General features: G+C 41.7%; 1 protein-coding gene across 1 annotated transcript; it reads left to right on the top strand.

Moving 5' to 3' along the window:
- Nucleotides 1–25,764: 25,764 nt before the first annotated feature.
- On the top strand, nucleotides 25,765–45,336 carry SPTSSA (serine palmitoyltransferase small subunit A). The gene is made up of 2 exons (XM_003408781.4): nucleotides 25,765–25,949; nucleotides 44,175–45,336. Exons 1-2 carry the CDS (start codon nucleotides 25,838–25,840, stop codon nucleotides 44,276–44,278), a joined length of 216 nt encoding a protein of 71 aa, XP_003408829.1. The 5' UTR covers nucleotides 25,765–25,837; the 3' UTR covers nucleotides 44,279–45,336.
- Nucleotides 45,337–72,089: the final 26,753 nt, after the last annotated feature.

Genomic DNA, 72,089 nt, shown 5'->3' with positions numbered 1-72,089 from the left:
GAATTTGGGGTCTGCATCCCACTGCTCTCCTGCTCCCTCAGGGGTTCTCTGTTGTGCTCCCTGTCAGGGCAGTCATCGGTTGTAGCTGGGCATCATCTAGTTCTTCTGGTCTCAGGATGACATAGTCACTGGTTCATGTGGCCCTTTCTGTCTCTTGGGTTCATAGTTATTGTGTGACCTTGGTGTTCTTCATTCTCCTTTGATCCAGGTGGGTTGAGACCAATTGACGCATCTTAGATGGCTGCTTGCTAGCGTTTAAGACCCCAGATGCCACTCTTCAAAATGGGATGTGGAATGTTTTCTTAATAGATTTTATTATGCCAATTGACTTAGATGTCCCCTGAAACCATGGTCCCCAGACCCCTGCCCCTGCTACACTGGCCTTTGAAGCATTCAGTTTGTTCAGGAAACGTCTTTGCTTTTGGTTTAGTCCAATTGTGCTGACCTCGCCTGTATTGTGTGGTCTTTCCCTTCACCTAAAGTAGTTCTTATCTGCTATCCAATTAGTGAACACCCCTTTCCCACCCTCCCTCCCTCCCTCCCCCCTCTCGTAACCACAAAAGAATGTTTTCTTCTCAGTTTAAACTGTTTCTCAAGTTCTTATGATAGTGGTCTTATACAATATTTGTCCTTTTGCAACTGACTGATTTCACTCAGCATAATGCCTTCCAGGTTCCTCCGTGTTATGAATGTTTCACAGATTCCAGGAAGAATGATTTTATGTAATTCAAAATGTGAAAACAATGGTTTGTTCATCCTAGGATGCCTGTGTAATCAGTCCAGGCTGCTCACTCCCCCCGCTCAGCACACTCAGGGGAGATGAGGGTGGCAAGAGGAGGGGCCTTCTGGTCAGTCTGGCCTCAATCCTTGAAAAGCTTTCTTCTAGGACACGCCTTTTCTTTTCTGGTTGTTTTCTTTTTGTTTTTTCAGCAGAACACATTTTATTAGTAGAAACAGCAATACACAACCCTGGGTGATTCATTACCAAAAAGGAAACAAAAACCATACAAAGATCTGATATCCTGAGGAGATAATAATTTGCCCTGGCCTGTATACTCTGAGAGGCCCAAAATTGAAAATGAAAACACAGACACAAAACCTTGTGGGAACGAGCCAGTGCCCTTCCCATGAGGCACAGGGCTGCAGGGTAACCTCATATTGCTAGGCATCACATCCCATGCGATAAATCATTTTCAGTGGACCCTTTTACTTTCTGCAGAAACCTAATGGAAACTGCCAGTCTGGAGCCCTTTTCAGCCTGGCAGGAGCAGTCCAGAACAAACCCACGTAACAGCAGTGATCTGTAAATGAATTCCAAACAACTAATGATTTCTTTGTTCCCTAAAATGTTCAAATCACAAAGCACTCACATCATGTGCTCCATGATATTATACATGCTTAGTGGGTCCCAACTGTCTTTCACTGAGGTTGAAGGTCCACTCAAGCGAGGGAGCTGCACTTCCCTTTAATTTTTAGAGCCTTCATTTACCGTTATTTTCAGGATGCACCACCCTTCTGGGCTCAAATATTTTGAAGCATCTCTCTCGTAATTCCTACTCTTCTGAATTTCCTTGGAATCTGGGTGAGCAGAACTGGACATACATAGGTGGTTCCATTGAGAATGGGTGTCAATCCCAGTTTGCCTCCATGGGTGTCCTTTAATTAGTCCTAAACATAAAATGCAGCTCATGATTTATTTGATAGGTGTAGTCATCTAAATGTTACTTCAGCCTATTTAAATTCCTGCACTGAGTTTTAAAATGAGGGTACCTCATGGTAGTGGCTTTTGTATTTGTCTTACTGGGCATTTAAGCATAGGCATGATCTGAGTAAGCAGAGGGAATAGTGGAGACAATTCAAGGCAGGAGTGAAGAAATAAAGAAAAAAATGACTGCGGGTGTAGCTGGGAATAAAATATTTAAAGAGTAGGGGGAAATCAATGTATGATGTATCTTTTGAAGTGGTAGGAAATAGGGATTCATGGGGGGGTATGAATAGGAAAGTGACATGCTGTGAAGAATGCTGTAGCCAGTTTTAGTCTGTTGGCGATATATAAAAGAGGCTGAAAAAGGGAAGTGAGGGAGAATAAGGATGATAGTATTCCATAATTCACATTTGGAAAGGAATGAGGGTCTAGCATAGGTGAGGTTTTTGGAGATAGAGATGGGAGGGATAAGCATTAGACTCACAGGTTTTATAGACCATGAGGTTTCTGACTTGATGGAGAAAATAAGGAAAGTGATGCAAAGTGACTGCAAGCTTTGAGCGTTGGCAGAGAGAGAAAAAATGTGGTGCAAAAAGAGAGCGTGAAATTGGAAGGTTGAGGTGACTTAGTGTGAACAGAAGATAATTTTAGCTTTGGACATGCTGAGTATTGGGGTTGATAGAACCTCAGGAGGTAACTGTCAGCAGACTGTTTGATAATTGGGAGTCATTAGCATATAGGAGAAAAGGGGACCAGCAATATAAGGGGGATTAAAAACCCTGTTTCTCCCCTAGCCTGAAGATTTAATATTTCTAAATCTGAATGTTCTGAGTAAGACAGACCTTAACCTTATCACTAAAAGATACTCCATAAATGTCCAATTTATGTTTGTTGTTGTTGTTAGCGCCTGTTGAGTCGGGTCCAACTCATATAGACCCCATGTACAACAGAATGAAATGTGGCCCAGTCCTGTGCCATCCCCTTGATTGGTTGCCGATCAGACTGTTGTTATCCATTGGGTGTTCCCTGGCTTTTTGGAAGTAGATTGCCAGGTCTTTCTTCCTAGTCTTAGTCTGGAAGCTCCACTAAAACCTGCCCACCACAGGTGACCCTGTTGGTATTTGAAATACCAGTGACATAGCTACATATCATTGTAGCAACACGCAAGCCACCAAAGTATAACCGACAGGTAAGTGATAAAATTTATGCTTAGTCTTAGTTTATGTTATATAATTTATCTAATTGCTCTAAGAATACATTTCCATTCAGAAGTAATCATTAAAAGGTGGACACCCCTTCTTCTTCACAACACTGGAGCCAGCTTTAGCTTTTTGGTTTTGGGGTTTCATATCACTAAGGGCTGGAGTGTGATTTTTCAATCAATATTTTCCTAATAAAAGAACAGCACGAAGACAATGACAGATAAGGAATTAGTACCAACAACAGTTCTCAGCTGGGTGCCTGTTAGAGTCATTTGGGGGAATTTAAAAATATTACAGGCCCCAGACCAATGGATTCAGTATCTCTTGGGGTGGAATCTGGACAGTGGTGTTTTGTAAAAGCTTCCGTTAACCCACTGCTGTCGAGTCGATTCCAACTCATAGCGACCTTATAAGACAGAGTAGAACTGCCCCACAGAGTTTCTAGAGAGCGGCTGGTGGATTCAAACTGCTGACCTTTTTGTTGGTTAGCAGTCGCAGCTAACTGTAGCTCTTAACCACTGCCACCAGGGCTCCAAAAGCCCCCCAGGTGATTCTAATGTAGGTGCAGGGTAGAAACCAGCAGACAAGTGGAAGCAGGGATTCTGAATCTCAGCTACACATTGGAATCACCTTGGATGCTTTAAAGATACATAGATGCCTGAGTCCCGCCTCAGAGACCCTGACCATCAGCGCTTTTAAAAGATTCTCAGAGGATTCTATTGTCCAGCCAAAGCTGAGAACCACTGAGCCAGTCTCTTGTTGGCTCAAGGCACATTTCCCAACTTCACAGTCTCAAACAAGTCTTTACACCTGTCCTGGAGGGCTGAGCTCTGCAGCTGTGGGAGGGTGAGCTGGATACTTTGCCTTGGGCGTAATGAACTCAGTTGTCAGCTAACTTTTGATTGCAGAATCCTTCTTGCTGGTGATAATGCTACAGGCAAAAAATCTGGATTTTCAGATTCCAGATTGAGTTTGCGTTGTTGGCAGGTGGGAAATTCACGTTTTAATTCGCAAAACGGAACAAATTTTCAGCTAAAGTCACAGAGACAATAAATGTCATTTACAGGTGTTTCTCTGGGAAAAGACTCTTCTTCGGCCTTTGTGACAGAGTGAAATGGTGCACACCTACAAATCATAGGCAGCAGCTCCCGTTTACAATAGGAAAACTTGGAATTTAACAAAGATTCTCTGCAATATACAGAAAAAGGGCTGCAGCTGGTACTCTCACCCATTCTTTTTTTTTTTCCTAGCAAAAAAAATTTTTTTTTTTTTTATACAGATATCTTATTTTCCCCATCCGGTCCATGCCTCTGGCCTGTCCTTGGTAGTCTCTGGTTTGCTCTTCCCCTCTTCCTGATTTATATGTTGGAGTTGGACTTCCTTGGGCTTGGTCTTGGGTTCCCTCTCTGAACTCCAAACAATGTACATCCAATGGCCCACCTGGTATCTCTACTTTGATATCTCATGAAAGACAGAGACCAAAGCAAACAAATAGAAGGAACTCAAAGCAGAATAAAATATCATGACCACTTGGCTCCTTTACTGTCTCCCTCCTGCTCCTGCACACTTTACCTCAGCAACTTCTACTTATCCTTCAGGCACCACCTTTATTTATTCAATAAATATTGACTGCCTGCCTAACATATCCTTAGATGTGCCATGCTCCGAGGAGGCTTGTCTGATGCCCCAGACCAACTTAGGCACCTGTCATTATCAGGTAAACTATAGTCTTCCCATCAGAGCATTTATCACAACAGAAATTACATGATTTATCCCATTAGACAAGATCCACAAGAGCAGGGACAATGCCTATTTAACACTGTATCCAGCGCCTAGGATAGTGCTTGCTACATAGTAGTGGGTACTTTATATACAGATGTTTGCAGCATGCATAAATATAAAAAGATTTAATGGAATAGCTTGTAATCTAGTTGAGGAAAGACAACTTTTTTATATGCAACAGATGTTTACAAAGCAGTGCTCACAATGAAGTGGTTGGATTATATGACTTTTAAAGTCTTTTCTGATTCTGAGATTCTATGATTCTTATATACCAGTTAATAGATAGCACTTTGTACATTCTGAGATAATTCAAAGCAAAGACACGATCAGAGTTGGGTATTGTTAATTCAGGAAAATTTTCTAATCCAAATAGATGAAACTGAGGTCAGTTGGAAGTTGGGTTTCTCAACCTGGGCATTATTGACATTTTGGGGCTGGATAATTCTTTGTTGTGGGGTTGGGGGAAGAATGTTCTGTGAATTGTAGGACATTCAGCACTTGGGTTATGTTATTCTATGACTTGCCTTAAGGAAATTACGAGAGGACAAATGTCAACTGACCAAATGATATTTGAAAAGGTTAACATGTGGGTAAAAATGTACTAAACAATACTATAATGCCTTTTAAGTTTAAGTTATGCATGGAATTAAAATGTGTGATACCTGTTGCCGTCGAATTGATTCTGACTAATGGCAGCCTTAGAAGACAGAGTAGAACTGCCCCATAGTGTTTCCAAGAAGCACTGGTGGATTTGAACTGTGACTTTTTGGTTAGCAGCCGAACTCTTAACCACTGTGCCACCAGGGCTCCAAAATTAGGTAAGAAGGGGTGAATTAAAAAAAAAAAAAAGACGGGTTCTCGGGCAGGGGAAGTGCTATGTAATGAAAACAGCATTTATTGAAGTATGTGTTGATGACTGTGCAGGAGCCTTGTCATAGGCAAGAGATAAGGAGATAGAAATCAGCCAGGAGGTTTGGCATCAGTCCAGGTGGGATGTACGGAAAAAGAGGAGAATCTGAGTGAGGTCCTGGGGGAGAAGTCTTGGGGCTTGGTGATGGATTTGACATGGAGGTAGATTTGACATAGAGATGAAGAAGAGAAGAGAATCTAAGATGGTTCCAGAGAAAGCAGGTTGTTTGTGTCATTGAATTTGACAGGGAGACTGAGAGGGGGTGACCTTCGTGATAGAAAATGGCATTTTGATTGTAAAAGTTTATTTTTTATTATAAAAATGCCTGCACATTAAATACAATTTAGAAAAAAGAGAAAAGAAAAAGAATTATAATATTCTAGTGGCATTCTGGTATATTTCTTCTATTTTTCCTATGTTCATTTTTAAAATAGAATTGTAATCATGCTCTCTATGCATTTGTATTTCTTACTTTCTTCCCCTTTATGTCGTAGCAGATGGCTTTGGTTTTAACAGTCTTTCTTGCCATCATTTTAAATAACTATAATAGTCCATTGAGTGTATGACACACATTAAGTTCACCATTCTGTATTTGTGCGTATTAGGTTATTTCTATTTTTCAAGTATTATGACACTTGGATTAAATGTTGTTTCTGACATGCTAAGTTGATCCGAATGTGGCAGGGTATCTGCTTGAGAAGTAAACATGTACTTTGTATTCCATACAGGTGATTTGAATAGAAGAATACGAATAATTTCAAGAAAATTTTATAGATCTGTAGATGATAGATCTATAACCTAACAGGCCACCAAGGGGAATATGGAGACAGAGAACGTCTGAGCCCATGTTCCAGCTTTTTAACATTATGGTATGTATAGAAAAGGACAGTATTTAAATGGCACACTGAGAAAACCAGAGAAGTCTCCTTGCAGCTGGAGGTCATTTTTTGGCACCTGGGTAAGGGTTTGCAGAGCAGACCACTTGGGAAGCTGCGGAAAAGTCCACATCAGGGTGGACAGCCATCACGTCTTCATTACTGTGTCAGAACACTGCGTTGAAAGTGGTTAGCCTGGTCTTGTGAATTCTCAGTGTTCTAAATGTATATTCGTAGATGTGCTGTGAACAGTAGAACTTCCCAGAGAAATGGAGATTTAGTTTTGGACATCCTCTGCATTTAGAGATAAAGGCTGCCTTTACTTTCATATTGTGGCACTGAAAATGGCTTAGCTATTGGATGTTTGAAAGTTAAAAGTAATAATCAACTTCTGTGTTATGAGGAGAATGAGGAAATTGCAGTCCTACAACACTAAAAAAATATTATAAAATCTGTTACTGTGTTTCTTAAAGTTAGCTTCTTCCTTAAACCTTGGCAGCCCAAATGGAGGGAAAAAGCCATCACAGGTGTCAGGCTGGGGTGAAGGCAGGTTTCTCCTGGAGCCAAGGGCTTTGATGTAGCCATTTGTCTCTTCATCTACTCAGAGTTGGGGTGCATGGTTGGTTTTTGAGACCCTCATCCTTAGACCTCATGGCAGGACCCACTAGGTTCTTGAGAGGAGGCTGAAAGGGCCATGCCTTTTCCTGCAACACTGGTGAAAGGCAGCCCCTGCCAGGTGCCCCATGCACATGTGACCCTACCCACAATCCAGATTTCGTGATCTCTTGCCCCATCGATCTACTGCTTTAGGAAAGTGAGAGAGAAAAGAGAGGGTAAAAGGGCGTTGGCTGGGAGTAGAGTTGGAATGCTTAGAACCCTATGATCACGGCAGCCCTGGGAGCCAGCAAAAAAGTCCCTGGGTGGTGTAAGCATTTAAGTGCTTGACTGCTAGCTGAAAGGTTGGCGGTTGGAACCCACCCAGAGGCAACTCAGAAGACAGGGCTGGCAACCTGCTTCCAAAAGGTCACAGCCTTGCAAACACTGTGGAGTGGTTCTACTCTGTATACATGGGTCACCATGGGTCAGAGTCAACTTGACAACAACTGACAACAGCTGGGTCCAGGCAGCTGGGGTAATTGGCCCTTTAAGCCTGCTGGGAGGGCGGAATCATCCAAGGGTCATAAGAAAGGGGTGTGTAAGGTAGGTAGCTGATGCCCAAAGTGCCAGCCTGAAAAGCCCCACTTCCTGGGCTGGGGGACCTGGTCTTTCCTTCCAGGGCCACCGGCTGGCAAGCTGGGACATCAGATGCCAGCTCAAAATCTTTGACAAGGCACATAGGAAGGGCTGATTTCTGTTTTATAAAGGCTTGTTTGGAGGCATGAATTTATATTTGAAAAAATGCAAATTCTGTGGAAGTAATAAGTATGAAAATCAATGGTAGCCTGCAAGATGAAATAAAGTGACAAGATGAGCTCCTTGGGGGATGGATGGTGCTCCAAGCTGGTCAGGGTGCCTCCATCCATGCTCCAGCCACGAAAATGACCCTTTGTCAGAGCGATCACATCCAGGAAGCATCTCCCAGACTAGACCGAGAGCTCCTCAGGGTCGAGGGTGAATCTTACCCAACCTACCTAGTGCAGGGTCTGCCTAGCACATTGGTGATGTTCTCTAAAGGAGATCTTGGCTGGGTTGACCTGAGGAGGATGAAGGTAAGAATCTTCTAGTTTGTTGGTTTGAAGCATATACTCTGGCATGGATTGAATTGTGTACCCCCAAAATCTGTGTCAATTTGGCCAGGCCTTCATTCCCAGTATTGTGTGGTTGTCCTTCATTTTGTGATTTGACTTAATTAGCCTATGTGTTGCAAATCCTGACCTCTACGATGTTAATGAGGCAGGACACAATCTACAGGATCAGGTTGTATTTTGAGTTAATCTCTTTCAAGATATGAAAGAAAGAAGATCCAGAAGTGGAGCATGTTCTTTGGACCTGGGATCTCTGTGCTGAGAAACTCCTAGACCCAGGGGAAGATGAATGCCGAGACCTTACCCCAGGCCAACAGAGAGAGAAAGCCTTCCCTTGGAGCTGGTGTCCTGGATTTGGACTTCCACCCTCCTAGACTGTGAAAGAATAAATTTGTTTTTAAAGCTATCCACTTGTGGTAGTTTTGTTTTAGTAGCAGTAGATAATGAAAACATACGCTGAAGGACTTAGAATGGTATCAGTAAATTAGATACTACTTTCTTTTTATTTTTATAATAATGCCTTGCTTAGTCATCAAATTTTCATCCCTTCTGACTTCTGTCTGTATCCTAGTATCCTAGGCTGGAATACAGAGATGAGAGTGATAAATAATTACTGGCGTAATTAGTCTTGACTCTTAGGTGTTTCATACTCATAGTCACCCAATAGGACAGAGTAGAACTGCCCCGTAGGGTTTCCAGATTGACTTGATGGCAATGGGTTTGGTTTGGGTTTATTAGGTGTTTAAGTATGACACATTTTTAATATTTTAAAATCAGGGGACGGTATCACTGAAACCTTAATTCATGTTTTTAAGAAATGACTTTTTTTCTGCAATGTCCAATATAGGTATAATCTGACACTGTTTTAAAATATATATATATATCAGAATAATTTTATGCTTAATAGCAGTGATTTTGGGAAACCGTGGGCTTATTTTTATGATGATATTATTGCTAAGGGTAGTCCCTGGGTTGGAGTTTTGAGTCTACCCAGAGACTTCTCAGAAGAAAAGCCTGGTGATCTACTTCTGAAAAATCAGCCACCAAAAACCCTATGGAGCTCAGTTCTACTCTGACACACATGGGGTTGCCATGACTTGGAATTGATGACAACTTTTTTTTTTTTTTTACTGTTGCTAAAACATTCTTAGAATGCTTCATTCTTTTGTTTATTCATACAAAAAAAAAAAAACTTTTTTTGAGTATCTCTTTTGTCCCAGGCACTACTGGGATGAAAAAGCCCAGGACTTGTCCTCAAGGTGCTCACTGAATGGTGGGAGCCATAACCCCTGGGTAGATGGTGACATTGCAGATAGCAGGTGCTCTAAGGGCACAGCTAGCTAGGTGTTTGACCTCGTGGGGAGAAGGAGATCTGCTTAGGGTCTGAAGGAGATAGTGAAGGACACATGAAGGAGGAGACGATGTTGCTGACCCTTGAAAGATGAGCTGGATTTCACCAGGAAGAGCAGGAGTGGGGACCCATGTACCTTCCCAGCACAGGGGAATGAGAAGGTGTATGTCCCACAGAAAGTATTAATAGTTCAATGTGTGTGGAGAGAGAGACCAGAGCAGAAGTGTGAAGAACCTTGCTGATCGTGCTAAGATGAAAAATCATGGAAAGATTTCTGATGCATTGACTCTGGCAGTAATGAGGAAGGATTGGATTAGGGGAAAAGTCTAAAGACAGAAAGATGTGGGATGAGGCTAATGTAGCTTGTCCTTGTAACATGGGTGGGGAATATGCCCTCTAAAAGAATTCCCAGAGGGAGTTACAAACCTTTTGTAACTCTCGGAGTATGATAGAGCCATCTAATGCATGACATTGTGTATGTTTATTGTGAAGCATAAGCCCACAGTTCCATGTGTTCTCTAAGGACATAACAATTAACATTTTTCATCAAACAGGAAATGATAATCTGGTTTCCCCTACCGTCCATCCAACCAAAAACATGTTCGTCATTCTGCACATTTGGCTCATCTAGGTGAGATGTGGCAGAAAGAGACTGTGAAGAAGTGGGGTGACAAAGACCGTGGAGTCATTTAGTGGTTAGGGAAATGATTATAGATCTTGGTGAGATATTTAATGTGAAGGTAGGGGCTGAGAGAGTAGCCTAGGATAATTCTTATATTTCGGGCTTGGTCACTAAACTGTAAAATTGCTTTTAGAGTTCCTTTAAGGGCCAAGAAGATCAGTTTCACTACTTAGTCATCTTTTTCACTCATTCCGTAGAGCATGAACCATTTGATAACCCCCATGAATCACCAGATTATCTGTTAGTTGATTTTGGGGTATTTACAAAAAAAGTATCTACTTTGAAAGGATAAGGATTTGCTCCCAGTAAGGATTTGGAAGAGAACACACCCAAGCTCTGCCTTATTTTGGGAAAACGTTTCATAATTAGAAAAATTTACTGAAAACTCAGTCTTCAACTGCAAAGAGGCTGGGCTTTTCATGTCCTTAGTGCCTCTGGCTCATGCAGTTTCCTCTGTCTGGAATGTCTCCACACACTGCCCCCGCCATTTCCAACTTCAAGGTGAGGACTCACATACCCTTCAAGACCCAGGTCAAATGTCACCTCTTCCATCAGGCTTTCTGACACCCTCTCATCCTTGGCAGAAAAAAATCATGGGCTCTTCTGCACTGCTTCCCCCAATAGTAGGCTGTGAGCTCTGTTAACAGAGGGCTTGTATGTCCATCTTGGAGTTGCCGTCATTCACACTTCTGAGAGATGGCATAGGTTTAATTCATTTGGTTGAAATGTAGAGGATTCAGAAATGTAGTAACCGATGTTCCATCCACCTGAGGAGACTGGAACCCAGAGCAACCATGAGAAGGCCATGTGTAGGCACCAAGCCAGGGGCAGAGCCTCCTGGCACTTAGCAGCAGTGATAGATAGGTGGGTATCAAGAAGAGCTGGGTGTAAGGGAGGATTACTGACTCTGGATGTCCTGGAGGGACAAGGTAGACAAAGATCAAGACAGAGACTTGGCATGGAGCTTAGGGGGTGGGGAAGGGTAAGGGACAGGGTAGAACTGCACCATTGGGTTTCCAAGGAGTAGGCTGGTAGTTTCGAACTGTTGACTTTTTGGTTAGCAGCCTGAGCTCTTAATCACTGTGCCACCAGGACCCCCTGCAGGTATAAGGAGTTAGGATTTACAACACATTTTTTTTGGGGGGGGGCACAGTTCAATCCATAACAGTGATTATACCAATTGATACCCCCCCTACAGTAATGTAAACCCTATGAGGCAGTTCTACTCTGTACCATAGCTCTTAACCACTGTGCCACCCAGGGCTCCTTTAGTACAATAAATGTGTTAGTTTATACTACATTAAAGGCTGTTGGGGTTTTTTTGGGTAATCGAAAGGTCTTGTGACCTAAGGCTTACATTTACGGACTTACAAATAGATATGGAAAGGATTTTTAGTTAAACAGGCATAGTGGAACAGTTATACAGATACTAACTTTAAGTTTTTCCTGGATTTATTAGAGAGATCCATGAATGAGAAAAATTGCTGGAGTGAAGTAGTTAAAGTGAGAATAATTTGAGGAAAAGATTGGGGATAACAGATTGTAGGATGTCACAGTTATTTACCTATATTTTTCTAAGAATTCCAAGCTTTCTGCACCCTACCTCTACTATTATAAATTTTAACAACAGTATTGGAGTCCCTTTAGTTAACACATGGCTGCTAAGCAAAAAGATGGAAATTCGAGACCACCCAGAGGCACCTTTGGAGAAAGGCCTGGTGATTTACTTGTGAAAAAATCAGCCATTAAAAACCCTATGGAGCACAGATCTTCTCTGACACACATGGAGTCGCCATGAGTCAGAATCGACTTGATAGCAACTGGTTGGTTGGTCATAACAGTATTACATGCTTGTAAGAAAAGATAAATAATATAGAATTAAATAAGGTGGAAGGTGACCTCTTTTCTTTCTTCAGTGTCTCTTTCCCCAGAGTTAGTTGCTGATAACTGTTGTATTTTTTTTAAGAAGATGCTATGGGCCAGGCAATTTCCCAGCTGCTGGGAGACTGCAGAGAACAGAACAGACAATGTTCTAGGCCTTCTAGATCTTTCTCTTTACATTTATCCATTCAACAAATATTTATTGTGCACCTACTTTGTTCTAGGCACTTGGGGTACTTCTATGTATAAGACACAGTGTGATCATGGTAGATATACTATTCTCCAAGTTTTTTCCCCTTTAATTGTACATCTTACACGCCATTTCATTTCAGTCCAAAATAGACCCAGCTCATTCTTTTCAAAGTCTAGTCGTTTGTAACGTACCATAATGTTATTATCGAATCTCTTATACATGTCTGTTTAGATTTTTGCCAGTTTTTCACTATTACAAATGTAACAACAGAGAAAATTTCAAGTTCTTTGCAGCTAGTATGAGAAATACTGCCTCTTAGGTGGAGAAGATGTTCTGGTAAGGGCTGCCTGTAGGAGAGATGCCAGCCTCTGGGGCCTGGCCTTACAAGACTGGCCACCAAATTTCCTAAGAGGAAGAACTCTTTTGAATAATAAAGGTCTGGGAGGGGCTACAAGGTTAGTCAGGGGAAAGTTGGAGGCCCAAGTGAAGAGGCAGATCTTTGGAGGACTTTCCAGTGAATCGCCACTGAGAGACGTGATACCCTGTCCCTATTCCTGCCCATTTTAGTAAACTGCAAAAATCCCAGTGTTCCCCATGTGACTGGATTCCTCCTGGAAGCCACTGACGGGATGGAGCTGTGTGTGGGGGTTGGTGCAGAGGGGAACCTGAGTGGATGATGTAGGCAGCCACAACCTGGTTCCCATAAACAATGTTTATGTACCTTTGGTCATTTGACGTGTATTTATTTTCCTAGGGCAAATTCCCAGAAGTGAACTTTCTGGTTTTATGTAAGTTGCTAAATCACCTTCTTTAACAGCTATTAAAGTCCTCTTTCCCTCCCTCCTCACATCTATGAAAACAATAGATATTTTCTCAGTCTTTTTTACCTTTGCCAATCTGATAGGGTGAAACTTATTGCTTTAATTTGACTTTCTTTAATTATTGCTGATGTCAAGCATCTTTTCATGTTTATAAGTTGTATTTCTATGAAACACTTGTTCTTTTGCCCATTTTAAAAATAAAGTTTATCTCTTTTTTTACTGTTGATTTGTAATAGTTCTTTGTGTTATTAATCATGTATTACTATATTACTAATCATATATTTTATCATATATGCTGCAGATGCTTATTATGAAGAGAAAATGTTTGCTAGCTAAGCCAGATTATTTTAATGTGTATTCTCCAGTTTATTTTCCTTTCCGTAACCTCCTCCAGTTTCTTATGTAGCATAATCATATTTAACGTTTTTTTCAATTATTCAAATTTGAAGCACAGAATTATGAAGATATTAATAAGTCAACTTCCTATGCAAAGTTTGAGACAGTGAAAATCCTCACAAATTAAAAAATAGTTAAGAATCACATGTTTAAAACTGGTTGGCTTAGTAAATTGTAAATTGCATCTAAGTATTACTACATGGTATTTCTTCATTAGCAGATACATAGCAAAAATAAAGGCCATCATTTGTCCGACTCAGCCTTGAATTAATGTTTTCAATTATATAAAGTCTTTAGGGACATCTTCCTTGCATAAAATACAACAGCCCCGTATTGTAAATCAAATTTTATTTTTTTAAAGGAGTTTCTTATGGATCTTTGAAGCTTTTCTTATAGTTTGAAGTTTGGGAGAAAGACTTTTTTTCTTGGCTTACTCTGTTTATCTAAAGACATTGAGACAAGTGTGACGTGTCTTCAAAATGTGCTGACACTGATTGAATTTCAATATTTGTAGCCAACTAGCTTAAAGATTTATTTTGGGAAAGTGTCAGGAACACAAATTCCTAGAACTTGTTAGGGCAATGTCAGGTAATTCAGCTTTTGTAGAACATATAATTTATAAAATTAAAATGAGATAATATATATTATGACATGATGATACGGAGGCAGCAGCTCCCGAGTCCCTGGCCTGTGTAATATACATTCCAGATGGGACTGAAATTTAGCAGTAGGATGCTTGGCAATCTAGCATCTATGACAGAAAACACTAGCTTTAATAGGCAGATGTGCAATTTGAAAAACATATATTTTATTATGTTTTCGGTGAAGGTTTACACAGCAGTTTAGGTTCCCATTCAATAATTTCTACACAAATTGTTCAGTGACATTGGTTATATTCTTCACAACGTGTGAACATTCTGAATTTTCCCGTTCTAGTTGTTCTGTTTCCCTTAATCTTGTTTCCCTGCCCCCTTATATTCTCAACTTTGTTTTAAAGTAATTGTTGACCGTTTGATCTTATACAGATGATTTTGTAAAGAAGCACAGTACTCACAGGTGATATTCTTTATTTTTTGAGCCAATTTGTTATTTAGCTAGAAGGCGACCTCAGGGGCTAGTTTCAGTTCAAGGTTTAAAGAATATCTCAGGGCAGTGGTCTAGGGGAGTCCTTCAGTCTCAACCAGTTCAGTAAGTCTAGGTTTTTTTTTTTTTTTTTTTTTAAGAATTTGAGGTTCTGTTCCACATTTTTCTCTCATTCTGTCAGGGCCCATCTACTGTGTCCCTGATCAGAGCAGTCAGTAGTGGTAGCCTGGCACCATCTAGTTCTCTGGTTCTCTGGTCTCAGGCTGTGGTTTGTGTAGACTATTAGTCCTGTAGACTAGTTTCTTCTTTGAGTGTTTGATTTCCTTCTTTCTCTTTTTCTCCAGATGAGTAGAGACCAATAGTTGTATTTTAAATGGCCGCTTGCATGCTTTTAAGACCCCAGACATGACTCACCAAACTAGGATATAGAACATAAACTTTATGAACTATGTTGTGCCAATTGACTGAGAGGTCCCACAAGACTATGGTCCTAATCCTTCAAACCCAGAAACCAATCTCACGAGGTATTTGGGTATGTCTAAGAAGTATCTGTAACTGTGCCCTCTATGTGCTTTATTATATATATGAGAGCAGATGCACAATTTAAGCAAGTAGTTGCAAACCATCTCCACCTTAAATTTTGGATAAGCTCTTCCAGGACTTTAAGTTGATTTACTTTTGTCCAGATCGAATAGCACTGTCCAATAATTATTTGATATAATTTTCAGAGTTGTAAAGGAGAAATTATTTTACTTTACCAAAATCATTAATGGTAAAGTGGAGTATTGGCAGTAATTACTGGCAAGTGGAATCTTGCCTATTAGGTGAGCTTCCAATCAGTTCAAATATCTCCTTAAAATAGCCAAATCTCCTGCCTATAAATTTGAAGCTTTAAAAGTTCAGCACCCTAAAACTGATAGTCATCTGTCAAAACGATTCACTTTTCACAGTCAAGGTTTTAAGGTAAATTATTTTATATTCTATATTTACATCCCTAGAAGTTATTATAAAGGCTACAAGGAATGGAACAGTGGGCATGACCTGCTATTTGTTTGTACCATAAAGGAGGTTAAACACGGAGTCACGAATGTCAGGCAAAGCAGGGGCTGTTACGTGAAGCTTGCTTAAATGGGGCCTCCTGTTTACATTCATTTGCTAAAGAGACAGGCGCAGTCAGAACTGTAGGCATTTGAAAAAGTACTTTTGGCCCTTGCTTTAGGAACTACCTCCCTTCCAACTACAGGACCCTACCCTTTCAGCCAGGTACTGTTCTCTGCCCTCTTCTTCTTGAAGCAGCTTCAGTGTCTCAGCCTCCTCTACGTCCCCAGCTTCCCAGCCTCTCCAGCCTCTCCTCAGCCTTATCACCTCCTCAACTTCCTTGCCCTCCATGCATTCAGCCCTAGCTTCCTTAGTTTCTCCTACCTTCCCAACCTTCTTGGCCTTCTCATCTCTTCAACCTCTTCAGCCTTCTCACCTCCTCAACTTCTCAGCCTCTTGACCTCCCTGTCTCCTTGCCACTCAACTTCCTTGATTCCACAGCTTTGGATTCCTCAAGTCTCAGGCTCCCAACCTCCTCAGTCTCCTTAGGTTCTCAGCCCCTTAGCCTCCTTAGCTTTCATACCTCCTCAGCTTCTTTGCCACTTTCACAGTCTGGATCTCCCTCTCTTAGCCCTCCTCTTTGGTTGGTTTGGGTTATCTACATGAGCGCTCTTCACTTCTGGCAGGAGGAGAGTGAGATCATGCCACCCTTCTAGTCTGACAGGTCTGTGGACCTGCATGTGGGGGGCATGTCTTTTTGTGAGGGGGGAAAATTTCCCTAAAGACTTGAGGTCAGAGTGGGAACTGGTGGTTCTGACAGTAAAGCCCTGTGTGGCAGGAAAAAGCCCCTCATGTCCAGGTGCTCTCTCCTAGGAAGCAAAGAGAGGACTGGCATCTGGACTACATGAAATCAGGCCAAGTGCCTAGCACATGGTAAGACTTTAATAGGGATTTGGTAAACGTATATATGAATGAGTGAGTATAGCGATTAGATCAACTTTCTTGTAGCTCCATTATCTTGAATCAAATTACGTGCTATATTTAGCCATATTTCAACCAATTGCTAAGGGAAACCCCAAATTTGATTCTGCCTATTTTAGGGTACATGCATTTGTTCTTATTCCACCGTAAAAGACCATTTAAATAAAATATATATGGAGATGTTGATAGTAGTTCTGTTATAATGTTTATTGTCTTCTTTGTGTCTTTCTGTACTTGCTGTAATAAAAAATGCATAAAAGTTTTACCAAGTATTTACTGCTGTTTTGAGACATGATGAAATATGTTTTGGGGGTTTTCCTTAGTTTATATTCAAATTTACTAGCCTTGGTTCCTCCTTTCCTCCCCTGCTCAGCCACCGGACCAGCCTTTAACTTTGCCCTGGGAACTTGCTGCCTTATTTGCTGGCCCCAGAACCCCTCTGTTTCTTGCCTCTACCTTTTCTTTCTCCTTCACCCTGAAATGGTGACCCTCGTTGCTTCTGGAGTAGCCCTGCTGCCAGAGGCCTGCCCAGCCTACAGGGGAGGCTTGGGTCTGGAACCCGGAGGTTACTGTGTTGCTAGTCCAGGAATATCATGAAAAACTAACAGGGCAAAATGAATCCAATGTTTTGTTGCCACCATATGAGTACATGTCTCTTTGACTGGACCGTGAGCTCCTTGAGGGCTGGCTCTCTGTAACCCACCATATCACTACCACAGTCCTTGGCAAATGCAGCTTTTTTATTTTTATTGTGGTAAACATACATGTAACAAAACATTTGTCATTTTGACATTTTTTCATGTACAGTTCAGTAACATCAATTACGTTCATCATGATGTTTAACCATCACTACTGTTTCCAAATTTTTCATCACTCTTAACAGAAGCTCAGGAGTCCCTGTGTGCCATAAATGGTTAAGTGCTGGGCTAGTAACCGAAAGGTTGGGGGTTTGAATCCATCCAGAGGTGCCTCAGCAGAATGACCTGGCGACCTACTTCTAAAAGATCACAACCAGTGAGAACTCTATGGAGCGCAGTTCTACTCTGAAACACATGGGGTCTCCATGAGTCAGAATTGACTTGATGGCAACTGGTTTGGCTTGGTGTTCTAGTTAACTGAAGCTCCCATTAAACCCATTGCCATTGAGTCAATTCCGACTTATAGTGACCCTACAGTACAGAGTAGAACTGCCCCATAGGGTTTCCAAGGAACACTTGGTGGATTTGAACTGCCAACCTTTTGGTTAGCAGCTGAACTCTTAACCACTACTCCACTGCAGTCAGGATTTCCAACTGAAGCTCAGTGTCCCTTAAGTAATGAGTTTCTCTTTCCCGCTCCCTCCTGCCTGCCCCTGGTAACCACTAGTAAACTTTGGTCTCTATACACTTGCCTATTCTAGATTTTTCATATAAGTGGGACCATACAATATTTATCCTTTTGTGACTGATGTTAGCATAATGTCTTCAAGGTTGATCCATGTTGTAGCATCTATCAGGACTTTATTTCTCCTTCTGGCTGAGTAATATTCCATTTTATATATGTACCGGTTATGGATTAGATTGTATTCCTCAAAAATGTGTTGTAAATCCTAACCCCTATAAAAAAAAAAAAAAAAAAAAAAACCCTATACCTGTGGTTATAATCACATTTGGGAATGGGCTTTTTTCTTTGTAATATTAATGACACACTATTAGTGTAGGGTGTCTCTTAATCGATCTCTTTTGAGATATAAAATAAGGAAGTGAGCAAGCAGAGATGGAGGAAGATAGATGCCATGCCATATGAAGATCACCGAGGAGCCAAGGAATAGAAGCTGAAGAGACAAAGATCTTCTCCCAGAGCCCAGAGAGATAGAAATCCTTCTCCTAGAGCCAGCACCCTGATTTTGGACTTCTAGCCTCCAAAACTGTAAAAAAATAAATTTGTTAAAGTCACCCACTTGTGGTATTTCTGTTATAGCAGCACTAGATAACTAAGACAGTACCACATTTTGTTTATCCATTTAACTGTTGGTGGACATTTAGGCTGTTTCTGTCTTCTGGCTATTGTGAGCAGTGTTGCAATGAACATTCATTCGTGTACAAGTTTCTGTTTGCATTCCTGCTTTCAATTCTTTTGAGTATAGACCTAGGAATGGAGTTGCTGGATCATATGGTAATTCTATGTTTAACTTTTTGAGGAACTGCCAAATTCTTTCCCGTAGTGGCTGTACAATTTTACCATTCTACAAGCAATGGATGGAAGTTCCAATTTCTCCACAACTTTGTGAACACCTGTTGTTTTCCGTTTTTAAAATCATAGCGATCTTAGTGGGTATGAAGTGATAACTTAGTGTGGTTTTAATTTGCATGTCCCTAACGAGTAATGGGGAGTCCCTGGGTGGTGCAAATGGTTAATATGCTAGGCTGCTAACTGAAAGGTTGAAGTTTTGAGTCCATCCAGTGGTGCCTTGGAAGGAAGGCCTGGTAATCTACTTCCAAAAAATCAGCCATTGAAAACCTTTATGGGGCACAGTTCTGCTCTGACACACATGGAATTGTATGAGTTTTGAGTTGACTCAATGACGACTTAAAAAAATTTTTTTTAATGACGAATGATGTTGAGTCAATACAGTTTTAAACTCAAGTATAACATTCTTTCCAAGGGGAATATGGACACATTTCTCATTAGACCATAAGCTCCTTGAGGGCAGGGGTCTGGTCACACTGGCCTTTCTGCAACTCAGTGCTAAAACAGCTGGCAGATTGTGGCCACACAGCAGTGGGCAGTAAATGAATGGGTTCGTGCAACTACTCAATCATTTTAACTGAAAAGAAAATTTAAATAAAAACTTTCAGGAGAAAAATAACATGGAATAGCTTCTTGAAAACTTGTAATTCTTTTCTCATAGGCTGAAAGTATTTTCAATATGAAAGTTTTCTTGGAACTGAAAGTACAGGGTGACCTATGGTTAGCAATCAGGAGTAGCCAGTAGCAGGTAAGCAAAGTTTGGATGATGACAGCCAAGTCATTGACCTGATAGGAGTGAGGGTGTATGGGGACATATAAAATGGCAGATCCTAACAAAGAAGGCAAACCTTAGACACTTGGAAAAATGACTCAATAGAACTTTGGGACAGAAATAAGGGGTGGGAGGAGAGAAGAGAATTAAAACTGGTACAAAGTTTCTGACCTAGAGATTGAGGTACTTTTTGCCATTAATAGAAATGAGAAATGTGGAAAGAAAAGTGAGTTTTGGGTGCAAGATTAGTTTGGACTTGATATGTCATTGAACTCCAGCTTCTGTAATTATTAAATAGGGATTGTACTTGCTCTTTCTGAGAATAATGAGATAATGGATGTGAAGTCACTTTGTAAACTGAGAAGAACTAGACAATTGTAGTGTGCTGTGATAACTTTACAGCCCTGGTGGCACAGTGGTTAAAGAGCTCAGCTGCTAACCAAAAAGTGGGTGGTTCGAACCCACCAGTCGATACATGGCAGTCAGGTTTCATAAAGATTTATAGCCTTGGAAACCCTATGGGGCAGTTCTACTCTGTCCTGTAGGGTCACTATGAGTTGGAATCGACTGGATGGCAGTGAGCTTTTATGATAACCTTCATCAATTATTTTAATTGTATTTAGATACATTCCATCAGCAGTTAGAATGAAGACCTGAAGTGGCACTTGGCTTCCAAATGGAGGGATGAGCCAACTGAGGAAGCAAGCATGGAAACAGAGAGGCAAAGGGGCCAGCAAGTCTTTAGGCATGAGAAAGAAAATAGGTTCTGTCAAAGCAGAGGAGGAGTGAGAAATCCAAGAGAAGGTTGGGTAATGCAGTGTGGGAGAAACCAAGACTGTGGAGAGTTTCTAGAAATTGGAAATGTTCAGCAGTGTCAAGTGCTGCAGAGAGGTTGAGTAAGAAGAGCAATGATTAAACTCTATTGAATTTGAAGGAGATTTTGATAAACTTAAGTGATTTCAGCAGGCGGGTAGAGGTAGAACCCAGACTACTTACATTTTGGAGGCATGGTTGAGGCTAGGTGTGAAGGTACTAGAAGAAAGGAAGTGGTGGCTCTGGGGTATCCACAACTAAGTGGTTAACAGCAAAAGGAAGATAGCTTGATACATTTTTTATACTCTTATTCCAAAAAGGATTTGAGCCAGCAAAAGGGGGGTGGAAAAAGTTCAATAGCAGCAGAGATTGGCTGAGAATGCTTGGAGAGTGCAGGGAAGGGCGAAGTGGAGAGAGAGAGGGGCCCCCAACTCTGGAGAAGCTGTGACAGAGAGGGTGCCAAAGAGGCTGGGGGGAGGGAATATGAGGTGATAATTGCAGGGTTGTCATAGTTGAGAATAAGGGGAGGGCTTGTAAAGAGGCTGTCTTTGGAGGGTCTCAGACTACTGGCAGAGCAGGAGAGAGGCAGGGCAGGAGGGAGGCCCCCCATTGAGCACTGAGTGGGAGACAATTAGATGGAAGTTGGCCAATTCAGAAAAGAAGCTCTAAAACTGTCCTGGGAAAAAGTGCTAGGTATTTAGCGAATGATTCATGTGGTATAAAAAGTATATAAAAATTTGCAAATACAAAATGTTCATTGTCATACTCAACTATTACATACTCAACTAGGGACTATTAACTTTCAGCCAAGTCTGAAAATATACAGGAACTAAGATCCTTAGTAAATGTTGGCTGAATTAAGTTATCTTTATTAGATGTCAGCCAGGCACTAATCTCATTTATGAACATAGAGCTACAGGGCTGCGCATGTGCGTGTGTGTGTTTCTTTTAAAGAAGCTGCATTGCACATTCTGTTTTTTTCTCACACCCCGACTCAGACCTAATTGTGCCACTAGCCTTTGCCAAGGCTCTGCTTTTCAGAAGCTGCAAGCCCTGGGCTGACATGCTTTTCTACTGCCCCTCTCCTCTCTGGGCAAAGGCCTGAGGTTAGGCAGCTGCATGGGCTCTGGTTGCTTCCATCACCCACATCACTGGCTACCCCAGGACGGAGCTTTGCTGAGCCACAAAACCACTTCTTACAAATACTGTACTTGAAAGGTGGGCTGAAAATGAACAAAGTCTCCAGCTTGCTGATTGGACTGCAATCAGTGGTTGCTCCTTGGCCCTGGAGGCCACTTGGGGTCTGCCGATGGCCATGCTGATGTTCCTGTAAGTCAGACTTTGAGGTCAGCCTTGCTCAACTTGCCCATCAGCACTGACTGCCTAAGGTACCAATGTTCCACCTTCCCATTCTGCTCTGGTATTTCCTTCTTCCAGAAGTATCTCTGCACTAAACCCTCCCTGCCAACCTTCTCCGTCTTTCAGCAGACTCTCCTTTCCAGTGTGAACAAAGTACCGTTAACTTCTTGGCGAACATTCTACCTCCTTCCTCTCCCCTGAGGATATGATCCATCTCTATAGACCATGGAGCTGGGGGTGGGGATTTACCATTCTCCATTCCATTTTGTCTCCTGAGCATTTCTCCAGTTACTGAAGACTTTGACATTTGGTCTACAGACTTTTCTTCTCAACTCTTAGTCCTGCCATTATTCTGGACAACTTCAACATGCCTGTGGTCAGCCCCAGCAACACCATCTGCACTGACGGTCTTTTACTTTCTCCTGTGCTCCATTTTGGCTGCCCATTCCACGGTTACAACCTGTTCCTTGTCATTGTCTAGGACTGCCCCATCTCTGTAATCTTAAACTTTGGAAGCCTATCTATGGTTATCATGCCCCAGGATAGATGGTCTCCCACTTATCTGCTCCCACTTCCAACCTCAGCCAGCCATTGACCATTCCATTTTCTCCTCTCTGCATTTACCTCCCTCTGACCTATTTCTCACAGCCATTATTTCATTTATTCTCTCCCTATCAACCTTCTTGCTTCCTTGTTTCTCCCTGTACTCACTCAGCAAAACCCCAGTCTGGTGCAATCTTCGTAATTCAACTTCTCCAGCTCCATAGATATATCTGGGTTCTCATGCATTGCCGGTGAAAATCATGACTTTTTTCTGCCTGATGGTCCCTAAGAATCATTAGGAAGATTCTCCCATCCCCTCCCCTTTTTTTTCCAAACCCTCCACCTCAACATCCTGCCCACTCTCAAGCGAGGCCTTACTTCAGAAAGAGGGCCTTCTTTTTCACTAAGAAAATTGAGGCTATAAGGTAATTTCCTCTTTGTGAAGATGTGTTTCTCCATCTGACCTCCCACTTTCCCATCTTTCCCTTTTTAGAGAAACAGATATCAGCTCCTGTTTATTAAGGCTTTGGATCTGGTCTCCTACCCCCATTCACCCCCATCTTCGCCTGTATCTTTATTCTAAGCCCATAAACTTGCTCAAACCTTTTCCATCTGAAAATCAAACCAAACAAGGAACCTTGCTACCATCCTATCACTCTCCTTCCTTCATGGGCAAACTTCCTGCAAAAATAAATCTGAATTAGCTATCTTCATTTTCTTTCTCCATTCCCTCCTCAACGCTCTATAATCTGACTTCTGCCCTCATCACTCCACAATGAAATAGTGGCTCATTAACTGAGCCCCATGTAAGACAAAATAAACTGGCATTTTCCTTCATTTTGCTTGTCTTTGAGACATTTAATTTTGCTGCCTGTCCCCTCCCTTCCTTGGCTTCCCCCATATGTCTTCTCTTTCCTACCAAATCTCAGGTAGCTCCTCTGAATTCCCTTTATTGTTCTCTTTGGATTTTCATCCCCTAAATGTTGGAGCCCCTGAGTTTATTCTGTACTTCTTGTACTTTCTTTGACTGACTTCATCTGCTCTCATGGCTTCAATTACCTGGAGCTTATCAATAATTCGCACACTTTTAGCTCCTTTTCAGGTTTCCCTTCTGAGTTCTAGATCCATATGCCCAACTGCTACCTGTATACCTGCACTTAGATGCCTGTCGCTCAGGTACCTCAGACTCAGCCTCATCCTAACAGAATTCATATTTTTTCAGCCAAACTTCTTCCTTTGGATTTTTTCTCTGTGAATATTGTCATCGTTCAGGATCCCATTTCTCATCTCTTTCCCACATTTCTACTCGCTTGTCAACTCTAGCAAGACAGAGGACTTTTTATCCACTAGAATCTTAGGGAAGCTGGGGGATGCAGATTGGCTTGTCAGGGCTGCTCTAAGAGAAGCTGTGAGTTGGGGGGCTACTCACAGTGGGGAGGAGCACCTGGCAGGAATGGAGCTTAGGGAAGTGGCCCAGTGAGGGAAAGACGGCTATTGGTGATGCTGCCAATTTTGGGTAAATGTGGTTGAGCATGACAAAGTATTGAGGGTAATTGGCATTCCTGAGGAAAAAGAAGCAGAACTTGCCTGGTGCCCAAACAGATCTAAAATGGTGGCTTGAGAGGAACAGGGACAGAGAGAAGCCCAATGCAGTTAAGATCTAGATGTGGAAGGGCCAAGTTTTCCTGGATCTCTGAGGAGTAGGGAGGCTCCAAGTGACTGTGGGTTATGGAGGTCCCATTTACAGGTTCTACCTCTGTCTTTCCAACCTGCTCTTCTTTTCCCCAGTAGGCTGCAGGCTACCACCTATTCCCACTTCTTGTCTAAAAAGCAAATTTTATGAAGTCATTGGTCCTTTTAGCTTCGGACATCAAGTTAAAATTTCTTTAGCTCCTCAAACAAGGTCCTTCAGGATATGGTCCCACTTTGCTATCTAGCCCCATGTCTTACTACTGCCTACACATTCTTTTTGCTCCAGCCATGTGGAAGTTTTTCCAGCCCTTTAAAAGTGTTGGGCTTTCATATAGGGGTGCCTGCTCCTGTACTTGGAATATTCATCCCACCCTCTCCTCCCCAACTCGTTCACTCTTCCATTTCTATTTGTCCTTCAAAACTTAGCTCAACCACCATTTCCCACAAGCCTTTTACAACCCCAGCTTGACTTCTACTAGCCTTTTCTCTGGGCTGTCTTGGCATCCTCCACATGACACATACCCTTAACCACACCTCACTGAAATCAGTGCCTCTCTTCCTCAATAGACTGGGTACCTTTATGAAGGCAGCTCCCAGTCTACCTGGTTTCTATCAACAATGTCTAGCTCATAAACAGCACTGGATATTTCTAAATTAATAAAATTATCAACCATGACAGTTTTCAAGTTTAAGCAGTAAACCTAGAAACCACTTTAAAATTTAAACAGCAGACCATTTAACTGTGACATACCACATGCTAACAGTGCATTGCGTTCCTAATGGCAAGTGCAATGTTGCTGGCCCATTTTCCAGTGGGAAAAGCTGGACATTTAGGAAAACATCTCTGTGAGATTCACCAGCCCACATATGGATCTCAAGCAGCCTGTCTGTCGTCTGCAGAACCCACCAGATTAGAGGGCATCTCCTGGCCTTGACCTACACTGTACCTATAACTTCTAAAAGAGGTGGGCAGGTAGAGATTTATCGTAACCGTGGTTGTCTTTAGGTTAAGGAGTGCAGGAGTATGTTTGTCCGTGTGGGTATATTTTTGTGCGTGTGCACGGGTGGGGGAGGAAGGAGGCGATGTGTGCATCACTTCAGAGTCGCCTTTCCTGACCTTCACTCGCTGACGTTCGTCTCTCCCATCCTCTCTTCGCACTTTATTCTCCTCCTTTGCTCTGATCATTCAGCTTTACTTGCATTTTAGTAACAGATTAATGTCTGTCTTCCCCGATAGACTGTAAACTGCACTAAGTAAGGAGCCTAATATGTTCCTGGTTCGTTCCAGTAATCCCCTGCCCAGTAGGACGCCTGAGGCATAACAGGTATTCAACAGCTATTTCTCCGACAAGCGTTCAAAGGACCTTCCGGGCAGACTGACCGCTCCCGTGTCCCCACCCCAGCGGACAACAACGCTTTGCCTACCAACGGCCGGGTGGAGGCGGGGCGGACGGGGCGCGGCACGCAGCGCGCGGCGGGTGCGCTCTCGCGGGGACCGTTCTCTGGATCGCGTGGGCGCGGCCCGGCGGGGGAAGGGGAAACGGGGAGGAGGCGGGCGACACGCGAAGGAGGGACCTGGCCAATGAGGGCCGGCCGGGCGGGGCTCGCTGCCGTCCGGTTGCTCGGGCGCGCGCCGGGCTGGGCGTGCCCACGGGTGACGCGCGGGGCTGGACGGGCCAATTGGTGCGGGGCGGCGGGCGGGCGGGACTCGAGCCCCGGGGCTTTAGGACGTGAACCGGCGGCCGGACGGACAGACTGACGATCGGCCCCATCGCGGGAGTTGCATGGCAGGGATGGCGCTGGCACGGGCCTGGGAGCAGATGTCCTGGTTGTACTACCAGTATCTGCTCGTCACAGCGCTGTACATGCTGGAGCCCTGGGAGCGGACTGTGTTCAGTATCCTGCCCGGGCCGCGCGCGTGGGGGGGTGGTTGGGGCAGGCCACGGGGCTCCCTCCTTCCGGGCCCAGGGGCTGGGGGGGGGCGCGGGTGGGCACCGGAGAGAAGTCTTCCCGGCCCGGGTAAGCGGACGGGCCTTTTCGCAGCTGGTGGCATGGGGGCCTGTCGCGCGGTCAAGGAGGGGCGAGAACTTGAGCTCCGGAGCCTGCCTGTGAGTCAGTTGACCTGGGGTAGAGCAGTATTTTTTTCTGGAGGAAATCCCCAAGGGTGGTGTCCTACCCGGTACATCCTCGTTTGCTCTTTGGCCGCGGCTGCTTTTGGTTCAGCCCCTATGTGTTCTTGTGGGAGGCAGAGACCGTGTAGTGGAGCAAATCGCTCCCAGTTTGGATGCCTTTGACCTTTAACTGTCCCCCGATTTAGCTGGCTTTGGTCCTGATGAGAATTCTAACCAGTTTGCCAGCTTTTAAAACCGGATTGTGAATTTGTGGTCATGACACCCCAGTGCAGTTTTTGAAAGCAGTTTAAGTTATTGTGCCTTTTTGGTCTTCAATGATGGGTAATTTAAAATGTTTTATTAAATGAATTCTTTCTCCTTTTTGGTCTTCAATGATGGGTAATTTTAAATGTTTTGTTAAATGAATTCTTTCTCTGTTTGCATCCTCCGTAGAAGTCCTGCCCGAAAAAGGAATTTGTGGTTAGTTGTAGTTAGGGTTTGACACTGTTTGGACGAATAAGAGTTAATACATACTTGCTAAAGACTACAGATTACTGTGAGCCAAACTACTGTGCTAGGTACTTTTGCATATATTTTAACTTATCTAACCTTCCCAACAACTCCAGCGAATAACTCGAGGTTGTAAAGAGAGGCTTCCTGAAGTCTGATTTTTCGTGCCTCCAGTTGCCTATGTTTTGACACCGCTTGATAATGACATTCTCGAAGAATAAATACTAATTATGAGATGTAACATTTTTTTTTTAAACTTTGAGGCCAATATGAAACTGATATTCCACATACGTGTTTACTTCAGACAGGGTCTCTTCCTTTTCAGTGTGGTTTGGTTGGGAGTTGCCTGCTTCAGGACAGTTTTGCAAATGCGTTGTTGCATTCCGGTAGAGTGACTGAGGTAATTTCATTCCAAGCCTTATGGAGTGTGTTTGTGCTGAAGTAGCGTAAGGTTATACTCAGAGTCTTTTGTTTCAACATTTTTGAGGAAACTTAGCTGTAAGGCAGTTTATTTATTATCATTGACATTTCTTTGCAGTATGGAATAATTTAAGAACAAGAATACATGTTTCAGATTTAGATTCTGAACGTAAAGTCGAGTCTGGCCCCGCCCCCCCATCCTGCCCCCGCCATTTGCTTGTAGTTCCCGTTCAGTCTCACTGTTAAGGTCTGTAGGTTAGAGTTCATGAGGTCATGCCTTGTATGATGTTGTACAATATTGTATGGATATTTAATTGAAATTTCTCAATGGAAGCACACATTTCTTGTCTCACTTAAAATCGTCTTAAAAATGAATTTAAACGCTGTTGGAGTAAATTGACACGCTTTAAATCAGAGGAAACCCTGGTGGTGTAGTGGTTAAGTGCTACAGCTGCTAACCAAGAGGTCGGCAGTTCAAATCTGTCAGGCGCTCCTTGGAAACTCTATGGGGCAGTTCTGTTCTGTCCTACAGGGTCGCTATGAGTCAGAATCGACTCGATGGCAGTGGGTTTAAATCAGAAATTGAGTGTAGAGCCCACTATCAGAGTCTAGTATAGATCTTACATTTAAAGCTATTGTTGGCATAGGGATAAATGTTGCAGTTGTCAATGGTGTTATGGTTTTTCTGTTTTCTGTTGCATGATACCCACCCATGCATACCTACTGTTAGTAGCCTTAGCTCTTAACCACTGTGCTGCCAGGGTTGCAATGATATAACATATAAATTCCTAGGTGGTAATTTTTTGGGGGGAGGATGGAGAAATAAATTATGAACTCAAATGCAGTGCTTCTATAGATTTTTTTGCCCTTAGCTTTTGACTTCTCTTTGGTTTTTATGACCAACTGGTATCTGTTAGTGTAGAATCTTAAGATTTTAAACCTAAAACTTAAAAACAGTCTTACTGGAAAGTTCACGTTATTGAATTAACCCAGGGTAGTAATGCATTCTTTTGCCATAAACCCCCAAACCAGACCTGTTGCCATTGAGTAGATCCTGACTCATAGTGACCATAAAGGTGGGAGAACTGTCCCATAGGATTTCCAAGGCTGTAATCTTTTCAGAAACTGACTGCGCCTCTTTTTCTCGTGGAGTAGCTGGTGGGTTGGAACCACTAACCTTTTGGTTAGTAGCCTAGTGATTAACCACTGTGCCAGCAGGGTTCCTTTTCCTTTGTCATATACTCCTAAATTATTATGAGCTGTTCGTATTTATATTATTCCATCTCAACTTCTAACCTCAAGAGTTATTTAAAGCCAGGCATTTAATTATCTGGTGGTTTAGTTTGGAACTTTACATCAACTTGAGATTGAATCTTCATTCTAGCTTAGAGGAAAGAACTGTATGAAAAAAACTGGTTTTTTTTTTTTTTTTTTAACTTAACGGGAGCCTTAATTACTGTGAAATAGTTTGAATTTCATAATTAATTAATAGTCAGCAAGTGTCGCTCAGAACTGTGGCCAGTTGCATGGTTTTGGACAGACGTATGCATTTTGTAACTAAAAAATGAAATTGAATGTAATCAAGACTGCTAGTAACCTAAATTTTAGTGTAAAAGAAATTTGCATGGGTATTTGAGTTGGAAGTCCTGGACAGAAGAAGAGTCTAGATTAATCTTTAATTTCTTAAAAAAGATGAATCCATTGGTTTACGTTTAACTGCTGTAACTCCTTTAATAATTTCAAGTTGTTATTATAGGGAAAACAGCCTTTTGTAACCATTTTTGCACACTTTCTAGGAGCATCTTGGATCATCTGAAAGTATATGTAAAAATTCTTTAATTCTATATTTCTTTCCCAAATGAAATAGGTAGAAGTTAGTTAGAAGTCATTGTAAGTTGAAGGTCAATCCCAACCAAATATAAACATTTTTGAAGTTATCTAAGGAAATTGTGACGTAAAAAATAATTTCAGATGTCTTTAAAGAAATGTATAATCTATTTTGAAAGGTCAGGCACATTGTGAATGGTTCTTTAAACAGTATGATTTATGAATTAGTTTTGTCAATACACCATGCGAGGGCCAGTATCCCAAATTTTTCTCTTGTCCTCTGTGTTCTGATACCATATTTAAAATGATACATTAGCTTTTGATTTGTCAGCCAAATATGTGAGCCGTTTCCACGTGCAGACATGATTTGTATCTTATAAAGAAATGGGTCGTGAGGCCTGCGTTAAGACAGAAGGTAACAATAAAAATAATTACATAGTAAGTGCTAAGTAGCATTACACTAAATACTTAGAAGACCTGCTATAGGCAGAGAAGCAGTGACCTGTATCTCCACGGGTGAAATTTTGAATATATGTTTCAAAAACCCCTTTTGCCTGTTGCCAACTAGCAGTAGGAAAGGAAAAGACCAGGTTTTGTAATCAAGACAGGTTTTGTAACCAAAGTGAGGCATTCTCTGTAGCGCCTTATTGAATTACATTGTCACTAGTATGTTGAGGAAAGGTGGAAAGATTAAAAATAACTTGTAAAAATACTTTGAATCCTAAGCAAAACTTATTTTAACTTTGTTTCATTGATTAAAAAAAAAAAAGAAGTCTTATTAGTCTGTAATTACCGCATTTTATTATTTGCCACCTTCCTGCTGCTGCTTATGTTTCCATGACAACTTATGCTTCTATTTATTTTAAGCAAAATGTAGGCATTTCTTTGGTGTGTGTTAGGAATTAAATTCTCTCTGAAAGCCAGTCCATGTTTCTTCAAGGAAAGATTTTTTTTTTTTTTTAAATCTCTGTGCTGGCCACACAAATTAAGCTTGTGAAACATTTGTTTTTGTATTAACTTGTCATTTCAAAGCTATTGCAGAAAGCATTGGGTGGTAGAAACAGAAACCTGATTTTAAATCACTTTTAGAATAGCTTTGGATCTTGGCCATTTCTGATGAACAGAATTCAGTTCTCTGAGAGAATTCAAATTTAAAGAAGTAGAAAATGGTGTAGCTAGATGGGAACAACATCTTTGATTTATTTTTGAGCCATTGATAAAATTTACATTGTTCTGTCTACTCATTTGTAAAATATTTATGTTTGCTGAATTCTGTATTCCGCAAAAATTTATTCTGTGTGTTATATTTTCCAGAGATTTTTCTATGTACTGGGGCTGTAACTGAGAATAAACCAGATAAAAAATACTTCTCCTAATGCTACTAGATAGATAATTAAAATATATAGACTATTGGATTGTTATATGTGTTATGGAGAAAAATAAAGCAGATAAAAATAGGAAGTAAGGAAGAGGGACTTTTATTCAATTTTAGCTGAAGGAAGATAACTGTTTGGAAAGACAAGCTGTGTCAGGATACCCGGGAATGAACATTCTATGTAGAAGCAACAGGAAGCGTAAAGGCCCAGAGGCAGGAGCTTGACTGTTATGTTTGTTCCAGGAATAGCAGAGAGACTGGTGTGACTGGAGCAGAGTAGAGAAAAATATGAGCAGTAGGAAACAGAGGTCAGATGATCAGATGATGTAGGGCCTCATAGGCAGGCCCTTGTAGACTCATTTTGGAGTGAGATAGCAGAAGATGAAGGGAGGTGCTTATACCTTTTGAATAAGTAGATTCAGTAGTTAAATATCCAGTAATGGTTTTCTCACTGACATTTTAATATTCAGTAAAGTAGGAAAACTAAATCATAAGAATATTCATCCCCTTACCCACCCCCCCATGGAAACCCTGGTGGCCTAGTGGTTAAGAGCTACGGCTGCTAACCAAAAGGTCCGCAGTTCAAATCTACCAGGCACTCCTTGGAAACCCTATGGGGCAGCTCTGCTCTGTCCTATAGGATTGCTATGAGTCGGAATCGACTTGATGGCAACAGGTTTTTGGTAGCCTCCCATGGGACTCAAAGCTCTTTTCCTTTTGAGTGGGAAAACAAAAATACAACCTATGACCTTTTCCCCCCCTTATTTCTTATGTACTGTCCTGAGTTCTGTACTAAGTTTTCAAGAAGACAGACTTTGTTCCTCTTCTCAAGGAAATTTGGAGGCTGGTTTCAGGAAAAAATAGCACTTATATACGTTTTCAGGTAGATTGTACCTGTGTCATTTCAGCTGAGGGAGTTGTGCAGCAGGTGCTTTGTGACAAAGGGCAGGAAGGACATGGTGGGCTGAGAATGCTCAGAGAACTTCCAGGGAGGTATTTGAGTTTCCCCGCTCCCCCCCGTCAGGTAGAGAAGATGTGGACTGGAGTGTAGAGGTGGGTTGGGATGGCAAGTACTCCAGTCTGGCTGGTTGGAACAAGGATCCTTCAAGGCAGAATAGGCTGAGAGTAAAGTTGGAAAAGTAGCTTGGAGCCATTCATTAACTCAACAAATACTTTGTGAATACTATGGGTCAGACGTGGTTTTAGGTCCTTATGATACATCAGTGAGCAAAAGAGACAAAGATCCCTGCCCTTGGAGTAGTCATAATAAGTGAATTACATAGTGTGTGCATTGCGGGGTGGGGGGGGGCGGTCTCAGTTTCTTAATGCCGCCATAACAGAAATACCACAAGTGGGTGGCTTTAAAGAACAGAAATTTATTTTTTCACAGTTCAGGAGGCCAGAAGACTGAATCTGGAGTGCGGCTCTGGGGGAAAGTACTTCTTTGTCTATTTTATCTGGTTTCTGGTACACAGCAATCCTCAGTTCCTTGACGATCCTGTATGTTTCTGTCTTTCCCAGATTGTGCTTGCTTGTCTCTGTGCCTAATCTGATCTTTTTATATCTCAAAAGTGATTGGTTTAAGGGACACCCTACACTGATAGGGTTTCCTTAGCACAACGAAGAAAACCCTATTCCCAAATGAATTACATCCACAGGTATAGGAGTTAGTGTAACACATTTTTGGGAAACATAATTCAGCCTGTAACAGTATGTTAGGTGGTAAACCTTATGGAAAACAGAAAAGTAGATCAGGGTAAGGGGGATCAGAGATGCAGGGGTAGGATGGAATTACTGTTTGAAAGAGGATGTCAAGAGAGGCTTCACTGAGAAGGGGCATTTGAGCAAAAACGAAGTTGGTGAGGGAGTTAGCCATGTAGAAATCTGGGGGAAGAGCATAAGGAAGCAGAAGGAACCCAGAAAACCCATTGCTGTGAAGTTGATTATGATTCACAGCAATGCTTATGAGCAGGATTGCTGGTTGCTGCTGTGAGCAGAGGGAACAGCCAGTGCAAAGGCCCCTAGTCAGGAGCCTGTCTGGTGAGTGTCAGCGTCATCCTGGAGGCTGGCTAGAGTGGAGTAAGCATGAGGAGAGTAGTAGATGGTGAGGCCAGAGAAGCAGCGAAGGGTCTGTGGATCATTGTAAGGACTTTGGTTTATAATCTGAGTGAAAAATGAAGCCCTTGGAAGGTTTTGAGTGAGAAGTCATCTAATCTGGCTTTTATTTAAATGTTAAAAGGTTTACTATAGCAGCTGGACTGGGAACAGATCAAGGGTAGTGAGAGGAGACAAAGGTGGAAGCAAAGGTGAGTGTTTTGGATTGAGGCAGACTTTGAAATGAGCATTAAAAAACTAAACTGTTATTTTTAGTAGCAACTAACTTATTTTCTTAGAATTTTACTGTATCCCCAGATGTTTACAGCTTAGAATAGAAAAGGCTTTTTTATGCATCTCAGTATACTAGAGTAATGAAAGCATTTGTTTTGAAAATATGAATTCTTAAATCATAAATAAAAAAGTAAATTTTGCACCCCCATGATCCAAAACTCAAAAGATACAAAAAGGCGGTGAACAAGTCGTCTTCCCACCCTTGCCCCAGCCACCCTGGGGCAACCAGTGTCCATGGTTTCCTGATCATTTCTCCCGAGATATTCTGTGAATACATGAAAGATACTCTTAATAGCTGGTGTTTTGGTGTGCATGGTTTTTATAAGCTGATCCTTTCCACCGTGTCTAAAAGAGAGGTGTTTGAGGAATATATTTTGCTATACCACCTTAGGTAGTACTAGTAAGGATTGGTAGGGTTCCTTACACACGTAGATACTAATTTAATTACAAGTATGTTTTGTAAATAAACATAACAAACAAGACAAAACTGGCTTGGAAAGCCCTAGATTCAGCCATTGGGGACCTTTAGGTCACCATCTGTCCCTGTCTTTGACACAGCTTCACTGGAGCTAGTCAATAAAGGGAATTGCCATTAAAATTCTATTCATCAGAGTCTTCTAGAATTTTCTTAATGAGCTCCTCTTTTGAAGAAAATGTTTGTATATGTAGAATCATCTGAGATTTTCAATAGACTTCCAATAAAGATAAATAGCACAGAATTTGATTAGACAAAATTCTCAGTATCAGAGAATTTACTTCTAGATAAATATACTGACTCCATAAGTGAGTTTAAGATCTTTTAGAAAGATTTTATCCAGATGCTTTCAAGCAAAATTTAATTTCAGAATAACCTTGAAATAACCTGAACATTTTGTATGATTTTCATACTTATACAGGAAATGAAATTCCTCCCAACTGTCTTAAATCTTTTTTCTGTATTTTATTGCAGTTCTTTTTGACCTTCCCTTTGTAGAAATGAATGCAACTTTCTATTACTAGTCATAAATTGAGGAAGCCAGAATAATTGTAACTAATAAATTAATACTTTTTATTCCTTCACCCAGGGGCCTTCAGGCTTTTTTTTCCAGTAAACCCCCAGAAGAACATTATGTATATCGTCACTCATTTAAGTTCACATCTAAAATGTTTCATAATAAGTTTAGAAAGTTAACAAAGGACATAATTTCTGGCTTTTCACATATATGTGTATTTTAAGACTGTATATTTTTATTGAAAACCATAAAACTACAAATTTTCCTCATATAATTCATAGAAAGTGTTCACCATCTAATCTAACTGGCAAAGTCAGTCTTCACTGTCAAGCCAAATTGGCTGAAGGAGGCTTGATTTCTCTCAGAAAAAGCTCAGTGCCATTTTTCTGTTCAAATAAATGTGTTAATGTAGACCCCTTCACTTGCATCTCACTTCTGAATTCAAATTAGAGGGCTAGATAGCTGAGACTTGGAGATGAGCCATGAGCTTGTAACCCGAGTGAAATAAAGTACAATTGAGTTAGTTACGATCCTTTTATTTCGTGTCCCAGAGGTTATTTTACACCCAGTAGAAACGGTTGTCAGAGTCAGGAAGTGAAGTGTGAGAAGGGAGGTTGTGTCAGGGGGGATGGGAAGGAGAAGTAGCTGACCGCAACAGCTCTCAGGCATTTATTTCAGCTTTAGGAGAGAATGCAGTGGAAGCTGTAGATCTGCAAACAGTTTCATCTTAAACTATCCTAGCCTCCTGAGAAATCTTCCTTGTGTCTCCAGGAGTCCTGTACTGTAGTCTGAAAACAGCTGGTCTAATCTGTTTTTCACTGCCTTGATATTCGGTTGGTTAACTGAGAAGATTAGACTGTCTTTCACCCATACTTCTTAGGATATGGTCCCTTTAATACCTTTTGGGAAAGGTGGAAGCTGCTGAACGAGAACTAGGTAGTCCGTAACAGGAAGGGCAGGAAGAGTCATGGATGGTTGATGGCAGTGGGGCAGATCATCCATAGAAATTCTTCAGTGTTGCAGCGTGTAGTATTCATGATTTATCAGTAGAGAGAATTGGAGGTCCTGTCTCTGCTGCTTCAGATTCTTTGACTTTACCACCCCTCCAGGCTCTGAGTGTTGTAATGTTTATAGCACTTCAGAGCAAAGATAAGATGCATTTAAAAAAGGTTTTTTCAAAACAAATCCCAAATGCTCAACTTTAATAATTAAAACAAAGTATGTTCCAGAAGATACACTGAATAGAGTATATATAATTTTCATAAATTCTGAATGCTTAAAAACTAGCAGTTATGGAAGGTAGATATGATCAATAGTTACGAGAAGTAAACTGGGTAGCTGCTTCAACAAAATAAAATCACCTTTTCAGAAGTTTTACTAGTTCAGGAATTTTGGCTATCCCCTGTTATATATGTTCCTGAAAAATCACAAAATCATACGGCTTATGGAAAAACGGTATTGGGGCAGACCACTCTAAATCTTAGTAAGCAAGGACTCACTAAAACAATTGTCATCTTGGGGGATAACTCGGATGGGCCAGGCAGGCAGCTCAGTGTGGCTGGAGCTGCCCCGGGGACATTAAAAATGCACGAAGTAGAAAGGAAATGCTGGCACCTTTCTGATGGTGTGAGCTGCTAACTGAGGTAAGCACAGGACACAGTGCAACAACCTGCCACTAGCTGAGTGTTGTGCTAGCCTGGGGGTGTGACTCTCTGGAGAAGGAACCCAGGTACAGATGCTAATTTTTAGTTTTCTTAAAATAGAGCTAAAAGGACTCCTGCCTCTACTGCAACTCAGCTGAGTGAAGTTTCCTAATGAAAGTTATAATTCTGTTCCCACTAATCAGGCATCCCTAATTTATGAAAAACCCCTTATGAAACAATGCAGCTTCTGTTATAGCAGTCATGTGTGAGCTAACCAATGTTCCAGAAACTTGTATTATAGCAGAGCAGATCATATTTCAGAGCGAATGGGAATTTTTCTCCCTTGGCACTGGGACTTCAAATCTTCATGAAGTTAACTCATAAAGTTAAGTGCATTATCTATCATAGTCTCTGGGATCAGAGCTACTGGAAACTATTTCCAGGATTTCAGTTCAGAGTTGAACACGATCATTTCTGGTTTGCAGTGTGCTTTGTTTTGTTTTTTAAGAGTTTGCTGTCAAGTTAAACCCATTGCCGTTGAGTGGATTCTGACACACAGCTCATAGAGACCCCGTGGGACAAAGTAGAACTGCCCCATAGGGTTTCCAAGGAGTGGCTGGTAGATTTGAACTGCTGACCTTTTGGTTAGCAGCCAAACTCTTAACCACTGTGCCACCAGGGTTTCTGAAATAAATTTTCATACTCAGTTTTGTATAATCAGCACACTGTAGAAAGCCCAGAAAATGAATTTTGCTTGCTAAATTCTAACTTGTGATACTAATATGATATCCTTTAATATGACCCAAGAAGATCAGGTTGGTTAAGGTATGCAAGAATGTGACAGCATTAATATCTTTCTCCTCAATTTTAAGAGACAGGCAATATATTTAGTAAAAGTAAACGTTCTTACATTTTTGTTGATGATCTCCAGTTTTTTGAGGTCAAGGGAAAAAACCCATAGCAAATCACAAGATTTCCCGTTTGGAACTTCATTCAGTAGCTGGCAGCCGCTTTTAGTTAGGACCTTTGATTACCTTTTGGCACACAGCCTAAGGTATGACTTTTTCACATACTTTTTTCTTTATCGTTAAAATGGTTCTGTAAAATAGAGTTATAGAAACTCTTGAGTATTTCTAAGCATAGGTAGCATTTTAGAATTGATTTTACAGAAGGAATTTGACTAACACAAGTTGTTTTCAGTGTCATTTTGGCTTTGTTTTTTGATGTGAGCAGTGCAAACAGAGGAGTCCCTGAGTGGCGCAAACGGTTAAGCGGCAGACTACTAACCAAAAGGTTGGAGGGTCAAACCCACCCAGAGGCATCTCAGAAGTAAGGCCTTGGCGATTTGCTTCTGAAAGGTCACAGGCTTGAAAACCCTATGGAGTGCAGTTCTACTCTATGTACATGGAGTCACCATGAGTTGGAATTGACTCAACACTAACATCAACGAGTGCAATCAGAGATTTAAAGCACTGAAATTTAGACTGATGATGAAGTATAGGTCGTACTATTGGAATAAAGGGCCCCTGGCCTTTCCCAAGGAGAAACTACTTTTGACTTATCCAATCTTGTGAATAGATTCCTAAGGTAGGTGGTGATAGTTGGGGTACAGGTTGGGACAGGAAATGGTAGTTGCTATCTTGCTTCAAATAGCATTGTACTTAATCTTTGAAGCATTTCCTCTCATTGTTATAGAATTTTTTTTTTTTCTTTTTGGTAAGTTGTTGGTATAAGGATGGGGATGGTCCTTGTATGAGAGAAAAATCATTACTGTTTCCTGTCTACAAGAAAACGTATCAGTCGGCTCACCATTAGTTGGGGATCCCTATTGAAAAAACAACAAACAACATACAGATACATCGTTTCCTATCTATTTGCTTTTATACCATTGAACCCATAAAATATTTGTTACACCTAGGTTATAAATAACTTTTGATGGTTCCTGTAGCTGTTGAACAAACGTTTATCCGTAGCACCCACACATATCCTGGTACGTTATCTGCTCAGTTGTTGAATGATTTATGAAGTGTCCTCTTTATCAGTACACAATAACTGGAAGCAAAGAGCAGGGGAGGTGTTCTTGCTCTCAAGCACTTAAACTTCAGAGGTAAAGATGGGTCATAAACACACAAAACAGTGCAAGCTGTATTTTATCTTTTGAGGCTCTTTTTTTTGTTATAGTCTAGATTGCACTAACATTATTCTGTATTGCCCCCTCTGAAGTTGTACTTGTTGCCCTCGGGTCAATTCTGACTCATAAAGACCCCCTACCCTATAGTATAAAAACCAAAAACCAAACCCACTGCTGTCGAGTCGGTTCCGACTCATAGTGACCCTATAGAACAGAGTATAACTGGCCCATAGTGTTTCCAAGGAGTGCCTGGTGGATTTGAACTGCTGACCTCTTGGTTAGCAGCTGTAGCACTTAACCACTATACCACCAGGGTTTCTGGACCCAACCAATTTGTGTACAGCTACTGATACTTCTGTTGTACAAACAGCAATAAGAGTTTGGTAAATAGAAAGATTACTGTGTCATTTTGTGTATGTATGTATTGTATGTAACATTTACCTGTTTTTACATTTTATCTTTGTGGGTGTGTGTGTCAAACAGAAGATTGCTTTAAAGATGATTGAGAAGTGGTGTCTAAGTGCTCTGTTCAAACAAGTGGAATCCTAAAATCTTGATGCAAGATAGGACCACCGAAGTGTCCTTTAACCATCTCATTTTATGGAGCTAAAACCTGGGCCCAGAGAGGTTGTGACTTCCCATGATCACTCTAAATAACAAATTAGTAGCCGGTTGACTTTGGAAACTTCTGAGACTTATAGACCTGAGTCATGATGTTAAATTCCCAAACCCTCCAAGAACAGTTTCAATAAGGATTATGTTGCCTTTTGTTGCAGAGAGGTTAGATTCTAAATTCTCACATCAACCCTGAAAGATAGGTGATGTGTATCCCTATTTGTAGATAAGGAGACTGGTGATCAGATAGTTTTTGATATGACCAGGCATTGCTAAAGTCACAGCTCAAATCCAGGTCACCTCTCAGTATTGGGCTGTTTCCAGTACCCGTTTCTTACACTTTGTAGTGTGTCACAGATAATTTAAACATTGAGAGGTGTGTGCAGAATGAAATGGATTGAGAAATTCACTCAAATAACAGATAGCAAATTATTGCTGGTATGGGGCAGTTACACTCTGTCCTATAGGGTCGCTATGAGTCGGAATTGAGCCGATGGCACTGGGTTTTGTTTATATACTCTACATGGTATCTGTTTAGCTCCATTTGTGAGCATGCTGCTGAGAAAGTGAAAGTCACATGCTCTCCAACTTTGCAAAGCGAGGTCCTGGTCACAATAAAACCAGTGTCTAAGAGTTTCAAGAAAAATTACCACTGTCAATGGTGCCGAATGTAACTCCAGGGAATATTCAACTTAGTACACTAGCACTGTTTCAACTACATCGTTAAAGTTGCTTAGATTGCATTTATAGAAAGCCACTGTCTTAGTTGTCTAGAGCTGCTATGGATGGGTTTAACAAAGAGAAGTTTATTCTCTAACAGTCCCAGGAGGCTATAAGTCCAAATTCAGGGTGCTGGCCCCAGGGGAAGGCTTTCTTTCTCTGTTAGCTCTGGAGAAAAGTCCTTGTCATCAGTCTTCCCGTGGTCTGGGAGCATCTCAGTGCAGGCTTTCTTGGTGGTGTGAGGTCCCCCCTCTCTGCTCACTTCCCTTTCCTTTTTATCTCTTGAGAGCTAAAAGGTCCTGCAGGCCACACCCCAGGGAAACTCCCTTTACATTGGATCAGGGGTGTGACCTGGGCAAGGGTGGTGTTACAATCCCACCCTAATCCTCTTTAACATAAAATTACAATCACAGAATGGAAGACAACCACACAATACTGGGAATCATGGCCCAACCAAGTCGATATACATTTTTGGGGGACACAATTCAATCCATGACAGCTACTTTTAAAAGTTGCCTTCAAAAGTGCAAGACAGTTATTAAGCCTAGTAGAAATTCCTCACTGTCCCATTGTCGGGTGGTTCACTGAGCTAGAGTATCATTGTATAGCTAGGTCACTTTTGAAAATTCAAGAGACTTTAAAGCTTCAGGATAGTTTTGAAGTTTAGTTATATAGAACACTTTCTTTTGTAGGCATGCTTAATTATTGTAATTCTGAAAATAGGAGAAATAGAATCAGAATATGGAAACACGAAATAACATATTTGGGGGACATAGGATTAAAAATTATATCAATGAATGGCTATTGGGACTATTGGTAAAGGGTTAAGTAAGGTTAACTTTTTTTTTTTTTAAGGTCATAAATTAGCATTTGTGGCTAGATTCAAGTAACTTTGGCTAATTTCCTTTTCATCTGTTGCCAGAATTGGGAGTTGTTTTTTCTTTTTCTGAGACTAAGATTTTCAGCCTATTTCCTAGTAACAAATTCAAAATATGTCTAAACGTTGTAAAAAGGAGATTTCACATAAAATGGGTTTTAGTCTAGTACTATATGCAATTCCTTTTTTTTTCTTTACAATTCCTATTTATTAAAAAAAAAAAAAAAAACTCAGGCATACAAAAAAATTCCATGGATAATAATATAATGAATGTGCATGTACTTTTCAACCAGCTTCGGAAAAAATTACTAATACATTGGAAGTCCCTTCTGTACTTCTCCGTCACTTCCCGCTTCTGCCTCTCCCCATTCCACCTCACTAGTAACCACTGTCTTCAATTTGCTTTTTATAATTACCATTTATTTCTTTCTACTTTTGCCCCATATGTGTGCATCACAACATAATGCCACCTGCAGTTTTGAACTCTAGTATATTGTATTCTCACCAGGCAAAAATGTTTTCATGTTTGGTAAGTTCTTGTTTCATTTAGGGAAAAACCATGACTTTATGTCCAGTTAAAAAATTTAAAAGTTTGACAATTTAGTGTTCACAAAATTGATCTGAAGTTTCAGATTCTTGTGTTTTAGCTAATTTATGCATGTTTGTTAACTTTGATATATTCTCAATACTAAATTGAAAAATTATAGTGGTATAAAGAGTGTATAATGTAATTATTCAGATGGCTGTTTTATAATAATCACTTCTTGAATCTGAGTCAATGACCTGTAGGCACCTAACAACAACAGGTGGGATAGGACTTGTCTTATGTAGGAAGATATAGTGGGTAAGGACATAGATTTTTAGAGTCAGACTGATTTACTTTGTAATTAGCTCCATTATTTACAATGTCATTGAGGTGTTACTTGAACTCTCTCAAGTGTTTAACACAGTGCCTGGCACACATTAAAACTAAAAACCAAACCCATTGCCATTGAGTTGATTGCGACTCATAGCAACCCTATAGAACAGAGTAGAACTGCCCCATAGAGTTTCCAAGGAGTGCCTGGTGGATTCAAACTGCCGACCTTCTGGTTAGCAGCAGTAGCTCTAAACCACTATGCCACTAGGGTTTCCTGTGCCATGCAGGGACTCCTAAAACGAGAGCTTTTACCTAATCTAATTAAGGAATGATAAATGCCTCAATCGGGGTATTAGGGCGAAGGGCAAAAACAGAAGTCTTAGCTAATTTGAATGGGGAGAGAAGGAATCAAAGGAGTTTTTAGATGGGATGATCAGGCAAACAACTATTTCAGTTGAAAAAATAGGACTTTGGAGAAAGTGATTGAGTTCAGTTTTGGCTAAGTTGAATTTAAGGTACCTTTGGATCCTTGGGTATGCAGATGGTTAAGTGCTTGGCTGCTAACTGGTGGCTCAAGCTTCCCCAGAGGTGGTGCCTCGAGAGAAAGGCCTGGAGATCTACTTCTGAAAAAAAATCAACCATTGAAAACCTCATGGAGCATAGTTCTACTCTGACACACATGGGGTGGCCATGAGTTGAAATCGAGTCGATGGCAACTGGGTTTTGATTGTGGAATGTCATAGGCGGAAATGTTCAATAAGTACTAGGAATTACCTATCTGTAGTATGGAATCTGGGGTCAGGTCAACATTAAGATGATTGTTTAAGTTATAAACATTGGGAACGCTTATCCTTTGGAATACTTTCAGCTGCAAGTAACAAACTCTTAACTCAGACCGGTTGGTTTAAAAGTAAAGAGGACTTATTGGCTTACATATCTAAAAATCCAGTGGTAGGGTAGGCTTCAAGGGTAGTTTGATCAGGATTCTGGCTCTATTTTTCTGTGTTTATTTTTGTTCCAACGCTTTCACGTGTCAGCTTTGTTCTGAGTCTTGCTTTCTTCATGGAGGCAAAGTGACTCCATTGATTCCAGGATTCCATTAGCAAACTGCATATTCTAGAAGGGAGAGAAAGCACTTGTTCCTGAATTCCTGGCCGGAGTTCTAAGCACTGGGCTGCTTGATTGGTTTTGGGAATGGGCTTTTGTTATAAAGGGAAGGAGATTACCATAATTGGGTGGGTTTGAACTCCCAGCCTATCCTGTTAGTAATCAAGTGCTTAACTAGTTCCACCTCCAGGGACTCCCTGGATATAGGGTAGGGTTCCCACCCAACCCACTGCTAGACCCACGCAAAGAGCATAACTGCTATAGTAGGAGAAGGGGTAGTGTGGATGTTTGGGAGAAAAGCACAAAGTTCACTCCAATCATCTTACTCACAAGGGCCAGACAGGGAAAGAGTCAGTAAAACAGAGAATAGTGAGAGAGTTGGGAAGAGAGCCCCAGAGAAGTGCTTTAGTCCAGGGTGGAAAAGGTTTGTAAAGAGGGAAGGACTAAAACACTGTCTATTCAGCCATTGGATTTGATAGGAGGTCATTGGTGACCTTAGAGCAGTGTCTATAGCCTGGAGGGATAAAAATCAGATTGCTGTGTAGAGGGGAATAAGGAAATATGTGGCAATGGTATGGAAGCAGCAAGGATATGCTATCTTTTAAAAGGAAAAAAAAAAAAACCCATTGTGTCGAGCCTATAGGACAGAGTAGAACTGTCTCATAGGGTTTCTAAGAGGCAGCTGGTGGATTTGAACTGCTGACCTTAAAAGCCAAGCTCTTAACCGCTGCACCACCAGGGCTCCATATTTTAAAGGAATTAGGTGATAAATAGAAGGTGGTAGTTTAAGGAAGAACTGGATTAAGGGAGGTTGAAAAATAAATTTTAAGAAATGATGATGGGATGAGGGGAATGAGTTTAGAGTTTGAGTCAGACAGCCTTGGTTTAAGCTGTGGCTCTAAAGACAGCTTCTTGAATGGCCCTGGACAAGCTACTCAGTCTTTTTCTGCTCCTAATGTGTAATAACCATAATAAACATTTCACAGGGATGTTATACGGGTTAAACAAAATAGTGTTATGTGGAAGAGATTTGCCAACTAAACTGTTATACAAATATTAGTTGGTAGTAAGCACGTTGTTTATTTAAACCCTATCTTCTCAAAAAAGAATGTAAGGTATTATAAACACTAGTATGTAGAGCTGAAAGGCATGAGAGAGAGAAGAGAATATGAGTGAATGAATGAATGAATAAAATGTGGTCCTGAAACAGGCTGCTCAGCCATTTTGAAAACCCCAGTCAACACCCTTTCCCCGCCTCTGTCTTGCTAACCATTAGCTTGTGTTGAGCAGGAAGTCGCAGCAGGTAGTGGCTCCGCCCACTGACTAGCCCTAGTTACACCTGGAAGCATGCACAGATTGAAATCACATCCTTCAACTGACCACCCCCCCCCCCAAATATAGGCATGGGAGGGCTAAAGGCAGAAAATTCCGGGTACCAAACCCAACCCCCTGACGCCATTGGAAACAAAAAGCTCCCCAGCCCCCTTAGTGAGCGAGCACGTGGCCTTAAGGTCACTAGACTCCACCCGCTCCTTGTAGGCGCAGACAATAAACTTGCCACTTTCTGTTTCCGTTGCAATCAGTGTCCCTCTTATTCAATTGGCTAATAAGACAGGACAAGAACCTGAGTGGTGTTTGGTTACAGTCCCACTGCAGAATGCGCTGTTCCTCTTTGTATGGCTACAAGGCTCTGCAAAGCCAAAAGCCCTTAGATTTTACATAATTTTTGTTAGCAGTATTTTGGGTCTTTTGTTGACTTGCGTGCATACAGGTTAAGTTCCTTAAGGCATGAGAAGAAAGGAACACTGTATAGAATGTTTGTGGTTTTCGTTATGAAGATGACTTGTTTTTGAGATTGTTGCAAAGCTTAGTGATAATAATAAAAATGTTTACTAGTAGTTAGCTAGTATATGATTGATCTTAGCTTTGTCTGACTCCAAAGTCAATGCTTTTAGCCACATGCTAGTCTAAAAATTCTTGGGTTCTTACTTAATCAAGCTGGTAGACCTTTCGCAATCATTAAGTACAATTTTATTCCTGTACATTTCTTTTCCTAAGGTTGAAATAATGCCACTTTATATGCTTAAAATTTTAAGCAGTCTGATGTATTGAACTATAATAGGGAGAACAACAATATCTTAAAAGTAATGGTGAAGATTAAATGAGCTAAAAAGAACTTAGAATGGTGCCAAGCACCGTTAGTATTAGCAGCTACCATTGTTATTTTTATAATTTTTAGTTCTTTATAAATACTTGGAAACCCTGGTGGTGCAGTGGTTTCGAGCTACAGCTGCTAACCAAAAGGTTGGCAGTTTGAATCCACCAGGTGGTCCTTGGAAACCCTATGGGGCAGTTCTACTCTGTCCTATAGGGTCACTAGGAGTCGGAATTGACTCGAAGGCAACGGGTTATATATAAATACTTGATACATATGAAAAAGCAGTAAGTGGATGGGTACTTCAACATAAAACAGTTTTTGAAAAATTTTGGGATTTAATTTTGAATAAATTAAGAAAGCATAATACGTTTCCTTAACTACAGCTCAGATTCTATGCTGGTTTCCGTTGTGGGAATGGCTCTGTACACAGGATACGTCTTCATGCCACAGCACATCATGGCGATATTGCACTACTTTGAAATCGTACAGTGACCAAGATGTGACCAGGATCCAGAGGTTCCTTAGGGAAGAATTACCCTCCAGAGTTGGAATGGGACTTCATCAGATGTCATAAGAAACTACTAGATGTCTACATAACCAACCTTATGAATATAAAGACTAAAATTCATGAGTAGAACGGGAAAATAATCCTGACTCATGTGTTGTGTTCTTTATTTTTAATTTTAAAGGAGACTCTTGTATAGTAATTTTTGTCTATTTTAACATTGTAGTCATTTGTACTTTGATATCAGTATTTTCTTAACCTTTGTGACTGTTTCAATATTACCCCGTGGAAGCTTTTATTAATGTAACTTTGAGTACATTTTAATTGCCTTCTATTTTTAAAATCTGAAGTCATTAGTTGGGCTTTACTGCTCTTGCTATTGTATGGCATATACATTGACCTGGATATATTTCTACACTTGACCAAAGTTTTATAAGAGACATTACAAGATTTGGGGCAGTGGGGAGGGAAGGGAGGATATTTTTTTGAGCACTACTTACAAAAGACTTATATCTATAAGTTTGAACTCAGGAGTACAGCTTTAGCTATCTAGACTCCACTCTTTAGCAGTGTTTGCTTTGAAACTATTAGAGCGTTTCTTAACAGTGAAAAACAGATCCTGCTAAAGTTAAAATAAAGGAACATTTCACCTTTTAAATATTTCATTCTTATGTGGACTTATTTCCAGAAAACTTTGATGATGATTCTTGTGACCAAAGGTTCTCGAGTGGTTAAGTAGCATTATTATGTAATGCTTATATACCATGAAGTTCCTAACAGAAGGTAAATCAGTGTCCTCTGAGGGCCACTGTTAACTTCCTTAAATCGAATTTCATGATTGTAATGGGTGCTGTAAATGCATTTGCACATTACAATAAGAGATGATGAGATGAATTGTAGTTAAAAACTAGAGCAAAAAGAAGTGTAAATTTGGTTAAAATCCTTTCATTCTTTGTATTTTTTTTAAAGATTTCTATTCCTTAAATGTGAAATGACTACCTAATTTTCTTGATGTAAACTCATTAAATTCAGAGAGGAAAAACAATCAGTGGATGTAGCCGTATGTTTTTTTCTCGATGGTTAAATAATGATCCGGTATTTATATTTCCTAATTGATTGCTGTGAAGCACCAGATAAGCAGTAAGTACATTTTAACATGTCTCCCAACATAAAAGTATTGTCAAAAAAAAAAAAAAAAATCAGGCATTAGGCAGTACATATTTTGACATGTTTTCCAGGATAAGTTTTGCTAATTTTAAAAAAATTTAGGTATTTTTTGGCCCTAAATTTTTAAGACTAGATGTTTGAAGTGTTTTCGAGTCTAGAGGTACAAAGTAATACATAAAAGTTTAGTATTTTATAGTCAGTTTCTATCATCACTATTAGAAGTGGTAAAGATAAAATATGTAGTTATTTAGCTTGAAGTAGTTAAAAATAATTGGATATGGTTGTGTCTTAGCTGTATTCATACTGTCTCAAGCAAAATTATCAACAGGAGGCTTTAACTTGCAAGTTATTCTGTTAATGCACAAACTTGGTTTTTTCTCTGTCGTCCCCCACAGAGAATCACTGACAAGTGGATGCCTGATATCCCTCTGGTGAGTTGATGACAGGAAAAGTTGAGAATCACTACTTTAGATGGGTATCGGGGTACCTATTCTGCCTTTTGCTCAGAAACCTTTATTTGTCCCTACTCCTTGCTGAAATGCATTAAATTGCTGTTATATGGCCGATGATTGTTATTAACACTGGCCTGTGAGACAGGTGGAAGACAATCTTAGCCTCACAGGGAATCTGGAGGAAAGTCAGAGAAAGAAATAGGAGCATGTCTATCAAAAGGTTATCAGGGGAGCAGATTCCCACCCACTGTTGCAAGAGTCTGGTTTATTTTTTTTACCAAATGGAAAGATCATTTCCACTTAATATGTTTAAGGTATTTATTAAGACAGTTCTCCATGGATCTTTTAAGCTTCTGTACCTTGTGAGAAGAGATACTGACTGCCTTTATTCTAGACTATTCTTTCAAGGATGTTTGTATAGCAAATGACCCTGGAAGATAGATCTCCCTGCAGATCAAAGGGCAGGTTTGCTTAGAGCCTTGAAAGATAAAGAGTTTCCTTCGGGAACAAAGGGCCCCTAAGCTCAAGGTTCCTCTCCTGTAATTCAACCCTCTGCATTTACAGTTGTCACCTGGACCTTTTGGCATTGTTCTCTGGAAACTGGGGCTTGGAGAAGTGGAATAAAAAGATGTTGAGACTTTGGCTACTGCTGAGAATAATGAAGTTCTTTTGTCTCTGATCCGTGAATCTTGTGTCTTTTGCCAGCATCTACAAAACTGTCAGGCTAACTTGTTAGCTTGCACATAGGGTAAAATCTCAGACCCTTCACAGTTCTTGACAGTTTGGTATGAGAGTGGGATGTTGACAGAGACATGGTCTTTGGAAGAGAAAGGATGATGGCACAGGCCAGGTTTGGGGATATGAGATAACTCTCTGGGATCCAGTAGTAAATGCTCTCACCTAAGTATTGGATAGGTAAGGGAAATAAGGATCCCCCACTAGCCTAAACCACTGCCGTCGAGTCAATTCCGACTCATAGTGACCCTATAGGATAAAGTAGAACTGCCACATAGAGTTTAAGAAAGCAGACTGCCACCTCTTTCTCCCGCAGAGCAGCTGAGCCACCAACCTTTTGGTTAGCAGCTGAGTTCTTTAATCACTGTGCTAGCAGGGCTCCCACTAGCCCACTTGTTAGTTAACATTCAGAGGCTGAGCAGTGAGAAGTAGTCTTTACAGAAGCTGCTTAAATAGTGCTGTGGTTGTTTTGTTGTTCATTCTCCTCCAAGCAGGCGAAAGAAGAGACCTTATGACAGTGAAACAAGAGCCACATCTCCAGCCTAAAGGTGAAGTAGCTGTGGCTGCGCTAAGACAACGAATCCCTAAAGCTGAAATAAATTGTGTCAGCAGTGAGGAACATGCTGTTCAGTACAGATCTTTGGGTGGCCTGAAAACATTAGAAGTTCATTTGGTTGAGCTGCAAACGAGTGGCTACCTGAAACCGAAGTTGAATGCAGAGCTTTGCTTGCTGACTCAGAGCTGCTCTCTTCCTCTGTGCCCCTGATCTCTTCCTTCCCTTCTACTCCAGCCTCAGCTTCATGATGGAGAAAGATGATTAGGGGTGACGCCCTATACGCACCCTCCTGAGTATGCTGGAGAACTTTGCAGGGGAGAGATGAAAACTTACGTCTGTTGGATACAGTTACCCAATTCACTCTCCCACCTAGTGCCTTGGGGGGAAGGGGCACCTGAATTTAATTGACGGGGTTTGTGCAACTTACAATGGAGAAGGGAAAGTAATGTGACCTTGTGGTCACATTACTGATGAATATATAATTGGTATTGATGTTTTACATCCCCGTGGTATGAATTCTTGTGTCAGAGGTCATTCTCTTGATTGGGAAGAGATTCATGAAGAGATTTACTAGTACCTTTGGGACCCCACAACCCTTATACCCTGATGACTCCCCCTTTTATCATTGTGGTGAAAATATACACACACTAAAACATTCACCAACACAACTTCCACATTTACAATACGATGACACTGATTATTTTTCATGTTGTGGTGCCATAATTGCTGTCCTTTCTCCAAAACATCCCACCACCATTAATGTAAACTCAGCGCTCCCCAAACAACCTTTCAACCGCGGTAATCATTAATAATCATTGGTTTCTATGTATTTGCTTATTTCATATGTGAGATCATCCAGTATTTGTCCTTTTGCTACTGACTCATTTTGCTCAGCATAATGTTTTCAAGGTTCATCCATATTGTGGCATGCATCCGAGCTTTATTTCTGTATATGGCTTTGTAATGTTCCATTGTCCATTCATACGTTGATGGACATTTCAGCTGTTTCCACCTTTTGGTTATTGTGAAAAGTACTGGAATGAGCGTTGGTGTGTAGGTTTCTGTTTGCATATCTACCTTCACTTCTTCTGGACATCTACCTAGGATTAGGATTGGGATTGCTGGGTCATGTGTTAATTCTGTGTTCAACTTTTTGAGGAATTTCCAAACTGTTTTCCAGGGACTGCACCATTTTATATTCCCACCAGCAGTGGGTGACAGTTCCGTTTTCTCCACACCCCCCCGCCAACACTTGTTTTTTTTTTTTGATCATTGCCATTCTAATGGGGGTGAGGTGATATCTCATTGTGATTTTGATTTACATTTTTCCAAGGACTAATATTGTTAAACATATTTTCGTGTGCTTGTTGGCTATTTGAATATTCTCTTTGGTGAATTGTCTGTTCCAGTCCTTTGCCCATTTTTTGATTGGGTTGTTTTTTGTCTTTTTGTTAAGTTGTAGAAGTCTTATATGTATTTTGGATAAAAACTCATTGCCAGTGAGGCAATTCCAACTCATACTGACCCTGTAGGACAGAGTAGAACTGCTCCATAGGGTTTCCAAGGAGCACCTGGTGGATTCGAACTGCCGACCTTTTGGTTAGCAGCCGTAGCTCTTAACCACTACACCACCAAAGTTTCTGTATTTTGGATATTAGGCCCTTATTTGATATATGGTTCCTGAAAATTTTCTCCCAGTTTGTAAGTTGTGTTTTCACTGTGTTGATAAAGTCCTTTGATGTATACAAGTAATTTTTATAAGGTTTTTTTTTTTATTTATCTATTTTTCTGCTCAAGCTTTTGTTATCATATCTGATAATCTGTTGTAGTACACTAGGGCTGAGAACCTTGCCCCTACATTTTCTTCTAAGAATTTACAGTTTTAGTTTTCATAAGCTACAAGTCTTTGTGACTAATGATTTTATCAGTTGGTGTCTGGCAAAAAAAGGCTAGCCTCCACTAGGAGATGCCACTTGGGTATTTGAACTCCTTGCCTTCCTTATATGGCTATCAGGTTACTTTCCCAGAAAAACCAGTTGCCATGATCTTGCCCTCTCCACATACACCAGTTTTGAAATTAGCTTGCTACTGGGCTCTGACCCATGGAGGGAATGTGACTCTCCAGCCTTGTAGTCCCAACTGGACTCATAGACAAGATGGGAAGGATCAAACAAGCCTCATTGTCAAATGGAAATGCCATATTCAAGAATGCAGCTGATATGGCTCCAGCTCTAGCACCTGGCTACAGCTCTGCTGGCATCTAAGCTTTAGATGAAGTGGAGGGCAGCTAACAACAACAACACAAATCCCTCTGGGAATACTTTTATCTCCAATGCCACTGCCTGAAGCAAAACTGCTGAGTTAATGAGGCCCTCAATTCACAGAAATAACCCTAAATGTTTGGGCCTAGTTCACTGACGGTTTGGCTAAGTAAGCTAAAACCTGCTGCTATCCACTGGGCTTCTGCCACTACTCAGTCCCCGTGCCAGCTCTACAGAACCAAACATGGACCTGGTCACACTACTCACTGTGCAAAACGCCAGGCTGTTCTCACAGCTCTGGCCAATGCTCCCCTTGATGAAGCTTCCTATATTTTTACTGACTCCTGGGCTGTTGCCAGTGGTGTATTGGTGTGGTCTGTCATTTGGAAAACTATAGTCTGGTAGTAGATTAAGGACACTCCTCTTTGGGGTTGCAAAATGTGATGACAGATCACATCTCCTGATCGAACTGTGTGAGTCACTCATATGGATACCCAGAATAAGGGCTGGTTCTTTGGTATAAAGCTGCTGATCAAGACTGACTGCCCAGATTGCCACCATTACTGCCTGGATCTATCATCATACTTGGCATGGCAACACATCCGCTATGTTCCTGTTTCTGATACAGAGGGAACCACCACATGCCGGACTTGTGACTCCTGCCAAAAGTTGGCATGTGGTGATGGGAGTCCCATAGCATTGGCCATTACCCCTCCTTCCTTTGCTCCTGGCAGATCGATCTACTCTCAAGGCTATCCTTGGTGCCTCGCTGCTGTTGACATTTTTTCAGGTTACAATATTGCATTCCAGTCTGATCAGCTGACTGTGGCCAAACCATTGTGGCTCTTGAAACTAAACTGTACCATGTTTTTAGTTTTCCAGACCTTTTGTAGCCTGACAATGGTATGGCTTTTATCATTACAAAAACTACTTAACAATGTGCTGCTGGTCTGGGTATTCAATGGACATTCCACACTTTCTACTATTCACAGGCATCTGGTATTGCTCACTTTTGGAATGGCCTCCAAAAACTCAAATAGATTTTTTGACTTTACCTGTTTCACCTCCTCCTCTACCTACCTTAATAAGGTGGTTTGGTCACTGAATGTGGCTGCTGCCCCCAGAAAGACATCATCTCCTCTAAGCTACTTCCTGGTTAATCATCAGGAGAATCTATTATTATTTTTAAATTGGGATTTCTCCCTGACCTTTCCTGGGTGTGATATGTTTCACTAATGGGATCTCTAGGCCAACCAATTAGTACACTGTCCAAGTGGCAGCCCAGCTAAAAGACCTAGGGATTTCAAACTTAATTCTGACCCAGCCACTTGGATTGTCTTGTTAGATCAACATGGCGTTATAAGGATGGTGATCATCTGGTTGAGTACACAGCTTCATGAGTCACCCAACAGTGGCTCATGCAGGCCAAAGTGGAGGATAAAATGAACGTCTGTAAGTTTTATAAAAATACCATATTCCTCTTGCATCTGACTCTTTCCGAAGAAAGGTCTGGGTGTGAATAGAGATAACTGGAAAAAACGTAAAGTTATAGCTATAGAATGGGACAAACTGATCTTGTGGTGATAGAGAACACCTCCAATACATGGAGGCATGGGGGAGGAAGGAACTCTAATGACTTATGTCTTTCAGAGCCACGCCTGGATCCTTCTTCTGGAAGGAAAATGCCCTGGCGTGACTCTCCCAAACTTTTGCAAGCACCTTAAATTGACCTAGCTGCTAAATCTGCCAAATCCTCTCTTCCCGGACGCTTTGACCATGATTCACTGACGTTCCCTTTAACCTTACCGAGAAGTCTACTGGGCAAAGCAGGGGAAGATCCCAGCTCCCCAGCTTCTTTATTCTCCATGTAAAACATCTGTCTTCACTACCTCCATTCCTGTAGCCACTCATTCATTCCCTGGGGGTGATTAAATGCCACCTGTCTGGTGGGTTGGACAAATAGGAAAGTTGGTGTGATAGCCTTCAGGTAATCCCTCCAAAGTCAGGGACTAGACTTAATTATTTAGACTGAACGGGGAGACTTAAAGTTTGCAAGCCTGCCAGAAGGCCCTGTTAAGGCATTGTCAAGCAATGCCCTCTGAGGGACTGATGCAGGTCCCACTTGGGGAGGTTCAACAGCACTTTCTTTACAGGGGCACCATGTGTGCCCTCAAGATTTAACTTACATGGAAGTCAGGCATTAACTTGACTCTCCTGAAAACACCCATAGAGGCAATCATAAGACACCTAAAAATGTTTAAGGAAACACTACCAGGAAACTCTGGTGGTGAAGTGGTTAAGAGCTATGGCTGCTAACCAAAAGGTCAGCAGTTCAAATCCACCAGGCGCTCCTTGGAAACGCTATGGGGTTGTTCCGCTCTGTCCTGTAGGGTCACTATGAGTTGAAATTGACTTGATGGGAGTGGGTTTGGTTTTGGTTTACCAGTAGATCACATTGCCCTCAAAGGACCACAGAGATGTCTCCAAACTGAGGCTATCCTTAGTTACTTGGAATATCTCCCCCAGAAAGATTCATTGTTTATGCACACCTTTCCAGCAGTTACCCTGTGATGGGAGCCATTCACTTAGAAAAAGTGGTACAAAAATTTTCCATGACTTTAGCTAAAGTGATTAATGACACCACCCCAGCCCTGGAAGCAGTTCAGCTCAGCCTCAAGTCACTGCTCAGAGTTGTTATGGATATGACTTCTTCCTCCCAGGCCAAGGTGGAGTCTTTGCAACCTCTAAAACATCTTGCTGTGCCTGGATTATTGACTCATGTGAAATGGAAAAGTCAATACTGCAACTTAAGGATAAAGTCACCTGGCTTTCTGGTAAACCCTGATTGTTTCAGGGATTTGTTCAGCTGGTTGGGTCCAGGATCCTGGGGGACGTGGCTCAGCTCAATACTGCAGGGTGGTCTCATCCTGTTGCCTGGACTCCTACCTTAATTAAATACTGTCTGAGACAAATTGAATTGGTCCCAGTCTCTACTGGTCAGATTAGAGTGACTGATGGAATGGCATAGTCATGGGAAAATTTGCTAGAAGCCAAAACTGTAGAAATGGGGGAAGGGTATGATTTGTTGGGAGACAGTTTTCTGTGTGTCTCTCATGTTTCTGCATGTCTTGTGAGTGCTGGCACTGGTTGTCTTTGTTTTGGACTATCTTTTCAAGGATGTTTGTACAGTGAATAGTCTTGGTTCTGTGTCTCCTTTCAGAACAAAGGGCTGGTTTGCTTAGAACCTTGGAAGATATAGTGTCTACCTCTGGAGCAAAGGGTCTTATACTCATTCTAGTGTAAAAAATTTTGGATTCTCTAATGTAATGCAACTTCTTGGGTGTGCAGATGTCACCTGGGTGTCTGCATCACCCTATGAGAATTGGAGCATGGGGAACCAGAACAAGAAAAAGCTGACACTCTAGGTACTGTTATTACTGTCTCTGACCTTGGAGTCTCATGTCTTCTACCCACATTCATGAAACAGTAGTAGGTTAACTTGTTAGCTTACAAATATAGTAAAATCTCAGACTCTTCACAGTTCTTTCCAATATTTATTCTGAGTGATAAAATAGTACCATGATTCAATTAAAGTAACTTTTTTTTTTTTTTTAAGAGAGTTTTCTTTTGGTATTTTGTCTTCTTGCTTTGTTAGCTTTTAGTCTTCTGAATATATGAAAAACCTAGATTTTGTTTTTTCTTTATAGTTTACATGAAAGCTCTCCAGTTTCCGTGATTCTTAAAAATCTACAGGGTTTTCAAGAATATATCATATGTTCTTATGTATTAAAAAGTACAAAATTGAACTTACTGAGCTTGGTTGACCACCTATTCGTGAGAATCATCTGTTTTATGCCTTCTTCAGTGAGGGAAGGCCAGTTTAATAATAGTCCAGGTGAGAAAAAGTGGTAGCTTAGACCAGGGTGGCGGCACTGGAGATAGAAACAATAGGATGCGTTGACTAGTTAGATATGAAGAGTGAGGGGAAGGGCAGAGTTTCTGGCTTGAGCAACTTGGTAAGTGGTGACATTCCCTCAGGGACTGAGGAAAAAAGGTCACGTATAAGGTACATGGTGTAGGAAATAGGTGGTTTGTAGATACTACAGGACTTTCTAAGCCATATTGAGAAGTATGAACTTTATCCCAAGCAGTGAGGAGTGATAACATACTTTCGTTTTAGAAAGATCACATTGGGTACAATGTGGAACATGCTTTGGAGGGTGTGTAGGCTGGATGCTCTAGAGAAGCAAAACCAATGAAGCATATCTATCTATATAACTATATAATGATAATGATAGCTATAGCTATATCTATCTAAATATACAGAGATTTATCTCAAGGAAATGACTCACATGATTCTAGAGGTTGGCAAGTCCTAGGTCTGCAGGTCAAGTATCAGGCTGGAGGCTTCTCCTGACTCACATAGCTGCAGGGGCTGATGAACCCAAGATCAGCAGGTAAAACAGCAGCTCCTGGCTCACAGCTGCGGAGGCCGATGAATCCCAAGATTGGCAGGCAATACAGCAGGCCGCTGGCTCAAGTCCCAAGAACTAGAGGTCAGATGATGATGAGCCAGATGCAAGATCCAGAGCAAGCAAAAGCCAGCAAGCTTTTCGAGAATGTCCATATATTGGATACAGGCCACACACTGAGGTAACTCCCCTTACAACTGATTGGCTGATTACATCAGCTTAGTTCATGGAGGAGATTATATTATATCACAAAATGGAGAATAATGACATCATTACATAACTGCCAAACTGCATCACTACATAACTGACAAACCACCAAGAATCATGGCCCAGCCAAGTTGACACACAACTCTAACCATCAGAGCTCACCCCTTGTCAACTTGGCACCTGTACACATCTTCAACCATAGACAGTCTCTAAATAGAGACAATTACAAAGCCATACTTGCACCTAACATGATATAACTAACAAACGTACAACTGAAAACACACTAGCTGAGTTTACATCTTATATTTTATAAGTGAAGAATACATAAATATTTGATGCACACGTACAGGGAAGGAATACACATAACAACAATTATAGTCGTCATTTCTGCAACTTGTCACATGGTTGTAACTGGTTTTTAGACTTCCTTTGTTTTACCACCCATTCTGTATTCCCTTTGCCCTCAGCAAACACCTCAGCTGGTTGTAGTTCTACACCTGGTGGGGCAACCTACACCTTCATTCCTGAAGGGTCTGGGCAATTAGAAGTCATGTTGGAATTGGGTTGCTGTAGTTTTCCATTGACTTTAATCACAGGGCATGGTAGTACTAAGAGACGTCCGAAGGGATCTCCTGTATTCCAGACATTCCAGTTTACCTCCATTATATACTATCTGTCTGATTTCCCCTTGGTAATCAGTATCAATCACACCAGCCAATACAGTAACTTCCTTCTTTGCCTGTTGATTCAGGGTTGTGAGGAGCCCAAAGTGGCTGGAAGGCATTCTTCTAGTTCAATGGAATCAGTGTTGTATCTCTGGGTAGGAGCATTCCTCCATTTGGAACAATGACCTCCAGACCTGCAGAGCATAGGGTCGCTGGGACAGGAAGCAAAAACTTTGCAAGGGCATCACTAGGGATAATAGTGAGTGGTGCCACTCCCATTTCCACCCCTTGATTCCTGGACCGATGAACCCTGGCTACGAGGGAAACAATACCATATATTGGATGGTGGCTTAGAGCATATACAACCTCCTGGACAACATTGCCCCAATCCTGCAAGGTATTGCCACCTAGCTGGTGCCATAATTGTGTCTTTAGAAGGCTGTTCCATCATTCTGTCAAGCCAGCTGCTTCAGGGTGATGCTGAACATGGTAAGACCAGTGAATTCCATGAACATGGACCCATTGTCACACTTCATTTGCTGTGAAGAGTGTCCCTTGATCCGAGATGATGCTGTGTGTGATACCATGACAGTGGATAAGACGTTTTATGAGTTCATGAATGGTAATTTTGGTAGAGGCAAAGCGTGCAGGGAATTAGTCACCTAGCACTGCTATAACAGAAATACTACAAGAGAATGGCTTTAACAAAGCGAAATTTATTTTCTCAGTCTAGTAGGCTAGAAGTCCAAATTCAGGGTGTCAGCTCCAGGGGAAGGCTTTTTCTCTCTTTCACCTCTGGAGAAAAGTCCTTCTCATCAATCTTCCCCTGGACAAGGGGCATCTCTGCGAGAAACCCCGGGACCAAAGGACATGCTCTGCTCCCGGTGCTTCTTTCTTGGTGATATAAAGTCCCCAACTCTCTGCTTGCTTCCCTTTCCTTTTATCTTTTGTAAGATATAAGGTGGTGCAGGCCACACCCCAGGGAAACTCCCTTTACATTGGATCAGGGATGTGACCTGAGCAAGGGTGTTATATCCCACCCTAATCCTCTTTAACCACAGGCAGAGATTATGATTTATAACACATAGGAAAATCACAAAATGGAGGACAACTACACAGTATTGGGAATCATAGCCTAACCAAGTTGACACATATTTTGGGGGGACACAGTTCAATCCGTGACATTCCACCCTTCAGCCTCCAAAAATCCATGCCCTTGCTGCATGTAAGACACATTCACTCCATTATATCACAGCAAAAGTCTTAAATCAACTGCAAGTCCAAAATCCAACAACTCATTTTCATCTGTGAAATCCAGAATACAAGCTATCTGCTTCAAAAGGTACGGAGGTGTCACTGGCAGGCACAAGCTAGACATTTCCATTACAATTGAAAGAAATTACAGGGAAAGAAGGCATAACATGCACCAAGCAAGTCAGCAGAACACATTACATTAGCACTCAAGGCTTTGAAAATAAACCTCTGTTCTCTGAGACCATTCACACAATGGCCCTGCCCTCTAGAGTCTAGGTATTGGCCACACTCTCTGGATTCTGAGTGGAGGCCCCTCAGCTCTGGGCTACAGCTCTGCCTTCCAGGCCCACTGGGATGGCAACTCTGTTCTCTCGACTTTAGGTACACCATTGTCCTAGTCCATCTGAGTGGCTACTCCACCCTTAGAAACACCAGAGGCCATGGCTATACCTTTTGAGACTGAGGCAGCTTGGCTTCCTGTGTTCCTTATTTCTTCAGCTTCCTGATTCCTTGGCCTCAGCCGTCAGGACTCAAGCATCTGTTCTGCTGGGGCTAGTGTTCCAAAGCTCAGTAACTACACTGATAAGTGCCTGAAGGCACCCCACTCCACCAGAAAGCCTCCTGAGCACGGGCACTCAGCTCTCTCGCTCCGTGGGTTGGCTCCAACGCTGTCTGGTGCTGGTCTCTTGGTTCTGCTGCTGCTGGTCCACTGTTGATGCCGGTTTGCTGCTGCTGTTTCTCACCTTCTGTGGTGTTAACAGTTCTCACTTTCCTTCTGAGTCTTCTATCCGTTCACAGTTTCAAAATCTCTTCCACATTTTAGGTATCTGTTAGAGCAGCACTCTACTCTTTCGGTACCAAATTCTGTCTTACTCATCTAGTGCTGCTATAACAGAGATACCACAAGTGGGTGGCTTTAACAAAGAGAAATTTATTTTCTCACAGTCTAGTAGGCTAGAAATCCAAATTCAGGGTGTCAGCTCCAGGGGAAAGCTTTCTTTCTCTGTCGGCTCCAGAGAAAGGTCCTTCTCATCAATCTTTCCCTGGACTAGGAGCTTCTCCGTGCAGGAACCCTGGGTCCAAAAGGTGCACTCTGCTCCTGGTGTTTCTTTGTTGGTGATACAAAGTCCCCAACTCTCTGCTTGCCTCCCTTTCCTTTTATCTCTAGTAAGACAAAAGGTGGTGCAGGCCACACACCAGAGAAACTCCCTTTACATTGGATCAGGGATGAACCTGAGCAAAGGGTGTTATATCCCACCCTAATCCTCTTTAACCGCAGGCAGAGATTATGATTTATAACACATGGGAAATCACAAAGTGGAGGACAACCACGCAATACTGAGAATCATGGCCTAACCAAATTAACACATACTTTGGGAGGACACAATTCAATCCATGACAGAAGGCAAATCCATATCCAAAGTGTCTATCCTAGTAAGAATGAAACACTGTTCTTTCCATGATGGAATGGTCTAATGTAATCAACCAGCCACTAGGTTGCTGGCTGATCACTTCAAGGAATAGTGCCATACTGGAGACTCAGTGTTGGTCTCTGCTGCTGGCAGATTGAGCACTCAGCAGTGGCTGTAGCCAAGTTGTTCTTGGTAAGTGGAAGTCTGTGTTGCTGAGCCCATGCATAACCTCCATGCCTGCCATCATGGCCACTTTGTTCATGAGCCATTGAGCAATGATGAGAGTGGCTGGGGAAAGAAGATGACTGGTTTCCACAGAATGAGTCATCCTACCCACTTGATTGTTAAAATCCTCCTCTCCCGAGGTTACCCTTTGGTAAGGATTGCATGAGACCCAAATATCTTCACTTCTTTGGCCCATTCAGAGAGGACTATCCACATACTCTTCCCAATACTTCCTTGTCGTCAATTGTCCAATTGTGTTCCTACCACATCCCTGACCATCCAACCAGACCACTGGCCACAGCCCATGAATCACTATGCAGTCACACATCTGGCCATTTCTCCTTTCAAGCAAAGTGAACAACCGGGTGTGCTGCTCAAAATTTTGCCCGTTGGGAGGATTTCCCTTCACTTCTGTCCTTCAGGGAAGTCCCAGAAAGCAGCTGCAGTGCTGTCACTGTCCACTTTCGAGTGACGCCTGCATATTGTGCAGAACCATTTGTAAACCAGGCATGAATTTTCTCTTCCTCAGTCAACTGATCATAAGGAACTCCCCATGAGGCCATAATTGCAGACTGAGATAGGGAAGGTAATGTGACAGGAGTGGAGACCATGGCCATTTGGGCTACTTCCTCATGCAACTTACTTGTGCCTTCAGGTCTCGCTCAGGCCTGATCTCATATATACCACTTTCGTTTAATAATGGAGTGCTGCTGTGCATGTCTGACTTTATTGCTCTGAGTCAGACAACACCCAGTTCAAGATGGGTGGCTTAGGTTGCATAGTGACTTGGTGTCCCATGGTTAAGAGTTCATTCTCTTCTAAGGCCCAATACCAAGCCAAAAGCTATTTCTCAAAAGGAGAGTAGTTATTTGCAGAGGATGTCAGGGGTTCGTTCTGAAATCCTAAGGGTCTGCACTGTGATTCACCAATAAGACCTGCCAACGTCTCCAAACAGCATCTCCATCTGCCACTTCAAGCACCACTGAATCAGCCAGGTCATACGGCCCAAGTGGCCGAGTGACTTGCATGGCAGCCTGAATCTGTTGGAGAGCCTTCTCTTGTTCTGGATTTCGCACAAAACTAGCAGTTTTTTGAATCACTTGATAAACAGGTGAGAGCAGCACACCCAAATAAGGGATTTGTTGCTTTCAAAATCCAAACAGGCCAACCAGGCCTCCTTTTCAGCTGTGGGAGGGTCCAGATGCAATAACTTATCCCTCACTTTAGAAGAAATATCTTGACATGCCCCACACCACTGGACACCTAGAAATTTCACTAATTGGAAGATGCCCGAATTTTTATGGGATTAATTTCCCACCCTCTAGCATGCAAATGTTTTACCAGTAAGTCCAGAGTTACTGACACTTCTTCCTTCCTTACTAGGTCCAATCAGCATAATGTCATCAATATAATGGACCAGTGTGATGTCTTGTAGAAGGGAAAGGCGATCAAGGTCCCTGTGGACTAAATTATGACATAGGACTGGAGAGTTGATATAGCCTTGAGGTAGGACACTTAAGGTATATTGCTGGCCTTGCCAGCTGAAGGCAAATAGTTTCTGGTATTCGTTCAAAACCAGAATCCAGAAAAAGGCATTGACCAGATAAATAGCTGCATACCAGGCACCAAGAGATATATTAATTTACTCAAGCAATGAAACCACATCTGGGACAGCTGCTGCAATTGGCATCACCACCTGGTTAAGCTTACAGTAATCCATCTGTTTTTTGCTCAGACCAAATAGGTGAGTCGAATGGGGACGTGGTGGGAATCACCACCCCTGCATCTTTCAAGTCTTTGATGGTGGTAATAATCACTGCAATCTGTCCCAGGAATGAGGTATTGCTTTTAGTTTACTATTTTCCTAGTTAGGGCAGTTCTGTTGGCTTTCACTTGGCTTTTTCTACCATAATAGCCCCTACTCCACATGTCAGAAATCCAGTGTGGGGGTTCTGACAGTTGCTAAGTATGTCTATTCCAATTTTGCATTCTGGTACTGGGGAGATCACTATAGGATGGTTTCGGAGACCCATGAGACCCACTGTGAGATGAACCTGAGCTAAAACTTAGTAACTTGAACTTTGTACACCCCCACTGTGACTTGTGGGCTACAGTGAAGTTTCTGGTCTCCTGGAATTAGTGTCAATTCAGAGCCAGTATCCAGTAATCCCTGAAAAGTCTATTTTCTTTTTTTCAGTGAATAGTCACTCTTGTAAAAGGCTGTAGATCTCTTTGGGGAAGGCTGGGAGAAAGATTAACAGTATAATTTTTGGCAGTGTAGTGGGATCCTTCCCCAAGGGGACCTAGCCTCCCCTTCATTCAAGGGGTTGTGGGTCTATCATTGATGGAGGGGCTGTGACTCTCTATTCTGGTGATTCAAGTTAGATTGCCATTCACTTGACCTAGAATGTCTCCACTTGAACAGATCAAGTAAATATTTAGTAGATTTCCCATGTATTTCACTCCTGGGGAAACTTGACTAAGTAAGCCATAAATCCATATGAATTAGACTATTCTGGTGACTGCTTTGATTTCAGTGTCTATCACGGTAAGCATGTCCACTTTGTTGATTGAGTGCTGCCACTTGGCTCTTATCACAATGGGGTCCAATCAGCACCACTGTAGTTAGGTGTCTTAATTCAGTTAGAGCAGTTCCCACTGTCAAATCTGATTTACACAAAATAGCAATCACAGAAGTCTTCAAGGATGCTGGGGTTTCCTTTACAAATTTGTTCCTACCCATTGTGGTAAAAGGTGTGTCCTCTGGGTACTCCATGTGGGTCTGTGTGTCTATCCTGATAAACACACTCAAACGTGTCAATTTCCCTAAGCCTTTGGATACCTTCTTTTATAGTATACCAAAGCAGGTCTGAGACTTAAGCTTGATTTAGTGTAGGCCACCATGTAATCCATGCTTCAGCAAACCAACCAAATATACTATTTGATCCTTTTCTAACTCTCAAGGTGAAACACTGAATGAAGAATTTTTGTGCTTAGTGGGCCCATATCAATAAACTCAGACAGATCCAACTTTATGTCCCTTGCACCCTTATCCCACACCCTTAATAGACATTCCTACACATACTTCCCAGACTTTTGTGCATATTAGAAAAGTCCAGCAGTTCTTCTGGAGTGTAGCGTACCTCCTCCTGGGTTAACCTTTGTCCTTCACCTTTTCGGCTCACTGGGACTTAAGCCTAGTTATAAATGAGTGGTGGGAATGTGTTCTAAGAACATCCAGCAATGTCTTGTAAGGTGCCTACCTCATGTGATACCCCAGGCAATGGCTCAGACACCTCTCCAGGTGATGACTCAGATGAAGGCTCCTCAGACACGGCTGGGTTAATGTTATCAGATGGGGGTGGAGGGGATAATGGTTTTACTGGGGAGGGTGGCTTAGCCAACAAAGATGCAGCAATCTCTTCATATGGGAGTGAGGGCTAGTTCTGTTGGCAGGAGTGATTGAAAAGAATTTAGGAGCACAGCATCCTCAGCTTCCTGATTATCTGCCCACATGTCCCTATCTCAAGTTTCAGGATCCCACTTATGCCAAACCAATGCTATCACCATAGCTTCAGTCACTAAATGAGATTGGGAATTCAACTGGTGTGATTCAGCCTCTCTTATGATAAGACTCTGGGTTTGCTTTTTGGCAGTATCAGCTCTGTTACTACAAGAAATAAGGTTTTCAGGGCACAAGTGGCAACTTTGGGGTCATTTATGTGTTGCTTGAACTGTGACTCTGAAGCCCTGAGCTCATATCTTTCTTTCACCACTTTGTCTAGTGAAAGTAGGACCAACTAACCAGCTTCGTTATACCCCCATTCCGACAAATCTGTAGAAAAATATCGAACAAGGGAGCACCCAGAACCTTGCCTCTCATCAATATTTGATCCATTGGTGATGATATTTTGTGTATTTCTATTGCCACATTGTGCTATGTATTAGCAGTGCCTTCTTTACTACTGGAAGCAGAGTCATCAACATCTTTAAACAGACTTGGGAACCAGTTTAGAAAACTCATCATTATAATTTTGTTTCCCTACAACCATTCTTAGTACCAAATATCTTAGCTTGGGTTCTCTAGAGAACCAAAACCAGTGAAGCATACACACACACACACACACAAATATGTCTGTGTGTATATATATATGGAAACCCTGGTGGCATAGTGGTTAAGTGCTATGGCTGCTAACCAAAGGGTTGGCAGTTTGAATCCGCCAGGCACTCCTTGGAAACTCTATGGGGCAGTTCTACTATGTCCTATAGGGTCGCTATGAGTTGGAATCGACTTGATGGCACTGGTTTTGTTTTTTTGTTTGGATATATATATACACACACACATACATAAACATATATATATATATACACAGAGAGAGAGAGACATTTATCTCAAAGATAATGGCTCATACAGTTGTATAGGCTGGCAAGTTCCAGGTCTGTGGGTCATGCTTCAGGCTGGCGGCTTCTATTGACTCACATAGCTGCAGGGGCTGACGAATCCAAGATTGGCAGGTCAGTTGGTAGCCTGCTGGCTCACAGGCTGTGGAGGCCGATGGATCCCAAGATCAGTAGTCAGTATGGTAAGCTGCTGGCTCAAGTCCCAAGAACCTGAGGTCAGATGATGATGAGTTGGATGCAGGATCCAGAGCAAGAAAAGCCAGCTAGCTTTTCCAGAATGTCCATATGTATTGGATGCAGACCATGACACTGAGGAAAGCACCCATATAACTGATTGGCTGATCTGATCAGATCACATGGAGGTGATTACATTATATCACAAAATGGAGGATAACAACATCATTACATAATTGCGAAACCACTGAAAATCATGGCCCAGCCAAATTGACACACGAGGTTACTCATCCAGAGGGAATAAAGACTGTGGTAGGAAAACTAGTTAGGAGGCTGTTAGAGTAATTCAGGCAATGTATAGTCTACTAAACCAACTTTGTTTGCCATAGTGACAGGGAGAAGTGGATAAAATAGATACCAAGGGTGTAGGAGAGATGGGAGTCATGGTTCTGACAGGGTGTTTGCCTGAACTGTTGAGTGCTTAATTGTTCCGTTCACTAAGAATTAATATAAAGAGAGGAATGTGTTTGATTTCAGCTTTGATGTGTTGAGTTCATCTAGTCTTTGGTCGTAAGTGTTCAATGCATCCAAATCTGTTCTTGAGGTCCTCAGCATAAATACAATAAAAACGTGATTAAATCTAGGAAGTTTTAAAATGTTACTCAAATCATTTAAAACTCATACAATTACCAACGCAAACAGAATTTTATTTATAAGTCAACTTGTTGATGGTGGAGGATCACAATATTTTAATAAAAAAACTCTGGTCAGAATTTATGCTTACAACTGAAAGAACTGGAGCAGACATAAATTGCCAGTGAGTAATTAGGAATATTTGTAGGCTAGTGAGACTTTGAGATAACATGATAAATCCAACATTTCCCATGGATCACTTTATGAGAGAGTAGTGTCCAACAATAGTGGGGGAAAGCAGTAGGAGGTTGCAAAAAAGTAAAATTTGAAACTTTGAAAACTTTCATGCTCATAAGCTTCTGAGGCTTCCTGCTTTCTGTTGCTATAGAAATCTATAGAAATACTTAGTTTTGATCTAAGGAAAATTTTGATTTAGTGTTAAGGTTTGTTCAACTAGCTGAGTATCCAGAGAAAGCTTTACATTTTCTTGCTTCTCTTTCTAAACCTGGAGGATTTACCTGATTCATTTTCATTGTCCAGTGATTTTTAAAAACCATTAACTGGTGACATTTCTAAACAAGGCTCATTATAGGAATACTTGTCATTTTACATAGACAATAAACTTTATGCCTTTTCAGTTTTGTAAAGTTTAGAAAATTGATTCAATTTTTCTTGCGTGATTCAAGTGTGTTAAAGACAGTCATCATAAAAAAAAAAATCATCATAGATGACATCAATTTATGTCTTCTGGTCTTTTTCTCGGAAGCCCTGGTGGCGTAGTGGTTAAGTGCTACAGCTGCTAACCTAAGGGTTGGCAGTTCAAATCCACCAGGCGCTTCTTGGAAACTCTATGGGGCACTTCTACTCTGTCCTGTAGGGTCGCTAGGAGTCGGAATCGACTCGACGGCACTGGGTCTTTTTCTGTTTTTTTATATTTTGGAATTGCCACGTGGGGCCACTGGTTGGTACAGTGCTAGATATGAAAACTTCAGTATACATAAAAATAGAAACCATTTATTATGCCAGTTAAAATGCAAGTAACTATTTTGTCAGAAAAAAGAGAAATACAAGGAGTACACAAAATTATTTTTATGAATTAAACCACAGTTACTTTTACTTTAGTACCAAGCATAACAAATCTTTTTTTCCCAACTTCTTAATTGGAATATTTTAATCATTCAGAAAAGCTGAAAGAATGGTACAAATAACACTTACATACTCTTTACATGAAGAAATCCTGGTGGTAGAGTGCTTAAGTGCTCGGCTGCTAACCAAAATGTCGGTGGTTAACCCATCAGCTGCTCTGCTAGAAAAAGATGTGGCAGTCTGCTACTATAGAGAAAGATTTACAGCCTTGGAAACCCTGGGGGGTAGTTCTACTCTGTCCTACAGGGGCACTATGATTCGGAATCGACTCAACGGCAATGGGACCCTTTACCTAGATTTGCTAATTATTAATATTTTCTGATAATTCTAAAAAGTTACATTTTGGGGGGGGGAGGAGGTTGAGACTGCAGAATCATGTCTTGTTTCTGTTTTTTTTTTTTTTTAAAGTTTGCTTTTTGGCAATTAGCTGCAGAGACAAAAAGGAGCTATGATATAATCACTTTCTCACTTCTGTCCATGTCAACCTCATGATATTTGTCATTTGTGACTCTTCCTCCATTCATTTAGGGCATAGTACTCTTGGATCATTGAAAGAGGAAAATAGGAGGATTGAATGACTCTTTCCTCTATAAGGTATGCCCCCCCCCTCCTTTTGATAAGTACTTTCTGGTCTGAATAATTAACCATGTGCATCAAGGCAGGATGAATTCAGTTTTCCTCCTATCAAGTCAGGAAAGTTCCATCTTTTCTAGGTTGTTCTAGTGTACTATATTATCCAACAGAAAGTTCACTATAATTTTGGATTCTGTTATGTTTCCCACAAACCTGTCTTCCGGGTTAATAGTTTACAGCACTGTAGTTCAGATAAGAAGAATTGGCACTGGAGGATTTATGATATCCAACCTAATTTTCCATCACCACACCTTGACCTTGGACTTGTAAGTTGTAGCCCATAGGAAGCAATCGATTGCTACCCAACAGAGGCAAATGACCCTCTTTAACTCTAGGGTAATACCTAATAAGGTCTTGATAATTGTGATTTATCCATTGTCAGGTGTGATTGCATGCACCCCCCTGAAGCTGCCTTGAATTGATGGATGCAACTTGTATGACAGGAAGCCAGTTCCAGGGGCATTCTCCTTTTATCCTTAATCTCACCAGGGCTCCTAGGATGGGATTCATCAAGTCATTTTTCTTTCATTGTGGTCTTCTATAATGAAATATGGTAAAAATTCATTATCTCTGGAGCATGCCATTTTTTCCATGTCAAATCTGCAGGCTTTTCCTGACTGAACCAATTTGTTATCTACAAAAGCAGTGGCCTTGCACTTCCCTTCTTGTTTCAAGGAACTCTGGATTGGCCAAGGGGCGTTTTCTTCTATAAATTTACTGTGGAGTTAGCTCTTTCTTTAGCCAAGGCATCTGGTCTCCCTTTTAATGAATTTGAGAGAAAAATAAATGTCTGTTATAGCTGACCCTCTGCAGTACTTCAAACTGTCTCATCCTTCAAAGCATAGTTGACCAAACCTCTAGGCACATGCTTTGTTAGGAGAAACTAAAAGCAATTTTTTGATAATGTCCCGTGGTTGATGGATACGTTAACCACTAGTAGGAATGAGGATGGGATAGTCTGGACTCCTTGCATTGAAATGAATCATCATTACTTATGAATTTCTGGAACCCACAGAGTTAAGCTCTTTGTGCTTCTGGCATGTCTAAGTGGGAGCCTCACTGGCATGTACTCTAAAGTATGGGATCACAGGTAATACTGAATTTAATATTAACATGTTAAAGTAACTGGGACAAGAAGAGAATGTCCTGAAGGTTCCCCTTGCCACAATTATGTATTTTAATATATATTTTCCCCCTGGCTTTTGTTTGGAATTACCTGATTTCAATTGCATCTGAACCCGTATTTGTTTCTGTGTTTGTGCTGATTTACTGCCGAAATATAGCTGTTTCAAACATTTTTTGGACGCAGCAGGAAAATGAAGACTTCTTATATTCAAAGAAGGCAGCATGTTTAGGTTGTCATATTAGATATGTGGCCTCTTAATTATCAAAGATGTTGTCATTTGCCACGCGATTATGATTGATCCCTAGGCAACATCTCACATGTGACCAAAGATGTCTGCCTATTAGTACAAATGGAATCACATCAATCGTAATGACCCGAATTGCACTGGTTCATATCCCACCCAGTCCAGCAGGACTTTAGTCCCCATAAAATATTTCCGGTAGTTCCCAGGAGACATCTCCTATGTGCTCATAAATGAACACTCTCCAGCCTGGCACTGCTGCTGCACTGCCATCTCCACAGGCTACCCTTTGGGTGCTGCTGTTTCTTGCTGGGTCCCAGTGCCGTGTATCTGGTCCTGATATCTTTACCTGACATTGCCCTCAATGCCCCAGAGTTTTCGCAGAGCCAGAGGTGTGTAACATTCTGCGAGGTAGGGGAAAAATGACGTCTTACCTGGGAGCTTGGTGTTGCACTCAGCTAGAGGGATCACAAAGTACTACTTGTCCAAGTTACCACCAGAGTTTTTGGTGAAAAAGCTCTTTTCCCCCCTTTTTTTCTTATTACAGTACCTGTTCTCTATAGGACTCAGATATGGGTCCATTAGAGGGTTGGGCCTGGGGATTGTTGTCATTATTATAAAAAAAAAAACCAAACCTGCTGCAGTCGAGTCGGTTCCGACTCATAGCGACCCTATAGGACGGAGTAGAACTGCCCCATAGAGTTTCCAAGGAGCACCTGGCGGATTCGAACTGCCGACCTTTTGGTTAGCAGCTGTGGCACTTAACCACTAAGCCACCAGGTTTCCGTCATTATTATAGTCAACAGTTACTGAGCATTTACTATGTGCTTAAAAAGTATGATGAGCTCTTTAATAATTATTCCTTTTGATTCTGTACAAAGTAGATAATATTATTGCTTTTATTTTACAGAGGAGGAAACCGAGGTGTAAAAGGTTAAATACTTTGCTCAAGGTTACCCAGCTAAAACTGGCAGTCTGACCTCAAAGCCCACTGTCTCCATCACTAAATCCAAATGGCTAACGCTATGTTCTCAGCATTATCCCTCCCTTCTAATAACCAAACTTCCTTATTTATTTTTTAAGCATTTATTTATTTATTTAATCATACTTTAAATGGAGGTTTACAGAACAAACTAGTTTCTCCTCAAACAGTTAGTACACACATTGTTTTATGACATCGGTTAACAACCCCATGACATGTCAACACTCTCTCCTCTCAACCCTGGGTTCTGTATTACCACCAAAGCTTCCTTATTGCTTTGTTTTTTTTTTTCATGGTGCCCAGTTTCTTTCTTTTTGGACAAATTTTCTTGCTGGCAGATCCTCAGCCTCCTAGCAAGTAAATCTTAGTTGGATTATTCCACCAGTTCATCAGATATATACAAATTTATGTGAGGTTTTACAATAAACACAGCATGAATTTTTCCCAGAAGGCACTTCAGTCCTTTATGCGAATTGACTTTCTGAAGACCCATCCGGATTATCACCTGCATTTCTGCTAATTCCTACTCCCCTTATACACAATAGTTTATGATTGGGGTCGTTATTTTTAGAGCTAGGTGCTGTTTGTAACTCAGCTTCCTAGACTCAGGGTACACCTGTTTTTTCAGCTCTTTGTGGAATAGTTTTACTTAGATCTCCCACTTTCACATCATAAGACTTTCATTTCACCTTTTCCCAAGAATGAAAATCCAGGGAGGTCTTTGACTCCTGATCTCTGTTACCTATGTCTGGTCAGCTACCAAGCCTTCCCCACAAGCTTTCTCTCCACCCTAATGGAAGGACTTAAGGGTTCATGTAGATAATCACTCAACATCCTAGTCTTAAACATCCAGATGAAAGCATCTGTAAATGAGGCACAAATACACAGGGTATGGGTAAAGAATAAGCACACTTTAATGTTGTCTCTTGTCTCCGTAGAACCCAGTGGGGAAGAAATGGGAGGGTCCCTAGGAAAAGGGCAAGGGCTAGCAGGGTAAGGTTCCATTCATGCTGACAGTAGAAAAGGGGGGATGGCAAAGTGCTGGTGGGCCACAGGTACTTGAGGACGCTGAGTTCCTTCTTATCCTACTACCCCTGTAGCAGATCGCAGCTGGCACAGCAGCCAGGTATTAGACTGTCTCTTTGCATGGGCTCAGCAGGGTGGAGTCCAGAATCTGGAGAGAATTTATGCAGGCTTGCTGGGCAGCCTAATCACATTAAGGGTGGGCAGGCACTTAGGGACTAGGCTGCACAGTCACATTAAGGTTGGCCAGACATTCTGGAGCTGGGCTCCCAGGCCAGTATGACTCACCAACCCTTTTAAAGTGTATGGATAAAAGCCAATTACACACACTAAAAACATCTTGTACAGTCAGTGTCCAATCAAGACAAAGAAACCATACCTGCTATCTGAACAGAGAATTTAATAATCAGAGTTGTTATCTAGGTATAAAACTGTCAACTAGGTAACTGAAAAGGCAGGAAACGAATACTAAGGTATCACAGAGGTAGCAATAACAGGAAGCAGCTACCATGCCCAGGGCTTGGGAAATCAAGACTGGAGGAGGGGCCCTGACCTCTGAGAAGGGGGCTTGGTTGGGGCTGGTGCATCTGGGCTTAGAGAAGGGACTCTGCAGACTTGAGACCCAGGCTTCCTAGAAGGGGGTGCAGCTTGGCTGTGGCTGGTGCCTCTGAGCTTGCAGAAGGGGCCCTGTGGGCCTGAGAATCAGACCACTAAGAAGGGGGCACTAACCAGCTGGAATGAGGCTAGTACTGTAAGTGCTGGAGAAACTACGAACTATATTTAACTGCTGCAACAGGGGGAAGAAGCGTTGATGATGTGATGCTTGAGGGACTTTGCAGCTGGCAGGAAGCCGACACGAAGGAGTGAGTCCCTTCTCCCTCCTCCAGCCTTGCAGTCTCCTCTACCATCCCTTCTTGGCAGAGCTTTATAGGGAGACTGCTGGCCAAGCTGAAATGTGATTTGCAGAGTCCCTATCCCAGCCCCACCCAACAGCATAGAAAGATGAGTGTCAAGCTGAGAGATTATAGCTTAGTAACTGGTACACACCTCAGTGGTGTATAAATTCACACTGCTTTGAATTGCATCAGTCAGCCTTGTAGGTAAGGGCTAGAGGCTTCACTTACTTTAGGAATAATAGCGTGACTAAAGGAAGAAAATCTTGTTACAAGATGACATTTGAATTGTTCTAGGGAGATGAGTCAGATAAAGCATCATAGGGCTGGTGACAGGGAGTAAGGCTTGAAGGATGAAAAGGAGTTCCTTAGGAGAACCAGTGGAAGAAGGGCGTTCCAGGCAGAAGGAACAATTGATGCAAAAGCCAAAAAGCAGGCCCAAACCCCTCACTGAACTGAGTGGTGTGAAAACCCTCAGGTAAAGCCTGAACTACTCCGGTCATTGGGTTTCCCAAGGAGAAGCCAGGAGGGCAGAGGTGGGTGACTGGGGGAGAGCAGTCTTCTTGGGACCAGTGACCTCTCAGGTATCTAACCCTCAGAGTGATTAGGACCCTCTGCTATTCCTTCTCTCTGTTTAAGGACAATGTTTTATGCTGGGCAGATTTGGACAAGCTAAAGTCTGAGAGGAGACTATTATCCGCATTTGACAAATAAGGAGATGGAGGGTCTAAGAAGTTAAGTGACATGCCCAAGATCACAGATGTCCCAAATGCCTGAATTTCCTGCTGGGTATCTCCACCTGGATTTCTGTGTGGATCCTCCACCTTCCAGCCTGAACTCATTCCTTCTCTCTGTCCCCAGTTCCAGGTCTGTCTGGATCCCTGAAGCAGTAGTGACTTCACTATTCCATTGGACTCTGAAGCCTGGATTCCTTTCTTCCTCCTGCCTCCACACCCCCAATTCAGCCCCTACAATCAATCACCAAGTCTTTTAGAGTTGACCTGTGAAATACACATTCTCTACTCCCTGTCTTTGCTGGCTCATTTTAGTTCCAGCACTCACTCGATTGTTGCTAACATTTCCCAGCTGGTCTTCCTGCTTCCAGGCTTGCTCCCGCCAGTTTCGGTACCATTCTGAGGCTCAGAAATCTTTTAGAAATGCAAATCTGACCATGTCACTTCTCAAAACCTTTTGATAGCTCTTATGGCTTACTGGGTGAAGTCCAAGCTTCTTTTTATTTTACAACATAAACCTGCGCCAGGAAAAGCAAAGTACACTCCTGAACTTCTAAATTCAGTGTTACAAATAATATTTTAGAAAACAGAAGCCTATTAAATATTTTGCATCTATCCTTGTACTTTGGATTATTTAACTTTTATTTACTATTGATACCATTACTAATGGGACTATACAATTACTGTTGCTCTGCCAGTAGCTGTTAAAGACTTTAAGCATGGGACTCTCCCCGCCAAAAACAAACCAAACCTGTTGCCATCGAGTCGATTCCGACTCATAGTGACCGTATAGGTCAGAGTAGAACTGCCCTGTAGAGTTTCCAAGGAGCGCCTGGTGGACGTGAACTACCGACCTTTTGGTTAGCAGCCATATCACTTAACCACTACACCACCAGGGTTTCCTGGGACTGTCCAGGCACTTGAAAAACACTTATTAAACTTAGATTTCCAGTTACGAATTATACTTCTTTAATTAATGGGCTGCCTGTCACAAAGGGGCTAAAGAGACGGCAGTGTTTATGAGAGGGCCAATCATGATGCTGTCCTCCTCGTTCTTCCATGCTAAGAGTGAAAGGGTCATATCTGAACAAGATATGCCAGAGGTGGGCATCCCATCCCAAACCAGTCAGGTTGTAGGCTCATCAATGACCTATAACATGGCTTGGTACCAAGGATCTAACCAGTCTTTTATGATGGTGCCTAACGGGTCCCTTGGTAGTGTAAATGATTAATGCGCTCCCCGGCTAACCAAAAGGCTGGAGGTTTGAGTCCACCCAGAGATGCCTTGGAAGAAAGGCCTGGTGATCTACTTTCAAAAAATCAGCCATTGCAAACCCTACAGAGCACAGTTCTACTCTAATACATATGGGGTCGCCATGAGTCAGAATCAACGTGACAGCAACTGGTTATACTAAACCTAGCAGATTCTTTTTCTTCAAAGGAATCGAGATAGAGAGTTAGGAGTTGGCTGTAGGTGCGGGAGCTGAAAATACGCACTGAGAGAGGGTGGTATGCAGATGTCACAGGGCCTTGAAGCTGCAAGTTAGCAGAAGTCTAGAGTTAGAGAAAGGACACGTATAGCTCCCAGCAGTGTAGCTTGAGCTGTGTCTCATTAGCTGTTAACAGGTGTTCTTTAAATGGGGTTTTGTAGGCAAGTGCATTTAGGAAAGGCCACATCTGTGTCCCCTCCTGGAGAGTCACACAGACATGCTTCAGCATATTAGAGGCTCTGAGAATTCTGTAGTGAGAAATCTAAAGTTAATTGTTTCCCAGACTTATTTGGCAATGGAACTCTTACCTCTTAGTGTCTTCTGTAACACTATTGTTCCATGGAACACTAAAAAATAAAGTAGGAGCTTATGTTTGTGGGTGGAAGCAAAAGGAGGCATGGCAGCAGGAACAGAGAGGCCGCTTGGTTACCATGACAGGGAGCCATGAACTTCTGCTGAGGGGGTGACGAGATTTCCTGGTCAGTGGATCTGTTTCACACTCTGGACTGCCTTCTAGTCATTGTGAGGTGTGGTGTAGCTGCTCTTGGGCTGCCATAATATTTTAGTGTGTCTCATTTCTGTGAATATTCTTATCTCCAACCTCCACTAATTAAGATGAATTGAGGGAGTCTTTTTTTCCTTGTAACTGAGAATCTGACTAATATAACAATATGTTAGATGTGGCTTTCTGGTTTTCTCCCCAGAATAACAGGACAGGTGACAAATGTCCCCACTTCCTCGTGAGATGTTAGACTACCTATATGGGACGTGCTAAGAGGCTGTGGAAATGATGTTGCCAGCATTAGCCCCCCCTGAAGAGCCCCAGCAGCATTCAGCCTTACCTGAAGAGGAGCAGTGGTTAAGAGATCAGCTGCTAACCAAAAGGTCGGGAGTTCGAATCCACCAGCTGCTCCTT

Source organism: Loxodonta africana, chromosome 10, assembly GCF_030014295.1.
Source record: "Loxodonta africana isolate mLoxAfr1 chromosome 10, mLoxAfr1.hap2, whole genome shotgun sequence".
NCBI classification, from domain to species: domain Eukaryota; kingdom Metazoa; phylum Chordata; class Mammalia; order Proboscidea; family Elephantidae; genus Loxodonta; species Loxodonta africana.
This window is presented reverse-complemented; position numbering and strand designations above follow the sequence as displayed.

Bases quoted from the DNA above. Each gene is read 5' to 3' on its own strand.
- SPTSSA (XM_003408781.4), top strand. From the start codon at position 25,838: ATGGCAGGGATGGCGCTGGCACGGGCCTGGGAGCAGATGTCCTGGTTG. The intron at 25,950-44,174 runs GTATCCTGCCCG...ACTACAGCTCAG, and splicing joins CTGGGAGCGGACTGTGTTCA to ATTCTATGCTGGTTTCCGTT.